This window comes from Dipteris shenzhenensis, chromosome 4 (assembly GCF_047967505.1).
Source record: "Dipteris shenzhenensis isolate YYH24624 ecotype China chromosome 4, Dip_SZ_1.0, whole genome shotgun sequence".
NCBI lineage: Eukaryota > Viridiplantae > Streptophyta > Polypodiopsida > Gleicheniales > Dipteridaceae > Dipteris > Dipteris shenzhenensis.
Genome location: NC_141599.1, coordinates 20152482 through 20224570, shown reverse-complemented (window position 1 = coordinate 20224570; position 72089 = coordinate 20152482). Strand labels below are relative to the sequence as shown.

Sequence of the window (72089 nt, the reverse complement as noted above, 5' to 3'; positions counted from 1 at the left end):
TATTTGTGCTTAAGCCACGACCGTTACAATCTCGGCATTGGGATGCCTCTACTTCCACCCCTGGTCAGGCCTCTACCCCTGCTGATAGCCTGACTTCTCGATTGTGGGTTGATGTGCTCAAGAAGGGCATTCCTGTATGTGACAATGATGAGGACGATAGAGCTATTGATCCAGGAGGCCAGGTGGACGTCGATGTCATGGCTTAGGCCTGACACCTTGTACCTTTACTATGTTTCTCTGTTCCACTGTACATATCTTTTATGTCTGCTTCAATTACTTGCATTACATACAATGTCCAAGGTCTTTGCAGTGTCAATAAGTGGAGACTTTTTTGGCACTATGTACATAGAATGCAGCCCGATGTAATTTCCTTACAGGAACACAATCAACATTTCTTGGCTGGCCAGCAAGGCCACTTTGCTGGTTATGACATCTTTTATGCTAGTACAATGCTTTTTTCGGGGGTATGCATGCTGGTGAAACATGATATGCTGCCCGCGGTTGCTCACAATGACCCCCAGGGTCAATGGATGGTAATTAGATGCATCTGTCATGCCGATCTTTATGAAATAGCATCGGTTTATGCCTCTCAAACTTTTGCGATCAGAGCTCGAATGTGGGCCTCCCTCAAGCAATATCCATGGCTGTCTAATGCTTTTTTGTGTGGAGACTTTAATAACTCGCCTGCCATGCAAGACAACACCACTCATTGATCTCACATGATCCCCACTGAGCTTCGACATTGGGAGGATATGCTTTCTTTCTTGCATACAGAAGATTCATGGCTCTCAACAAGGGATAGAGATATGGGTTATACATACCGTCACAATGCTTTCACTCATTACTGGGCTCGACTTGACAGATGGTATTTGTTGCATGCTCAGAATTATGCTAGTTTCACATGTGCATTGTGGATTGATCATTCCCTCTTACTGTCTGATCACTTTCCAGTATGCTTGACATTATCTACAGCACAATTGACAGATGATATGCCTTTTTTTGGTCGTCTTCTACTCCATATTAATGGTGCTTATTTGCTTCATCAACAATTTTAGAATATGGTGAGAGTGGCTGTCCGCCCCCTCCTCTTACATGCTCAGGAGGACATGGATTTTGCTTGGATCAGCAGTCTTGCCCATCTCTTGCAGGCTGTTATTCAAGATTATGGATGGAGTCACATGGAAAACCTCAGGCTTATGCTGAAATGGGCTCAATCTCACAAGCAACAAATGGATGTAATCAGCTCTTAGGTAGCTCACCTCCTTTGAACAGGATTCTTGCGCTTATGCAGTTCATATCATTCATCAAAATGATCTTCGCAAATTAAAGAAGTGGCAAACAAATCCGAGCTTGCATGAAACCCCTCTTGGATAAGGTTTGCTCCTCCAAGGCCTTCTTTAAAAGCTTGCATGCGGATAGGCGAAAGGAGGATATTTGCAGGATCAGGCAGGATGATGGCACCTGGACCACCTCTAAATCAGAATTGGAATCGCAATGCTCTAGTCATTTTCAGCATCTCTTTTCTCCTCAGCCTGATTATTCGATGCAAGTGAATGCAGCTAGGTCTCAGTTTCTTATGCATGTTCAGCCTTTATTGTCTCGGGAACAGGCTCATGCATTGGAGCAGCCATTTATGCTTAATGAACTAGATGATGCTTTGAGTCATTTATGTAAAGGCAGCTCTCCTGGTTGGGATGGATTGACTGTTGAATTTTTCCGTGCATTTTGGGGTGATCTCAAGGACACTCTTCTTCTTATGATCAATCATGCTTGGGCAGAACAATCTCTTCCTCCTTCTTGGAAACATGGCCTTGTCAAATTGATCCCCGACAATGGCTGATTGGCGGCCCATATCTCTTATGCTAGTCATTTACAAACTCATTGCCAAGATGATTGTCCTTAGGGTTCGATTTATCTTGCAGGCAGGACTTCATCCCAGGCAGTATGGGTTTGTTCCCAGAAGGCAGATTACTGACAATATCTTTAATGTTTTGCTTGCAATTGAGTATGCCAAATATTCTAAACAAGATGTTCTCATTCTGCAAGTGGACATTGCGAAAGCATTTGATACTGTCCATTGGGATTTTATTTCTCAAGCTATGCATAAATTGGGATTTGGCCCTCGGCTGGTCCATGTTATTTACTGGTTGTATTCTCATGCCACTGTGCAGTGTCTGCTTGGTAGTGGGTTGTCAAGGACATGGACTATGACCCGTTCAGTGAGACAGGGATGTCCTCTTAGTTCGCCACTGTATGCCATTGCTACTCATCCGTTATTGTTGCATATGGACCATCTTGCAGATACTGGGCAACTTCATGGCTTGCAAATTCCAGGTGCACAGCCGTTTCTTGCACAGGCATATGCTGATGATTCATATTTCATGCCCAGGAATTCTCGACGTGACCTCTCTCATTTGATGCCTTTTTCCCATGAAAAAAAGCGAGATAGATTAAAATTGGTAAATCGATCAGCATACTTTGAATGATTTTGGCATAGCTGTTGGACTGCATATCAACTTTCAGAAATGGAATCTTCTAGCATTGAAAGAAGCTGATTGGCATGCACTTCTCTGGCCAGGCCACATTATTTCTTCTCATACCATTGTGAGGCATTTAGGGTATTCCATTGGCTGGAATATTACCCCTCAACGACAGCTTAAATGGGTGCTTCAAAAGATTAACAAGAAGCTGGAATACTGGCACTTGTCAACTTGGCCTCTACATGTTCGACTTCGGATAGTACAGTCTATCATTATGGCATATGTGCAATTTTATTTGCCTCTTCTTCACTGGTCTTTTAAGCATTTGGCTTCCTATATGTCCCAGGCTATGGAGATATTTTGGAAAAGTAAATCTCACAAAAAGGCTTTGCGACTACTTCCCATGCAGTCTGTTTGTTCTCCTAAGACTCATGGGGGACTGAATATTCTCAATCTTCAGTTTCATATGTTGGCAAGAAAGAGCACTATGATTGCTGAAATTTTTCAGCAAAAACAGCCATGGGCAATGTTAGCAGCTATGTGTGGAAACATGAAGTCCCATGCATATGGGCATTAGATTACAGATCACTGGGAAGAAGTCATGACTACATTTTAGGGGAAAATTCCTGGCTGTCTTGTTTCTACCGCTTTTATTCATGATTGGAAGAGAATTCTCTCCTATGCTAAATGGTCAGGTGCTTCCTCCCATCATGGTAATTCTCTTCGTTTGGAAAGCATCCATTGGAGCAAGGTGTTTGAATCGCCTCTTGCTTTACAAGCACCTATTAAAGCATATAATCTTTCTTCGTTTGGAAAGCATCCATTGGAGCAAGGTGTTTGAATCGCCTCTTGCTTTACAGGCACCTATTAAAGCATATAATGTTATGAAATTGGGCATAAGATTTGTCGAAGATGTCGTGGATCAACATGGTTATGTGCTTTCATTTCCACAAGCTTGCAGGACATTCCCCTTGGGTCTACATCATAGGCCTATTTGGAGAATACTTACAACTATGTTGCAGCCATTTGTTCCTGTTCCTCCGCTGTTTGTACAGGACAGATTACTAGACTGGACTTCCTTGTCTCCTGCTACCTGTTCACTTTCAATGCATAATTTGACATCCTCGATGGTCTACAGATTTCTTCTTCCACTGCCATGGATTGATAAGCATGCCAACACTCTTTGGAATTTGGATAGGCCTTTATCTTGGTGGCAATCAAAACTCAAGAAAAATTGGAAAGCTAAATTGCCATTGAAACAGAGGCTTTTCTTTTGGAAATGTATAGTTGGAGCTTTTTCCATTGGGGTGAAATTGGAAGCACGTCGTTTTGCTTCCTCTTCCTGCCCCCGTTGCTCGCATCACCGTGAGACAGTTCCCCATTTGTTCTGGTCTTGCCCGCACTCTCAGATATTGATCACTCATGTCTCTCACTTGATGTGGCTTCGGTTTCCCTCTATCAGATTCGGGAAACTCTTCTGGATGTTTGGATGCTTCTCATCTCAGATGTCTCCATTCCTCCTTTTCTTTCACTGGGCTCGTTTTTGGGTACTATGGACTATTTGGACACAGAGATTGAATTTTAGGATGGGACAATAGTTTCCTTAGGCATATGCTTTCTTCAAAATGTCCCTCAAGCAATCTTTATATGATAGTTATGCTGCGAGGGACTTGGATGCTACTAGCCTTGAAGTGTTTTCTCACTGTTTTTAAGTTCTTCCATTAGGCTCTTTTTTGGAGTCTAATGTCATGTACACTGATTTCATGCTAATTTTATAGTTACTGGTTTCACCAACCAAAAAAAAAGTTTGTGTTTGAAGCCATCTGATCAATGCGAAATGGTTCAAAGACGAGCAATACTCCCTGCGTGTTGTGTTTGAGGCTTGCAAGCCATCTAATGAATGCAAAATAGTTCGAAGAACCAATTTGCACCTCCGTAAACCATAAGGTTTGATCATTATCCTTTCCACTTGAGACATTGTAGAGAAGCTTGAACTTGCCATCTTCCATCCAGGTTTTGTCATTGCACATTCATCGTCAACCACAATTTTGCCCATAGATTTCCTACTCCAGGGAAATATGGTGATCAATATTATTCTAGAGGAGTTGTGATTGTTGAAGGGATTCATGGTAGTTTAAATTGACGTAGGCGGGCTATTTACTGATGTTTTGGAGGCAATATCAGGAGAAGGCTTATGATTGCCATGGGCCACCTGTGCCCATAGCTTTCTATTTGCAGCCGATTGCAAGCTTTGTGTACGCAAGCTATGGAGAGGTGACATGTAGGCATCATGTAGGCATCTCAGAGTGAGATGAGGCATGTGAAGTCAAAAAGTCTTGAATGCATGTGAAACTAAACCCAAGGGAACAAGGATGTGGAGGTGAATGAAAATTGGAATATATGGGAAAGATTGAAAGGTCATAAATGTGGAGGGGGTGATGAGCAAGTACCTAGCAACTTTACTTCATGACCTTGATGTGATTGGTGGAGAAAAGGGAGTGGCTTGTGGATTGTTGTTGCAAGCTAGTGGCAAAACTACACCAAGGGAATGAGAAGATGAGAAAGGAAACTTTCTTCTTCAATGTTATACGGATATAATAACGTAACGAAGACTATGTTTTGTAGCTATTGAGCAGACCTAAGGATAGCCACATGCAAAGGTAACTAGGAAAGAGTTGTTTCAATGAGAGATTGCCCAAGGATTTTCTCAATTTGTGCACAAAAATTGGGGGCATGGTACTTATGCACTAATGAGCTTTTGTTGTAAATTTGAGAATGGTGGAACTGTTCCTGTCCTAATACTTGCAATAGCAGTAGTAGTGAGTAGCAAAGTCTAGTGATAATCATGTATGAGTTGAAATAACGAGGAGGAGGAGAGGAGAAGCTAGCATCAGCCGAAGCTTAGGGCTAAGATCTTCTCCTCTCAATTAATTTTCGTTCTTCTTAAGGATGGGAACTTGGTAGAAGACTACATACACACAAATCCAAATTCAAATGCTGCTTACGACCTCATTATGACCAAGGTGGTTATATGTGAAGGCATCTATCACATACAAATTTCATTAATTTTCCTTGCACTTGCCGCATAAATGTGCAGGTTTTCCACTAGTCCCATAAAACCAACAACACCCCCCCCCCCTCTTCGCTTCTTTCCGCTCACTTTTCCAAGCCACTTTCATCTCTCTTCCTTCTCCAAATTCCATCAAGCCTCCATATTTTCCGTCTACCTCCATCTTCCGTCCATCACCACCACCACCACTTTTTCTGTCAACCTCCTCCCTCTACCACCACTTCCGTCATCCATCCCCTCACCACCCTTTTTTCGTCAAGCTCCCCACTCCATCTCCACCACCTCCCATCATCTCCCTCCCCACCACTACCTCCCCTTTTTCCATCCATCTCCCTCCCACTAGTTCCCCTTTTTTTGCCCATCCCCTCCTCCACCATCACTTTTCTGTCAAAAATCCCCCACCCACTACCTCCACCTCCAACACTCAAGGTAGTCCCCCTTCATTCTTTCCACCCCACCATCTCTCTACCTCCCTCTACACCCCCATCTCCCTCCACTCCACCATCTCTCTACCTCCCTCCATCCCCCTCCACCCCACCATCTCTCTACCTCCCTCCATCCCTCTTTCCCCCCTCCACCCCACCATCCCCCTTCCTCCCACCATCTCTCTACGTAACTCTATATCCCCATCTCCCTGCACAATACCATATCTCTACCTCCCGCCATCCCCCTCCACCCCACCATCTCCCTTCCATTATCTCTCTACCTCCCTCCATCTCCCTTTCCCCCCCCACCCCACATTCCCCCTCCTCCCACCATCTCTGTACCTCCCTCTATCCGACCACTTTTGTTCACCCCACCATCTCTCTCAAGCCACCAACTCGTTCCACCCTCTAGCCCATCCCTCTCACACCACCCCCATCTCTCACCTCTTTTCACCCCCACCCACTTCTCTCTACCCCCTCAGGGTCCCCACCCCCTCACCCATTGACACATCATTCGAGGGCATCCTCACTTGGTTCTTCACCGACATACCTCTTTGCATCAGGATGTGCACACTCTTGTGCGGTAGCTACTTCAAGCTCATGGGTTCTTTGCCCTTGCTATGCATAAAATGAATGAAATCTTTTATATTTTTTATATGTTTAAGTTAAAGGTTCTCTGCCTTGAGTAGTCCCTCTAAAATGAATGTTTGAAGAGTCGATAAGGTTCTCTGCCTTGGAGAGTCCTCCTAAAATGATGTATTGTTTTTATGGTGTGTGGCTCCATGTTCCTAGTTAGTCCCTGGAGTCAAGAGGGGGATGTACTGTGGGAGCCATGTATTGGCATTGATAGGGTCTAGTTATCAGGCCTGGCACATGAGTTACAGGATGTTGGTGCATTGGTCTTCTAAGACCTCTGAGTTGTTCATGCATCCATGCTGAGACATTTATCATTGAATTATTTTATAGGAGCCCATGGTGGATGCATTTCTTTGCTCAGAATTGAAGTTAAAAGAGACTGTAAGGTTAATTGGGTTCCCATGTTGTATCATGAGAATAGTGCTGCCACTGCATCACTAGTTTTTCATCCTTTAAGAAAATGTGAAAGTAGTGTGTAGCGCTATGACCTATCAAGGCATCACCACCTTTTTGTATGAAAGGTAGAATAAAGCTCTTTCAATCATACATCCTTTCAACCATGGAGCATATTGTACCTTCCTTGCGGTCACGAACTTGCCTCCCATATTTTTTGATCAAGTCTTCCATCGTCTCCATGTCCTTGTGTTTTAGCTCTCTTGAGACTGTGCTGAAAACCTGATTGATATCCTCACACTAGCACCCAATGCAAAAGTGTCACAGCTTAATCCCTTCCAGGTGAGGATACGAGTGCCTCAACTATTGAGAAATCCCAATCCTCCACAGTATCCTCAAGCCCCCAATCTTTCTCTAGTGGTTCTAGTGCAACAACTCCAACCCAAAGAGTTGGAACCTCAATATGAGTATGAACAGAACCCTTCAAATGTTTTGGTTGTGGGGGAAACCATCGGATTGATGAGTGCCATCACAAAGGTAGCCCCAGTACTTTCCAACCTGTGTGCAAAGATTGTGGAGTTGAGCATGCATGCATGGATTGTCCACTCAGAGCAAAGCCTCAACCAACTAATGAAGTAAAACCTGATGTAACCTTGGGGATGATGTGTGGAAAATCATAGTGTGGCTACACAAAGTGTGGTATCACAGCCAGCCTTGGTCATAACAAGACAACAAAAGAAGTGGCACGACAAAAACTCTTTTCCACTCAAAAAGCAAAGAGCCCTCTAGCGAAACAAGCCTCGCCAATCCCACAACTGAGTGAGGCCATTCCTAGCACATCTATGGGCAGTGCTACCCAAGAAGCAAAGGAAGCCTACTCCAATGTGGAAATTGAAAAAGCTTGTTATTATCAAGCCTTGAAGCAGTGGATACAACAAGAGCAAGCAAAATTTGAGGCAGACAAGATAGCAAAAGCAGAGGTTAGAGCACCCTCATCACCTAGCATGGACACAATAATGATGATTGATCCCAACACCTTCCAAAGGGTAATGGAGCAATAGACAATACATCCCCAATTGGATGGTACCACATTAGCCAGCTTGATAAGCTGCCCCATCTCACGAAGCTAATTGGAAACTTACTGAGAAATTGCCCAACAGTGTGGGAGAGTTTCAAGGGATGGATAGAATCTTTGCAATGCTTCCCCCCACATGAAGAAGAAGATAAGGTTATTTCATTATAATTTAGTGATAGGGATGACATAAAAAATGTAACCATCCCACTGGAGCATAAAGCCTATGGCCAATACCTTGCAATAGTGGACGACAGAGATAGAGTAAACATTTAAGCAAGAGCTCTATATAAAGAATTTACCTCCAATGCAAAAGGCTCCATTCAACATATCCCTCTAGCCGACCACACTAAAATGGAAGCCAGTAGGCATCGTTGACAATGTGTCAACAAAAATTGATGGAGTCAGGTCTACTATCTTGGATCTCCCCAAGGAATCCACAACATACCAGATATTGTTGGGAAGACCATGGCTTCAAGAAGCTTTGGTACTCCATGATTGGGGTACTGATCGGATCACAATCCCAAACAGAGAAATCGCTGTCAATATTAATTTGGGAATAGGGGAAATCAAATCCACTATTCCCATAAATATTGAGGACAGTTCTTCCACTACAGCCACCAATCATGCATCCCCTTTACCTGCAAATGTATTGAAACCCATAGAAGGAGATATGCAAAGTGACATCAACAATTGGATACATGCATTGTCCACAATAGATAACTATAAAACAACACATCCAATGTTGCCAGATGTGGATGCACAAATAATCCAACTAGAAGCACCAATCTAGGATGAAGAATCAGAAGAGGTGGACGTGCCATTCTTCATCAAGTGTCAAATGGGACAGTGATCTTGCACTGTAATCTTTGAAATGGGATAGTGATCTTGCATTGTAATCTCTATAATCAGAAGAGGTGGAAGTGCCATTCTTCATCAAGTGTCAAATGGGACAGTGATCTTGCACTGTAATCTTCAAAATGGGACAATGATCTTGCACTGTAATCTTAGCAATATCTCCTGCCAAGATTACGGTGCAAGATTGCCTAGTAAGAAAAGTGCAAAGGGTGTCCAAGTTTTCATGGGCCATGCCAGATACTATAGAAGGTTCATACTTAGGTATGCCATGATTGCAAGGCCCTTGTATAAGGTCCTAGTCAATTTCATATAGACAAAAGAATGTGAACAAGCATTCAAAACCATCAAGTGGAGATTGATCAAAGCCCCTATCCTAATGGCACCAAATTGGGACAGAATTTCATGTGCATATAGATGGTTCCAACTGCAAGCAATGAATAGGAAACAATGCCGGTTGCACAACGGTAGGAGAAGGCGACGTTGAAATAGATACATTAGTTCACGGTTTGTATAGTAGTCAACAAGTTGTTGATTTTGAAGACAAAACCGCTACAGTTGCACCTTTGAAAGGTTTCATTCCTCTAAGATTATTCAAAGATACACATTGTGAAGAGCTGGCATATCAGTTATTTCTATGGTCAACAAAGAGCATACATTATCCCAAAATGTACACCTTATCAAACCTTAGCACAATGGGAATTACAAAATAAAGATAGAAGATTTGCATTAAACATTGAGAACTTATTCTTCAAAACGATGAAGATATTAGTTCGACAAGTTCTATCTTCAACATGGGTGTGCATGAGAAAAGGAAAACTTAATGGAAGAATACTCCATGTGAGAGAAGCAACAGTTGACACAAACATTGAGAAACTACTACAATTCAACATTGGATTCCAAGATTTGGCATGCCTTCAAACTTCATTAGACTATAAGCACAAACTAAAAAAGAATCTCTTGCAATGGTTCGACAACTGGGATCTCTGACTTTTTTTGTGACCGCTGCCACAATGGAGAGGTTGTGGGAACCTCTAATTTATTGCTTGGAATAACTCAGAAGTAATTGATCAGAAGTTACAAAGGTAGCAACACTGTCAAACCTACATGACATATGCTTAATGCAATGAAACACCTCTTGCAAAAGGACTCAATGATTGTTGGGAAAGGACTTGCCTATTTCTTTGTGATTGAATTCCAAAATCGGGGTAGCCAACATGACCACGGCCTCTTATGGGCTGAAGATGCACCAACAATAATACAATCTTCATCTAATCAACAAATTATAGCATTCATAGATCGATACATTACAATGGATTCCTCGTAACTCGAGCCACCACACAAGGACATTCAAACACATAAACACTGAAAAACATGTAAGAAAGCAAGATGTGCATGCAGATTTGGATTCCGACGACTACCAGTGCGTGCAACAGAAATTCTATCATGACTTAGAGCAAAAGAAAGCAATGCACAACATAGGGATACTTTCAAGCGCATACAATCTCTACTACATGACTCACAATACTAACAATGGACTTTGACACATTGTTACACCACATGGACATAGCAGAACATGAGTTTATAAAAACAATAAGGTCTAAAATAAACGAACTGACAATTTTCTTAAGAAGAGACCCAAAATATATCTTCATAAATAATTTCAATCCTATAGCAACAATATTTTGGAGAGTGAACACATACATCAATTCATTCTCAACCCGCATGGTTATTGCACTTCATACATAGCAAAGGAAGACAAAGCCACCAAAGAAGCAGTTAAGCAAGCATTAAATGAGAGTATAATATCAAAGGCACCAGCCAATGAGCGTGTGTGCAAAACAAGAAATGCAATTTTGAATACTTAACACATAACCGCTTAACAAGCTGTCTATCTTACGTTATCGCTACCTTTTACGAGTAGTACTAGAAGACACACATAAACACTAGCCCTCTTGATGAGCGCACAATGTTATTAAAATGAAGGTGGCAATTAGAGAAGATGGAGCCAAAAAGCACTACTATGTACCAAAAAAGATTGCCACAACTACATGAACTGTGTCGTGCACAATTAATAAGTGAATATAGTCATGATAAGAAGACACCAAAGACAAGAAGAAAAGCAAAGATCATAAGATTCAATAACTACAATGAGAAGCGTAAAAGATCCTACAAAACTATTCTTGCTAAACAACATTGAGGAAAAACATATCAAGGTTGACACAATGGTGCTCAATGAAATAAATCGGCCCCGAAAAGAATCGCAATGGAAACTCTCACAGATAGACTTCTTTGAGGTGCATACCCGACAACATGTCATTCAATCACTAAACACAAGATCACTACTCACGCACAAGAAAGACATTCAAAGTTGCCCAAGTATCATGTCTACAACAATACTCTGTCTACAAGAGACGCATGCACAGCATAAGAATGCACATACCATACAAGGATTTTGCCACATTGCAAAGGAAGAGGAGGTGGGAATTACAACGTACAACAAACCATACGTGAAAGTTATAAAAAATGAATATTACATTGAAGGAGGAGCTCAAGTGTTACAATATTCCTATCAAATTCAATGTAGGAAGTGGCTATAATCAATGTTTACAAACATCCACAAACAAAAATTGCAATACTTTCAAAAGCGCTGGAATCACTCCTGACATTTACTACAAATGCAACAGACACTTTTATCAATGCGGACTTAAGCATTGACTTAAAAAAAAAAAGCCAAGATTCCTTACAACTATGAATAAGAGGAGCATCCATTAACTCATTGGCTACAATCCACAGTTTCAAGAATTGACCACATTTGGATAAACTTTGCAGGCAATAACCAATATAGAGGAAACTAGAATGCTTGGCCACTTGCTAGCTATATGGGCTATTGTAAGTATATGGGCCACTTGCTAGTTATATGGGCTATTGTAAGTAGCTAATAATAGTTTAGTTGATCAAACGGCTCCGAATCTACCACATGGCTTCACAAGATTTTAGAGTTTCATAAAACGCTCTCGTGCTGGCCACGTAAAAACTTCATCTATTGGTCCGACCATTGGCTTCTCTACACTAGAATGTTTGCCACATGACCAATTAAACAACATAAAAATTTAAAATGGGCAGGCTGAAATTCATCTTAGCTTCTCATACATTTCCATGTACGTGAATCCTCCATGAAATCCTCCATCTTTTTGCCCTAGCAATTTCTTCCACCACCAGCCTCCATGGCTGCTCGACCCGAGCGTCAGGCTCCTCCCGAGTTCTTCTACAACAATTCGGAAGCTCGCAAATACACCACTTCATCACGCATCATCGAAATTCAGGTGTGCACCTACGACCTTATGTTTCTTGCATTTCTACAGCCGCTGAAAATACATTAGATTGCCCCCAGCAGACCACATATCATTTTTGTCTCGAAGGATTTTTATCCATTACACGCACATTGATCACGAAAAATAGGATTTTAATCTATTAGTAGTCGCACATTGATCACAAAATATAGTTTTGAACCTGGGAGCTTTGAGGAGTATCAAATTGAACCTCGCTTGTGTCGTTAAAAAACACAGGCCAAGTTATCCGAAAGGGCTTTAGAGCTGTTAGCTTTGCCGGACGATGGATTGCCACGACTTCTTCTAGACATAGGTAGCCTTTTTTTTCACCCCTTTGGAAGTAGTTATATCTGGACCTTCCTTTGAAGGAGATTCTCTGAAGCTTTAACTTTTTTAGGCTGTGGATCTGGGCTCAGTGGTGAAACTCTCACTGAAAATAGGCATCATTGGATTGGCCTTGACATCTCAGAGGCAATGCTAGGTAAGGATCTCATATTCTAAGGTTCTTGCTATGTTTTTTGTGCAAACGTCAAAATAACTATTTTCTCAACTCTTCAGATGTTGCTATCGAACGTGAGGTAGAGGGAGATTTGCTGTTGAGTGACATCGGTCAGGTGAGGTTCTAGCTTAATGTTTGAACATCTTGTGTGCTGTGACTGACCAAAAGGAACTTTTAATTCCAAAGCAAGGATTTGTTACTTGCCTGCGTTAAATAGGGTCTTTTACGTTCACCACCTTCAGGGCTTGGGGATTCGGCCAGGGACAATCGACGGTGCCATCAGCATATCCGCAGTGCAGGTATTTTTAATATTAGTTGACAATTAAAATGAAACACACATCAATTTTAATAGTGGTTGGTCTTTTAATTCGTCCATCTCTGTCGTTTATTTGCTTATCCCCGGGTCCAAACAATCAATGCAATACAGCACATATGCTGTTCTTCCTTGTCTATTTAAAGGCTTCTATCAACCTTCATTTTAAATATTTGTTGATGATGACAGTTCCAAACCTAGAAATTTTAATAGCTGTTTCTGTCTTTGATGCATCCATCTCTGTTGTTTATTTCTTTATTGATGAGTCCAAACAATCAATGCAATATTCTGTGCTTCCTAGTATGTTTTGAATAAAGGGCTTTTATTTTGGCCTCTTCATGCCATTTAAAGCAATATATGCACCGTTAGTTCATTCCTTCAACAACATAGAAGTTGACTGCATTGGAAACAGGTCCTATTTTTATGTTATTCCATCAACAACATAGAAAATAATGTGGATTGGATGTTGAGAAAGGCAGCACATGCCTGCACCAGGGCTGGAGAGAGATCCTTTAGTTCTCAGGAGGCTGAGGCCCCATTTCGCGGCGCTGCTGGACAGGAGCCCCAATGTGAGGGAAACCAATGCTGGAGTTGGCCCTTTTATAGGTCAGAAAGCAGGTCGGTCAGCAGCAGACTGGTCGACTAGGTGGGCCTGGAACAGTATAGTCTTTCCTACCATTTCTCCCTACTTCCAGTGCCTATTTTCTTGTGTTTCTGCCTACCTCTGCTTACCGAGGTGGATGGAGCAGTTCACTGGTGCAGCAGTGTTTCCTACACTTTGTGGGAGTCCTACAATGGATCATTGTTTACAGGTTCATTATTTGTTGCTGCAGTACACATACAGTCTTGTTTAGTGTGTGTTTTCTGAGTTGATTGCTGAGTTGAGCTTGAGTAGTGCATTGTGTGTGAGTTTTCAATCTTGGGCAAGTCTTTCTCTCTATATTTCTACATTCAAAATGCATGTGAGCAAGACAATAAGGCATTTCAATGGATGCTTTTAATGATTCATTTTTGTTAACCCTGTGGGAACAAGGGCCAGAAGCACAATCTAGAGCAATGAAGATGAGATCATTGTGTGTAGAGTAGTGGCAAACCTCTGCTTGTAATATCTTGAGCTTGAAATATGGTATGATGAATCTAAAAGGATGAGGATAGCCAAAATCTTGTCAAGAAAAAATCCAACCATACTTGCAAAATCAGGATTTAGAGAGAGAAGATTAAAAGCGTACATTTTTTGAGGTTCTTCAAAAAGTGTAGAGACCCAAGAGGTTCCTCCAAAAAGTGTAGAGACCCAAGAGGTTCCTCCAAAAAGAGTAGAGACTCTTATCCAAGAGGTCTCGGATCCCACCCTTGAGGTTCCTACAAATTGTGTAGAGACCAACATGTATAAATCTCTCTTAATGGAATGAAGCTCCAACTCTTTGGGGTTCAATGTTCAAGTTTAATTATGTGTTCATGTGATTGATCTCCATTGCGTCCATTACCGTTTTCTAGCAAGCCCGTACCCTTGTACTCTTTATCCTTGTACTCCTTGTTTCATCTCCTCCTTCTCCTCCTCTTCCTCTTCCTCTTCCTCTTCCTCTTCCTTTTCCTCCTTCCTCTTCCTTCTCCCTTCTCCTCCTCCCCTTCTCCTACTTTCTCCCTTGATCCTTCTCTTCAACCCTCGATCTTTTGAAGTCATGAAGGAGACTAGATCTCCACTCCTCAACCTTGAACTCCTTCTAAACCGTGCAATCCTTTCTAAACCTTGGAACTCCTAGTTACCCTTCTCAACCCTATCCTCCTTATCAACCGTGCAAACTCTTCTTAAACCCTTGAACTCCCGTGGAGGCGAGAGTCTCCATCCTTTGTTGTGAACAAGTCTCTTTCTCATCTAAGTGCGTAGGAGATTTGCCTTTCACGCTTTAGTCCACACATCTCACCAAAATATGACCCAAGGACCTATGCTACAAGTGTGAACACCTATGCTACAACGAAGAACAACACGACTGTAGGTGACTAACAGCCTACTTGAACTTGGGAGGGGCAGTGACAAGGGGATTCTTTTTCAAATATGCAAACACGTGCTCCGCTTTTGCTTCAGACACCAACCTTCCCGACAACGGCGTCAAAATGTTGTCATTGTTCCTCTCAAGTCTAGGTTCTAAGGGTGTTGGTCACCTACTATCGTGTCGTTGCTCGTTGTAGCATAGGTGCTCACAATTATAGCATAGGTCCTCGGGTGGTATTCCGGTGAGAGGTGTAGACTAAAGTGTGGAAAGCAGATCTTGTGCGCTCTTAGGTGAGAAAGAGGCTTGTTTACAACGATGGATGAAGGCTCTCGCCTCCATGCGAGTTCAAGGGTTTAGAAGGGGTTTGCAGGGTTGAGAAGGGGGATAGAGTTGAGAAGGCTAACTAGGAGCTCCAGGGTTTAGAAAGGGTAGGTTGAGGAGGAGTTTATGGTTGAGGAGTGGAAGGCTCTAGTCTCCTTCATGACTTCAGGGTAAAGGATTGAGGAGGAGGAAGAGGGAGGAAGAAAAGGGAGGAGAAGGAGGAGGAGGAGGAGGAGGAAATGGAACAAGGAGTATAAGGCTACAGAGTGCAAGGATAAGGGCATGCTAGAACACGGTAGTGTATGGAAGCATGGACGAAATGGAGATCAATCACATAAACATTTATGTGAACTTGAACACTGAACCCCAAAGAGTGGGAGCTTCATTCCATCGAGAGAGATTTATACATGTTGGTCTCTACAAAGTTTGTAGGAACCTCAAGGGTGGGATCTCTTTTTTGTAGGAGACCTCTTAAATAAGAGTACCTTCAATTTTTGTAGGAACTTTAGTCTTTCTCTCTCTAGATCTTGATTTCGCAAGTATAATTGGATCTTTTCTAGAGAGGATTTTTGCTATTCTCATCCTTTTAGATTCATCATATTATCTTTTAAGCTCAAGATATTGCAAGCGGAGCTTTGTCGCTACTCTACACACATAATGATCTCATCTACATTTGTCTAGACTGTGCTTTTGGCCCTTGTTGCCATAGGTTAACAATTTCTAGATTGTTTTTAATATTTTTGGTGGGATTAAAGAAATAGTAGCCTTGTATTATATTTTGAAAAATAGGCAGGATAGCCGAAGAAAACTCAGGCTATGAAAGTCAAGACTAGTAGATGACTAGAACCAAATTAGAGATCAAAATTGGTGTTAGAGGGACTAGTGCATGAGTAGTATGATTATCATTGAAAGAAGAGACTCAAGGCTGGTGCAATCTGCCCTGTCCTTCATTCACTATGAACAGCTAATGTAACAGTCTCTATATACTGCAGATACTCTCATTCTCTCCCTCTCTCTGCAAACATGCTAGGGCCTAGGACAATCGTTGGCTGGACCCCCCCAAGGTATTTTTATTGCTTGAAGGATTTGAATACACACAGAGTTCAGCGTTGAAGCCCCGTTACAAAGAATCAAAACATGAATAATTTACAAGGAGCTCAAGGCTCATTCATTTAGTGCTAGCCTTCTCCTTTAGTGCTAGCCTTCGTCATGGCTGAGTTTGCCCTTCACCTCCGGAGTGCCGACAGAAACTCAGTACGAAGACTTTGTATAAATGGATGCTCAAGTATGTGTGGGTGTGTGGATTTGTATGTGTGAGAGCATACTTTTATACTATGGTCTACACCCACTGTTGGGCGCTGATGATGTCAGTAGGGATGTCATAGTAGCTAGTCCCTGCTATGCGTGATGGAGTTTATGGTTTTCAATCTTATGAGTGACTATCGTGAGATTGAAACTGCACCATGTTGTGTTTTTAGAGGATGAGTTTGGGAATGTTCTTGGATTCATCTAGGTATATACATGAATAATTTACAAGGAGCTCAAGGCTCATTCATTTGGCAACATGTCACTTGTCAATTCAACTAACTAAAATCTAGTTACATGCCACTAAAGGGAAACTTCTGGAGTCGTCGAAGCACTTGGTCACGCGAACGTTCTCCTAGATGCTTGTGAGGCTTCATAGCGCTTGGGTTTTCAATCCCACTTGATACGTGCAATTAACAACTAAAGCGCACAACCATGGTACCCATTAATGGTTAGCACTTTTGCATGCAATTAGACCATAGACTAATCCTAGTGACTTGTGGGCGTCCCCACTGAACAATAACAGATGAACAAAACATAGAACACAATTCTTAGTTGATCGAGGTCAACCCTCTTGGTCATAATTAAGGGCGTTGACCGACAATCAAAGCGCCTTAATTACAGCCAAGTCTCTCCAATCGAAGTTGGCACATCTTGGTTAATGAAGTAAGTCTCGTTGACCAGAGTCAACTCTCTCTGACCGAAGTCAACACTTTAATTGCTTGGTTAACTGTGGTTAACAATCTTGGCAGAAGCTAGATCTTCCCAACCGAGGTTAGTCTTACTTAACCGGGGTTAAGTATCTTTGACCGGAGTCAAGACTTTGACCAAATAAAGGTAACTCTTTGAACATACTTAAATAAAAGAACTCATTAATTATGATCAATAAATGGTCAACCTATGCTTTGACTTTGGAATATTTACAGCCGGGTGACAGCTGGGGGGCTCGACGCCAGGCCATTATGACTGTTGTGTTTGATGGAGGCAAGAAGGCAACTTGCAGTCTATTTGAATGAAGCAGCGGACAAAGTAGATGCATCTCTTTTTGTGAGCATTTGCATGAAGAGACCACAAAGTTGTTGCATGCTACAAGGACTTAAAAGAGTTGCAGTTGTACAATGGGAGGCATGATCAATGATGATTGAGCGCTACGATCTGCCAGATGTCAAAGAATTTTCTTGTATTTAGTTAGGAAATCTCATAGTGGGTTTATCTTAATGAAGAGTGCCTTTGCTCTTCTTGGGACATGGATTTTACTCAGCCATGTCGATATCCTTTCATTAGTTCTTGCTTGCAAGTTTCTATATTTTGTTAAAACTTCAAGTGCACATATGATATATTCACGAAGTAAATTGAATTGGTGCTTTCTTAAACAGTTGTGAAGGGTTTTCTTTTCAACAAATTACGATAGAGAGATTCTAATGAGTGCTATGTTTTGCTTCATTGATAGTGGTTGTGCAATGCTGATAAGTCTTGCAATGATCCCAGACTGCGGCTCAGGTAAGCTAGGTCTGCTGTCTCGCCTTGCATATGCTCTTTTGCATGCTGTAGTACTTTGTAATGCGACTTGTGTTGATAATTTGTCAGCTTTGGGCAAGTTTGCAGGACTTTTTTCAGTTCATTATATCGATCCTTAGCCAAGGGGGCTAGAGCTGCTTTGCAAATCTATCCTGAAAATACAGCACAATTGGAAATGATTACTGGAGCTGCCATGCGATGTGGATTCTCTGGTGGTCTTGTAATAGATTATCCTCACAGGTAAAGAGACCTATAAGTGTATGTCTATTTTTATGTTTGATGAAAGTTTCTCAAGTTTATTACTACCTGCTGGTTAGTAAAATTCCATATTTGAAAAGTTTCTTATGTAAGCTTTGTTAAAAGTCTGTGGTTAGAGAAGCTATATTTTGTGAAGCTAGGGATTCCATTGACAATGAACGGCTAGATTGTCATCTTATAGATTCAGTATGTGAAATATTCATACTATGCGTGTGGTGGAAAGTCTATATCTAAAACTATCCCTCCTTTCTTCCTGCTTGCCACTTGATCTTTGATTTTTTGCTAGTTGTTCTCTTTTGGCTAGTGCAAAAATGACATAGGTTTTATTTCGGAAAATGAGAAGCCTAGTTTCAAATAAAGTACATGTGGGGAGAGCAAATCTCAACCCAACATGATAATGAAAAATCAAGAGCTTGCAACATTTGATAGAGCCATGGATGATTGATTTCTTTTCTCGATCAGCTTATGTCTCTCGAAGGATGGTGAGCTAAAAATTTTACCTTTTGCCACAGACATGTCCTTCATAGCCTTTCCTTGTGACTGTGATGGTCTATTATAAGGTAGGACATATGCTTATCCCTAATGATTATGTGTGATCGTGGTCAACCACATCCTAATTAATCTTTTGTTGGAAATGGAAGAAAGAATCACTCAATTCTCTGGATAACCTTCAGCTCCAAGTAGACTCTCACGTGATCACAATGATGCTCACCTCTCTCAAAATACACACCACATAGAATAGATCAGAGATAGGAGAGAACTCAAGATATATTCGTCCACAAACACTGGGAAAACTGGCTCAATGGTGAGCACAAAAGAACGTCCAGCAAGGGCTGGGATAAACTGGACTGAGTTCTCTCTATGCAAAGATGCACTCTCCTCCTAGATGTGCTGCCTGTAGATGAAGGCTTCAGCAAACACTGGATGAGGAAAAGTGAGGGGGAAGGGGGGTTTATATAGGGGATAGGCAGCCCCCTGATCTGGCCGACCCCAGGTCGGTTTCCCTGAGGCTGGACCGACCAGCCTTTGGTTGGCTGGCCGATCTGCCAGGTCGGTTCTGGCCACCTTTAACTGATCCCCTGGGCAGCCTATATATAGGGCCTGCCAGGGGGTTTGGTGCCCTGATGCTGTGCCTTGAGCCAGCCCTTGATGTCCTGCCACACAGCATATGCTGCCCGTATCAGACCTGATATGATGGCGGCCTATTCCCTGTATCAAAACAGTCCCTGGGATTGCTCCCAGGTAACCCTCCCCCTCTCTTTCTAATGCACCCTATGTCCTCCTCATATGGGGGCTCACAGGTGGGGGCATCGACATATAACACCCCCTCAATGACGCCACTGTGGGCCGATCCCCATGCATTGAATGAGGTGTTCGATCTGCTCCTATGGGAGCGCCTTCGTGAATACATCTGATAGGTTGTTAGTACATCAGCTCCATGATGCTGTTGATGATGAGCTCTCGTATGAAGTAGTGGACTTCTATGTGCTTCGTTCGTGCATGAAACACCGTTTTTTTTGCGATGGCAATGCAACTTTGGTTATCGCACATAACCACCGTTGCCTCCTCCTGAGTCATGTCCATGTCCTCGAGGATCCACCTGAGAGCCCAATGGAAAAAGAAATGTTTGGCCTGGTGGTGGTTAGATAGAGCAAGCTGCCTACCAGTCTTTGCTAGCTGTCGGCATCCACCAGATCGGAAGAGTCGTGGATACTAAACTCCTGCTCGTCGACCTCCATTGGTGTCACAGCCTCCTACTGTCCTCAATCTCGAACCGCTTCAGTAGCTCCCGACAGTATTTGTCTTGTGAGATGAAAATGTTGTCCTTGTTTTGCTTGACCTCAATCCCAAGGAGATAGTGGAGAGATACCAAATCTGTCATTTCAAACTCCTTGCGACCTCCATTGGTGTCACAGCCTCCTTGCAGTCCTCCATGTCGAACCACTTCTGTAGCTTCCGACAGTATTTCTCTTGCGAGATGAAAATGCTGTCCTTGTTTTGCTTGATCTCAATCCCAAGGAAATAGTGGAGAGATCCCAAATCTATCATTTAAACTCCTTCATGAGCAGCTCCTTGACCTGAGAGATCTTCCTCTTGTGATCACCTGTAAGGATCAAATCGTCCATGTACTGGATCAATACCAGTCTTTTCTCCCCCTCTTAAAAGAGAGAAGAGATTAGCATCTGATGGACTTCGATTCAAACCGTTCTTGGAAAAGCACTCATTGATGCGCTGGTAGCATGCTCTCGGGGACTGGTTCAGCCTGTACAAAGCGTCCGCATACCTTGGAACCTGAGCCAAGTGGCTGATTTATGTATACCTCCTCCTCTAAGGTTCCATTCGAGAATGCTGATTTGACGTCTATCTGAAATATGGACCAACCATGATGGGCAGCCAAGGCGACAACTGTTCGAATAGTCACCATTGTAGGCTATGGCAAGCAATGGAAGCTCAAAAATGGAGGAGGGAAGACAAAAAACGAGATGCTGTAATGAATTGCTGCAAAATTGAGAGTGGAGGCTCAAGAGAGAGCCAAAGCTATAGCTGAAATAGAGATAAGGTTCTTGCGAATGCTTGGAACATAAAGCACATTCTCTAGAGTGACAAGATCACCACAAACAGAAGAGCAACTTGCCCAATGCCTTTCACTGTATATGATGCATTATTGGCACATGTGATTGTCCACCCCTTAGATGCATGCTCAAGTGAGCTGAATAACTTCCTGCAAGAAGTAATGTGCTTGCTAGCACCATTATCAAAGAAGATACATCAGAAACTGTCATGCAGGCATCATGAACATCATGAACGTCAGGGATTATACTGACATGTAACCAGAAAAGTCTTGTGCAAAATTAGCTGACTCATGTCGATCTTCTGAACTAGGAGAACCAGATACTGCAAGACCAAACTCTTTCTTCTTCTTTTCAGATGCAATTCTCTTTCTGCATTGAGAAATATCATGTCCAGGTTTTTTGCAATAGTTGCATCTCTTCTTCTTCTTGTTATCCCCTGTAGACGAGGCACCATGTGAGTGACCAACATGTGAATGAAGGGGTTTAAACACCAGGTGAAACCTTTCCTTTGCCTTTATTTTTATGTTGGGCTTGATTACTAGCCATATAAGCATTGCAGTTCGTAGGGCTTTGTTCCTCCTGAAGTAGACGAGCAACTAGCTGGTCAAAAGAATAATGATTGGCATTGCCACTTGCAACCAACCTCAATGTAGTAGCAAATGTTGGAGATATCATAGTCAAAGAGTGTGGTGATGTGATGTGTTAGTGTGAAGTACTACTAGTCTATGTGAGTGAGTCTTGTGTGAGTGCCAAGTGTCATCATGGGACTTATCCCATATGCACTAGGTGCTAGTGTGTGAGTGAGTAGCCTATATAAGGCTTGTACTTCAATTGTCTTGATACACTTGATGAATGAATGAGAGCCTTTGTCATGTCTTCATTTGAGCATCATTTCCTCACACCCTAACCTTCTCTCTCTCTCTCTCTCCCTTCACCATGTTTCTAACATGGTATCAGAGCCACCTTCCATAGTTGCCACGTCACCCTTGCCCTAACCCTAATTCGTCACCCTTGCCCTAACCCTAATTCTGCTTCAGCTTCCTCCTTGCAGCCGCCTCATTTCTGCCTCTATTCTGCCTTCTCTTGCAGCCATTAGCTACTGTTTTCGCCTCCTCCATAGCCACTTCATTTCCTTTTGTTTCTGCCGCCACCATTCGGATCTCTTGGAGCTGTTCTTGAGTGCTCTATCTCCCTTGGCAGCCTCCTAGCTTGCTGGTCGGCACACTGTTCAAGGCACGCCTGCACGTGTGGCTATTTGAGCCATCTTGGAGCTGTTTCATTGCCGTTTTTAGGGTTTGCAGGCTGTTGTAGAAGAGGCGACCACCTGTGGGGCATTGGCTGCACATTTTCGTCACTTTTGGAGGCATTTTCGACCAGTTTTGGAGCTGCTGCTTGCATTTTCGAGTTGTTCCAGGGTTGCTGCTACAGAACCTTCAACAGAGCACTTTCGGGGCTGCTCCTAGCCTCTAATTCATCAGGCTATGCATTTCGGAGCGTTTTCTAAGTGTTGTGTGCGCTTTGGAGCACCTACAGCAACTGTCTTTGGACTTTGGGCCCTGCTGTGTGTATTTTAGAGCATTTACAGCCACCGCCTATCTGCTGCGAACATCTACAAGAGCTTTGAAGCATTCAGAGCTGTTCCAGGTAGTCGCTTTTCACTTTGGAGCTATCCTGCTTCATTTCGAGGTGTAATCTTGCTGCGTTTTGATCAGGGTTTATATTTTGGAGCCTCCGAGGCTCTTCTTCGCATTTGGTGACTTTCCGATCGGCACATTGAGAGTCATGACATGATGTCCCTTGGTAGCTGCTCCTATGGCCTTCATCGACACATCATGCGAGGGCATCCTCGCCTGGTTCTTCACCGACATACCTCTTCGCATCAGAATGTGCACACTCTTGTGCGGTAGCTACTTGGGGATCATGGGTTCTTTGCCCTTGCTATGCATAAAATGAATGAAAATATTTCTATGTTTGAGTTAAAGGTTCTCTGCCTTGAGTAGTCCCTCTAAAATGAATGTTTGAAGAGTCAATAAGAGGTCCTCTGTTCTGGGTTGTTCCCCAAAAATGATTGTATTGTGTTTTCCTTTGGTTGATGGTATTGACTACCCAGTTCAGAGTAAGGGGGGATAACGAGTAATGGTTTGCCCTTGTCGGTTGCAAGCTGACGGAGAAGTCACTATCACACGGGAGGTGTTGGATAGTTGGACTTGCTCTTTGTAGTATTACGGTAGAGGGGGGATCGGTCTACTCTTGCGTGTTGGGTCTCACACCTCTTTGCTCTGAAGGGCGGTGTTGGAGATATCATAGTCAAATAGTGTGGTGATGTGATGTGTTAGTGTGAAGTACTAGGTGATCTAGTACTAGTCTATGTGAGTGAGTCTTGTGTGAGTGCCACATGTCATCATGGGACTTATCCCACATGCACTAGGTGCTAGTGTGTGAGTGAGTAGCTTATATAAGGCTTGTACTTCACTTGTCTTAATACACTTGATAAATGAATGAGAGCCTTTGTCATGTCTTCATTTGAGCATCATTGTCCATACACTTCTGCCTCAGCTTCAGCCACAGCTTCAGTCTCAGCTTCAATCTCAGTACTCAGCCTTAGCGCCAGCCTCAGCGGTAGCTCTAGTTCCAATTCCAGCTCCACTTTCAGCTGCACTTTTGCCCACAGCCTCTACAGTTACAGCTACTGGCTCTGATATACCCCTACCCATGACATCGATTGCCCCACCCTCCCCTAGGATAGAGGGGTTGTCACTGACACCATCTCCTCCATCTCTCCCTTCTTCTCCCGCTACAGTTCTCTCTCCAATTATGACACCTACTTTGGAGGGGTCATACACTGTTCTGCACTACACGACCTTTCTCTCCCCTCTGCCTCTCAGTCAGCCCACGCTCCCACACCTTGCTGGGATCGCCTCCTCCAGGCCACTATCATCCCCATACCGCACTCGTCTCTTCCTCACACTTTTAGGCCACAGTCCTTTCAGTTTTCGTTAGAGCACGGACGAGCTGACCCATCAGAGGCCTGGGAGTACTTGCTGATGGAGGTCCAGAGCATCCGAGAGCGCGAGAGGGAGCTGTCACGCTTTGCATAGGAGCAGACACGCTTCTCGTAGGAGCTGTCACGCTTCGCACAGGAGTAGATCTGCTTCACCCAGGAGTAGGCACGACTCATACAGGAGCAGTCTCAGGCTATCCGAGTCCAGGTTGATCTTATTCAGGGGCTCAAACAGGAGATCTCACAGCTCCGATAGGAGGTCATTGCCATATGTACAGTCCCAGGGAGCACCCCAGTTGTGGAGGCACATATTGCGAGCATGCACTCTGCCATCGAGGAGACGTCTAGATGGGTTGACGTAGCCAAATGGAAACCTGCAAGGGTAACCGTTTCGGCTACCCTCCTGGAGTAGCAACAGAGAGCCGGTAAGGCTCTCAACATTAGAGTACGTGAGATTTCCCGCATTGAGGCTACACTGATGGTAGACGCGCATGCATTTGTGACCACTACCCTAGGGGCGACTGAGCATAGGATTAAGAGAGCATGGCGGGTTGGGAGGGACCCCAATCGAGAGCATAGGATTAAGAGAGCATGGCGGGTTGGGAGGGACCCCAATCGAGAGCAGTCCCTTATCATACGGTTCCATGACGCCCAGGCACGACTTTTGGCTTTACGTCGTAGGTGAGCCTTACGAGACTAGCTAGCGATCTCCATGGACGAGGACCTCACTCCACTACAGGTTGAGGAGAGGCGTTTTTTGTTGCAGTAGCGGGAATGGGCCCGCAAGGAGGGGAAGTGAGCAGTAGTACGAGATGAGGACCTCACTCCACTACAGGTTGAGGAGAGGCGTTTTTTGTTGCAGTAGCGGGAATGGGCCCGCAAGGAGGGGAAGTGAGCAGTAGTACGAGATGGACGACTCCTTACTGGCCCCCATTGAGCACCCACCTCTCCTCCTGCATAGGGAGGCGGGGTCTATGAGACCCAGACATTCGAGACCCTATCCTGTATCATCTGGAACTGTAATGGTACCTTATGGTCAGAACCAGGGAACTTCTCGGAATCCTATATAGGTCACGACAGTCTTTTACACAGAGACACATCAGAGTCCAGAGCGCTTACTACTAGTAGTCAGCGTGTATACATGGGAGTCTGCCTACAGAGATGAGACAAGGGATACAGGAGGGGTTCGAGGGTCAGGATGAGTCATAGTTCTTTTCAGATCCACAATTTTGGGGGCCATCTCAGTGGAGCAGAGAGATTCACACTCCAGGTTTCTCTGGATCCGGATTCAACACATGGATAGCCGAGATTTTTTTATTGCAGTTTGCTACTTCCCCCTCGAGACCTCCCGCTTTGCCAGAGAGATTCGAGGGGAGGATGAGACATCCCCATTTGTTGCTCTTTATCAGTCCATTGTTGACTTCTCTAGCTGCGAGGAAGTCCTCCTAGTTGGGGATTTCAACGCGAGAACAGGCGCTCGTCAGGCACCACTCCTCGACTTCAGGGATGATTCCACTCTACTGCTAGACATTGACCTTGAGGAGGCAGGTATGCTACGAGTTTCGGTTGATAGACGAGGACCGCTCACATCGTATGGGCAGAGGCCCTATTAGACCTCGGCAGGATGCATGATCTCATTATCTATAATGGTCTTGATAGATGGCCCGCATCAGGTGGCTTCACTTGCTTTCCACATGGGGGAGGCTTCAGTGTTGTGGACTACATCATGGGATCCCCCGCCTTCACATCTCGCATCACTGACTTTACCGTAGCACCTCTCCCTCCAGGGGCTGATCATACCTATCTTTTCTTTAGCATTTCTACCCCCCGCCACACATCACTTTCTACTCCGTTGAGTTCTTACTTCACCTACCATGATATACGCTTTGATCGCGATCACTCATCTACTTACTCTTGCCGTCTATACATACTTCTCGCATACATTGACTTTATACCCCTATTAGAGGACCGTGCTGCCCTAGTCACTCGCTCACTACACGAGGCTACTCTTCACACCTTCCCCCACACCACCCGCTCCACCCGCCCACCACCACATGGGACCATACCCTGTAATAGCTGGTACGATGATGAGTGTAAGGCTTTAGGCCGTCAGCTCAGATTCAAAACAAAAAACAGCCTTTCGAGCGAACCAAAGATGCTACGCGAGTACCGTCGTCTGGTACGCAAGAAGAAACTTGACTGTGCCGGAACAAGGAGAAGCTACTGAACATTCTGTTTAGTAACAACTATAAGGACTTCTGGCGGAGATTTCTAGAGGGACGGCCCCCTACCACTCATTGACACTCAGGTGTGGTCTGATTATGCATGCACGTTCTATGATATCCCAAATCAACCAGTTCCTAACCTATCACATATGCCACGTCTCACATCCTGCACCCTCTTCACTAGGGGGGTTAAAGGATGTTGTAATGAAACTTCATGATGGCCGAGCGAAGGATCATGAGGGACTGTGCACTGAGTTCATTGCATATGGGATTAACCTCCTAGCTCGGATCTTAGCCAAGCTATTTAATGAAGCTGTTTGCTTGGGGTTTCCACGCACCTGGACCATCAACACTATCTCACCCATCCACAAGGCAACGGATCCCATGAACCCGGAGAACTACATGACCATTATGATTGGACATGTCATATCCAAGATTTATGCATCAGTACTTGATTCTGAGGTCAGCAGATTTGCGGAGTGTCGAGGACTCAGAGCAGCAGGAAAGGCCGGTTTCAGGTGGGATCATGGGACCATGGACCACATTCTCGCACTCAGATGTATCATCGAGGAGGCAAGGGCACGAAATCAGAGGGTTTACTCTTGCTTTGTGGATTTCCGCAAGGCATTTGACACCGTTCCAAGAGCTCGTCTCATACGACGCCTACAGGATTTGGGTTACGACTAGGAGATCATTTGGGCTGTCATGGCACTTTATGAGCAAGTTTCAGGCAGAGTTCGGACATGATCTGGATGGACAGATGAGATCATGAGTACTATCGGGGTCAAACAAGGGTGCCCATTATCACCTACCTTGTTTGGCCTCTACATCGACGAGCTCAAGACAGTGATGCAGACACAGGGTGGGGTAGGTTGCTCTCTCGCGGGCATGCTGATCCGGATATTACTTTACGCAGATGACGTGGCTCTCTTGTCTTCCTCAGCAGAGGGGCTCTAGAGACACCTTGATGCACTATAGTCCTTTTGTGAGTCTCATGATTTGAAGGTCAACTTGGGTAAAACCAAGGTTATGATCTTCAATACATCTCGAGCCGTCATGCACGATGAGCATTTCGCATTTGATGGGTCTCGTGTTGAGGTAGTTTCATCATATACTTATCTGGGGGTTGTCTTTTTCGGACCCATCTTCACCATGGGACCCGCGATGCAGGCGCGCATGAGCAGAGGATATGCTTCATTGGCTAGACTAGAGAGACAGTGCTTCCGCTCTCACTTTTAGGATCCACGGACCAAAGGGTTGCTTTTCGACTCCTTGGTCCGCCCAGCAGGGATGTATGGGAGTCCATGCTGGGGGCCAGACTTGTCGGATACAGAGTGGGCCAGGGTGGCTCTCATGTTATCACGGATGATTCGTGGTAAGCCATCCGTTCCTTACCAGATCATTCGGGCGGAGTTTGGGCATCCCCATTACTACAGCTAGATGCTGCATTTCAGGTCATTATGTATCTGTACCGAGTCAGGGAGTATGGGGATTACACATCCGGGCGTAGCAGGATACCATGGCTAGCACTGTCCTCTTCTATGGCACTTGCAACAGGGGGAGACCAGAGGTGTTGGTATGCACGCACAGAGAGATGGTTTGTAGGACTACTATAGCTACACACATTCCGGACTTAGTTGGGCCCGAGTGATCTTCCAGTGAAGTTGGGCTTCTACAGAGATCACTTCTTACATATCATGGTGGAGGGTTTCATTGATCCACCAGGATACACGCAGATTCACCTACCCCACTCGCTGAGGATCTCCCTTGGGTAGTTCCGGGTCTCTTCACACAGACTTCGTATCGAGAGCGGCAGAGTAGAGTGGTTACTCAGGGAGAGGTGCATATGCACACTGTGTGACATGCAGGAGGTTGAGATAGAGAAGCATTTCATCTTCAAGTGTCCTGTTTACTATGAGATCCGAGGGCATTTCTACTGCCTCCTCAGAGATAGTTATGGGGTTTTGGTCCGTTTCCTCTCCTACCTAGACCAGCGATGTTTGGCTGGTTTCATTCATGAGATGCTCAGACATTGCGATTGGATAGTTGGACTTGCTCTTTGCAATATTGTGGTGGAGGGGGAATGGGTCTACTCTTGCGTGTTGGGTCTCACACCTCTTTGCTCTGAAGGGGGGTGTTGGAGATACCATAGTCAAAGAGTGTGGTGATGTGATGTGTTAGTGTGAAGTACTTGGTGATCTAGTACTAGTCTATGTGAGTGAGTCTTGTGTGAGTGCCACGTGTCATCATGGGACTTATCCCATATGCACTAGGTGCTAGTGTGTGAGTGAGTAGCCTATATAAGGCTTGTACTTCACTTGTCTTGATACACTTGATGAATGAATGAGAGCGTTTGTCATGTCTTCATTTGAGCATCATTTCCTCACACCCTAACCTTCTCTCTCTCTCTCTCTCTCTCTCTCTCTCTCTCTCTCTCTCTCCCCCCCCCCTTCACCATGTTTCTAACAGCAAAGCCCCGATGAGAGTCAGGCAACCCATCAAGGGTATTAGAAACAAGCCGAGAATCAGGCACCACCTCATCAATATTTGCCAATTGCTCTTTCAAATCCTTCACACAGTTAAGATAGGCATCCCATGTTACCACCCTCTTCAAGCTTTTAGTCCTTCAATTGCTAGTGGAGATAGGCAACCCTCGCCTCATTCCGCACCTGATATAAGGATGCAAGCTAATCCCACGCTTGCTTTGCTGTCTTGCAAGACCGGATATGAGGGATAATGACTCTTTTAATTGAAAGAGCAATCAAGGCATGTGCTTTGGCATCACAACCATCCCACGGAATCTGCTCCTATGAAAGAGGCGAAATACTTGTAGTGGAAGATGCAGCGGCTCTAGAAGTAGCATGAGACCCATCACGTGAAGAGCCTGAAGGAGTACTTGTAGTACCAGAGGCAGGATCTGGAGCACCAGAAGCTGCATTACATGTAGGCTTGGCCTCAGAGCCTGAAACAATGTGCCACAAATTCTTGGCAACCAATACATGCCCCATCATGCATGCCTACATGGGGCAATTTGTGCTATCAAGCTTGTCCTCAGCCCTAAGCATTCCAAATAAATCATCCTTGCTGCTAATCATGGTCCTGAAATTCAAGGCAAATGAGAGGAAGGCAACCTCACAAAATTAAGTGGCAAAATTCTGCTCAAGCTTCAAAGCTTATCATCGCAAGAGACACTGCTGTCCCAAGGTGTACCTGGTGCAAAAATTCCCCAAAAAGCAACACGAGGCTTTCCAAGGCAACATGGGGCCTTTCCAAAATGCAAATGAAGCAAAAATTTGAAAGAACCAATGCAACAAAGGCTTACACAATGATGATGTACAGTGGGGAAAAGGCTCCAAATGCGAGCAGAGGGATTAACCCTTGAAGGAGAGGTGAATATGACAGCAAATGGCAATTAGAGATGCCAAGAGAGGGCTGGAAATGAGAGTTACAGCAAGAGAGAGTGCTCCCATGAGGAGGAGAGCACTTGGAAATGAGAGAAGAGTGATCCAATAGAGGGAAACTCGCAGCCCGAGGCAAAGGGAAGCCAAATGAGAAGGAATGGCCTCAAGGAGAGGCTTCCGGATCGCTTCAACAAGCTCCAAAAGTCTTCAAACACGAGCATGCTTCATGAGACAGCAAGAAACAGCTCCGAATCGCCCGAGAGAGCTTCGAGCAGGCTGGAATGAAGTCTGTACAGATCCGTACAGCATCAAATTCTGGCGTCAGCAACTCCGTACACCCCCGTACTGCATTGAATGCTTCGTACAGCCACCGTACAAGCATGTACTACTCTGCAAGCGCATTAAATGCACCGTACAGATGTCCGTACAGGCCACAGAGTGTCAATAATGCATTAAATGCAGTCGCAGCTGGTCTGTATAGTCTGTACGGTTGTTCGGATTCACACATGTGAGGCGGCTGTAGCAAAAAATGCAGGAAAATGGCTCGAATTTTGCACCACTTCACGGTCTTCCGGGAAAAAACTCTGAAATGCTGATTTCCCGCACCAGGAACGGAGTTCTCGCGATGGAAATGCTTGAGGAGGCCATAGTCTTCCAAGCTCCCATCAGACTTGAACTTAAGTTTGTACACTCACTTGGTATCGATAATCTTCCGCTTGAAAGGTCTATCCACCAAGTCCTAAGAAGAGCATCCATCTTTGCCTTCATAGCAGCTTGCCACTATGGTACATCCTTTACTTTCTCAAAGGATCTGGGCTTATTGATCTGAGCCACCATGGCGAAGTTTGCGGAGGGAGTCTTCATATTACACCATGGTGGTTCATTGATTTGAGCCACCATGGCAAAGTTTGCAGAGGGAGTCTTCATATTACGCTGAGATTGCTGAAGTCCAGAACTACTCTCTGGGCCTTCTATGACCCGAGAGTCTTGCAAGGCTCTGTGAACTATACCCCACAAAAATGTATTTAAGTGCCTTATCTGACAACTTGTGTCAAAACTCCACAGGCACGTGGGCATATGCAATACAACCAAAAACTCTGAAATGGTCCACTGAAGGCTTTCTCCCATGCCATGCCTCATAGGGAGTGATTTCTTCAAAGCCTTTGTGGGAGCCCGATTCAAAATATAGTTGGCACACATGAGGCCTTCAAGCCAAAACCTGTGAGGCAACTTCTTACTTGTAAGCATGCATCTATCCATCTCCATGGCAGTGCGATTCTTCCGCTCAGCTTTGCCATTCTGTTAGGTTAAGCCTCACTGTAAGCTGATGCATGATACCTTTCTCCTTAAAAAATGCCTCAAATTCATGAGACATATACTCTCCCCTTCGATCTGTGCGAAGTGTCTGCACCTTGAGTCCTGTCTCATTCTTAACCATAGCCACAAAGTGTTTGAAATGCATAAATACTTATGATTTTGCCTTGAGACCATAGACCCAAGTGTAGTTGGTGAAGTCATCTATGAATGTAACAAAATAAAGATAACCCCCAAAAGCAGGTGTCCTCATGGGACCGCAGACATCACTGTGAATAAGCTGTAATTTTTATGTAGCTTTCACTGCACCATCCTTCTTGAAAGGAAGTCTATGCATCTTATTAAGGATGCAACCTTCACATGCATGACAAGGAGGTGACTCCAAAGGAGGCAATGCATCAACCATATCATGCCTTTGAAGTGTCATTAAGCTACCATAGCTCATGTGCCCATACTTGGCATGCCATAACTCCGCATTCTGCATCGCAGCAGTGGGAGTGCTTATGATAAATCTTTTTTCATATAGATCAAGCTGAAAAAGACCCCGATATAAAGTGCTAGACAACATCAAAGCATAGTCATTCTCTTTGTCTCTGATTGCGCACTTATCATCATAACAAACAACCTGAAATCCTCCTCTATTGAGAAAGGACACTGAAAGCAAATTCTTCTTTATGCCTAGCACATAGAGTACATCTAAAATTCTGAAATCTGTGCCATCAGTGGATGTGAGAATAATGTCTCCCACTCCACACAATATTTGCACAAGTCACCTTCTTTTTGGTAGGTGGAGGATGCAGAGATACAAAAAGACTCTTCTTGGAAGTGATGTGCTTTGAAGCACCACTGTCAAAATACCAAGTATAAAGTGTCTCATTGACACTGAGAGAGCATGCATCCTTTGAAGGATCATAGCTGCAAGTCAAAAAAGCGTAAGGGTCATCATCATTAGTGGCTGTAGCATCTGAACCACCCACTGAAAAATTTGAAGTGCAAGACAGAAAGGCATAGTGCTCTTCCACAAAATTGGCTGCAACATCTCCCCCATCATGAGAATGTGGAGCTGATGCATCTGATATAGCCATACCTGAAACCCTTTTATTCTCTTTAGCTATGCACTTCTTGCATTCTCCAATATAATGACCTGGCTTCTTGACAAATGCCCTTCTTTTTTTGCTTATCTGCATCACCCTTACCCTTATAAGAGGGCTGTCCTGAATCAGCTTTATGCTGATGTGTGGGCTGATTGGCATGTGGCTTTTCCTGCCCTTTACCCTTGGGCTTGAACTTGGAAAGCATGGCATGCTCGCCAGCCCGGGTTGAAATATCTCTTCGAGTCTGCTCCTCTTGAACAGAAGTCCTACCAACTCGTGAAAAGAGAGAGGATTGCTGCCCCCCCTCAATGCAAAATTGCAAATTCAACGAGGTGTGGAAACCAAGATAGGACTCAGGAAGAGACTTCAGAGTGGTGGTTATCATCTCTGAATCCGGAATGACTTCATCAATATTCAGCAATTGTTCCCTCAAGTCCTGAAGCTTTGTGAGGTGAGAATTCATGGAATCTCCCTCATCCATATGCGTATGGGAAAGCTCTCGCTTCAGAAAGAAAACTTTGGCATCATTTCTTGCTGCAAACATACTCTCTAGTATCTCCCAAGTTGCCATTGATGTCTTGCATGACCGAATGCGAGGTATAATAAACCTCTTGACAGAGAGAAATCAGTGAAAGAGCTTGTGCATCTCTAGAGTCCCATCTTTTCTGCTTTGCTGTGGGAGCTGCTGGAGCGGCTGCTCCAACTACTTGTGTTGCATTTGCACCTCTACCCCTACCTCCAGCTGTAGGAGTGACAGGTGTAGCCACTGTATTTGGTCTTGTTTCATCTCCATTGACATAATCCCAAAGATGTTTGCCAATCAAGATATTGCGAACCATGAAACTCCACAAGGAGTAGTTGGTGCCATCCAACTTATCCTCCTGTGTGAGAACTCCGAACACCTCATTGGGGTTGTTCTGAGCCATTTTTGCTAGATAAACTTAAAAAACACAGCAAACTGACCAAATAAAATCCCTTTCTGGGATGTCAAATGCACAAGTAAAATTTGCAAAGAAAATCTGCCGACAATGACAAATGCTATCATAGCCTATCCAAGGCTCAAAATTCACTAAAATGCTCTGCTGAATGCCAAAAAATCTGCAAATAGAATCTTTAAAAACGGCAGCTGGTACGGAATTCATACAGTCGTACGGACTGGAGGCTGTAGGTCGCGATGAAGCTGTACGGAAGCTTGGCAATGGAGCTGTAATGCGGGAGCTGGAAGAGGAGAGCAGGGAGCAAGGAGCAGGTGTGGGAAGAAAGTGCTCTGATACCAAATGTGAAGGGTTTTGTCCAAGTGAAAAAACCCTATCTAATCACTAACCGTAGTTAGAGATTAGTCCGTGGTTAGGGGGGAAAACCTCTAAGAGGGAAAAGGGCCCCTAACCCACTTATTACATTACATTGGCCACTACCTAGAATATAATAATAATTCTAACAGTGGTAAGCTAGCGCTTGATTCCATGTTTCTTGTAGAAAGTATTAAACTTAGAGGAGGTGGCCCCCCCACCCCCCCCCGGATCAGTGTGAAAAGCTTTGATATCCTTCCCTGTCTCCTTTTCTACCTTGGCCTTCCATTCTTTGAATTTCTCGAATGCTTGAGATTTCTTGAAATCATTAATGAATAGCAGAGAGTAACGCGAACTTGCGAACTCTAGTAGTCCCTTGGCCTTGATGTTGCCTCCTGTGGGAATCTCTCCGGTGTTCCAAGCAAGCTTTGCAGACACTCTCAGTGCCTGCAATCGATTGAAGTCCATCCACCATGTTTGACTTCTGCATTTCTGTCAGAGTGCCATAGTTGACATGTCCGAATCTCTAATGGCACAACTGCTGGAAAGGTCACCTCCCCATCTGTAAGCCCTCAAATGAGGAGAGCGTGGGGGAGGGAGATCTAGGGCAGAATATGCCTAGAGAAGAGAGAGAGAGGGGGCTGCCACATGGGCACTGCCCACCTCACAGGAGATGAAGCTGCAGTAGATGGCGCTAGAGACAGTGCAGAAGGCTGGGCATCCAAGGGATGGAACGGGCCTGCAAAAGGGCAGATGTGGAGCAGCATGTAAGAAGAATATCCTGGGCCAGAGGTGGTTGGAAAGGGCAGGTCAACGGCCTGCAGGAGGGCCTGGCAGCAGCAAAGGGAGGGGTTGTAAAAGGGCAGCACCCTGCCCTTATCTATTAGGGCCAAGGAGCTGGCTGGCTAGCCATATGGCCCAAGCCCACAGCCTCATACATGGGGGGGAGTGGAGGGGGCCAGCCAGTCAGCTGGCACACAAAGCAAGGAGGCTGGGTCGCCCACTTAAATGGAGAGACTCAAAGAGGAGCTGCCCACAGCCCAAGATATAGGGCTGGTGGGGGTGTTTTTCAAGGAGGCTGAGTCAGCCAGATCCAGGAGGCTGGTTGGTCCAATTCAAGGGGACTTGGGCCCTATAAAAGCAGCCCATTGCAGGGAATTCACTCATCCAGCAGTCCAGCAAGTTGGGGAGCAGTAGGAGCAGCTATACACACTCCCTCAGGCCTACTTCCAGGAGGCAGAGGAGTACAAGAGAAGCTGCAGACTGAGCTCTACTAAGGGCTGTTACCTTGGCTGTCTCCTAGGGCAGCTAGAAGCTGAGGTCAAAGGACGGAGAGTCTACATACGCTCGAGGGGGCCCCCTCTCACACTTGTTTGTATCTTAGTTTGGAGCATTGGTGCCTATCTATAGCAGAGGTTTTTCCCACCGTTCTGGGGTTTTGTCTTGAGATCCCTTGCAGTCTCTTGTGCTTTCTTGTCTCCTTCTCAGTTGTGTGTGGGTGAGTTTCAGAACAACCAGTTGTGCTTTCTCGTCTCCTTCTTAGTTGTGTGTATGAGTGTTTCAGAACAACCAGTTGTACATCAAGGCCATGAAGAGTAGTCTCTTTTTGGAAGAAATGCACTGTTTAAGAGTACATCATCAATCCATAGGTGTGCGCTTGGACCCGGTCAAGGTGAAGGACATCGTGAATTGGGAGGTACCCCACCTATTCATAGGAGGTTCATATGTTAATGGACATTTGTCAGGAAACACATCAAAGACATAATGAAGATTGTGGAGTGAAGACGATGAAGTAGGTTGTTTGCTTTACTCCACAAGCCCTGAAAGCCTTCGATCTATTGAAGCAAGCAATCACCACAACACCTTACCTAGCATTGGTACATTGGGACCTGTCGTTCAATGTGAGGACCGATGCCAGTGACTATGCCATTTAGGCAGTCTTGGGAACCCATGGAATTCAGTGATGCAAGCTAATCCGAGTCGAGATCAGGTACTCAGTAGACAACAAGGTGCTGTTGGCATTCATTAATGTTTTGAAGACTTGGAAGCACCTTTTTTTTGGGCAAAGTTCACAGTTCCTACAGATCACTAGGCATTGCAATGGCTTCAGACTATGCAATAGCCCAGTGGTTCGACAGACAGGTCCGGTGGAGCTAGGCCTTCCAACAATTTGTGGGCATGATCGTGAATATTCCTGGAGTGGACAATTGGGCTAGATAGTCTTAGTAGGAAGGGCATGGTCTCATCTATTTCGATTGTACAAGAAGCCATGCTCCTAGAGATGCAGAACTAGTACCATGATGCATGCAACTTCTAACTCTTTAATGAAAAAACTAAAAACTAGAGGTAAGTTTTTCAATTCGTTAGGAATTATTCTCTTTTGCTAAGGCCTCCAGTGTGAATTCTTTGCAAAAGAAGTAAAGTTCTTGAAACAAATAAATTTCCCAATATAGAATATGAAGGTCTTATTAGATCATTGAGAGTCAAAATTCCACTAGTTTAGAGGAATTACAAATATTTCTAGATGAATCAGCATTGTAATTATTTTAGATTTATTAAGGGGTTTTCTAAGTTGGCTATTTCAGTGACGAAGTAGCTAAAGGGAAAGGGAAGGATCTTCATTTTGAAAGAAGTGTGAAGAAAAAGTTTTGAAAGACTTAGTTATTATAGTTATGGATCCTTTATTGAAAGTAGCGGGCTTCATAAACCACTCATGATCGAGATAAATTGTAGTAACATTGCAGTAGGTGCGGCACTTTCACAAAGTGGTTGACTAGTTCTTTTTAGAGTAAAAAGTTCGACCGAGCCAACAAAATTACTAAGCATATGGGGAGGCTATGTGCTATAGTGTGGTGCATTTTTGAAATCCTAGATGACCAAGGAAGTGTCAATTATATTTGTAAACAATGAGATTTGATGCCTAATGTGTGTGTGCGCACACGCACACATGCATGTGTGCACACAGACAAACACATACACGGCACTAAAATCTTTGTAAGGCTTATGATAGTCCATTTTTTGGCATGGAATGTAGGTCACTTCGAGGCTTGCTGAGGCAAGTGGGCTGCAGATAGGCCAATTAGGTTCGGCTGCAAGCAGGAGGAGCTGAGGACAAGCAGACTAGAGGAGAACAATGGCACAAGAGAAGTATGCAGTGAAAAAAAAATGCATCTGGATATCTGTACGTTTTTGGGACGTGCAAATTTTCTTAAAATTAAACCTAACATAAACTCCTAAATTTATTATTTGTAATCATTTGGTAACTTTTAGATTAGCCATGGTTTGAGTTCAAACCAAAACTTGGTGCTTCTGAACGAGGGCGATCCTTAAAAGGCCTATATGTTTTATCCTTTAGGTTGATTAGAGATGCCGATTTTGGTTCACAATACTGCAGGATACATTTATGCCATGGTCTGAGTCCAAACCAAAACTAGGTGCTTCTGAACCAGGGCCAGCCTTGAAAGGCCTATATTTGTTTTAGCCTTTAGGTTGATTTAGATTCAATATTTTTATGCCATTTAGTTTGTTTACTCGTCCCTATCGATTTGAAAATATGTTCATCACGTTTGTATGTTTTAAGTCAATTGGAGATGCCTAGTTTTGTTCTAAATACTGCAGTATACACTTATGTCATTTTCTTTGTTTGCTGTTCCTAAAGATTAGAAAATATCTTTCTCCCAAGCACTTTGGTGGACTTACATCTATTTTTTGTGCTCTTCTTTTTGCTACATGTAGTACACGAGCAAAGAAGTATTTTCTTTGCTTAATATGTGGCCCACCAAGTGTACAGTCAACACTTCCAAAAGCCAAAGGAGAGATGGGTGAGAGTGAAAGTGAAATTGATGGATATAGTGACAATGAAGAGCAACATACTGTAAGGCTCTCTCTCTCTCTCTCTCTCTCTCTCTCTCTCTCTCATACTCACACTCTCACTCATCCATCTATGCTTATGTTTTTTGTCATTATTTTCTTCATCTGACTCTCTCTTTCTCACTCACACCCCCTCACCGACTTGGACGCATGCACATGCACTTCCACTTACGCTTTCTATCAGTCTCATAGACCCATTGGTCTTCCGAAGACTTTAATAAACTTTCTTTCTTTCACTCTCTCACACTTACCTTCATTCACATTCGCATTATCTCACGTTGACTCTGACTCTCTCTCTCTCTCCCTCTCCCTCTCCCTCTCCCTCTTCCTCTTGCTCTCTCTGCTCTTGGTATTGGTTTCTAGTCCCATATATCCTGTAGGGTCTCAAGCAAGATTTCACTTACACTCTCACTTATCCATCCATGTGCAGTATCTTTGTCATCATTTTCTTTATAAATATTGACATTCTTTTGAATAGGCTTATTACAAGCATTGCGTCCGTAGCATGTTGCTATTTATTCAATGTACTAGCATGAATGTATGAAGATGCTTGCAAAAAGGCAATCCATGGGGCATGCCAAGTGCGATAGTTTTGTGGTCTTACTTGGGAATTGTTGGAAAGGTCACCTCCCCATCTGTAAGCCCCCATATGAGGAGAGCATGGGGGAGGGAGACCTAGGGCAAGACATGCCCAGAGGGAAAAGTTTGGAGAGGGGGTTGCCACATGGGCAACACCTCACAGCAAGGAAAAGATAGAGAGGGGCTGCCACATGGGCAGCAAACAGGCTGCCATGTGGGCAGAATATTCATGGACTTACCTGGTAGAGAAGGCACCTTTTGGAGGGCAGAACAAAGGCGGAATTACCAGATGACTGTCCACGACTGGAGCAGGCCAGATTGCGAAGGGTTTCCAGAAGCTATGGGCTGCGAAGAGATGGCGCTGATGTCAGCAACAGGTACGGGTGATGTCAGCAGTGGTACGGCTGTCTGCATCAGCATGAACGGACCTGGTCGAGGTTATTCTAGGGCCTGGAAGGGACCAGGACAGAGGCGCCTCCGTTGGGCAGGCAGGAGCCTGCATAATAGGCCGCGACAGGGCAGCAAAAAGGCCTATGCCAGTGGTGGGTTGCCATGTGGCAAGGCAGGCCAGAAAGGGACAGCCAATGGGCTATCCACTGGTGGGTTTACAGACCACAAGGTCGGGTGGGTAGGGGCAGTTTGGTCGACCAGATCTGATCCCTACCAGGTCAGTTGGTTCAAGGGCCTTGTGCCCTATATAAGGAGAGCCTCCAAGCCCTCATTCATTATATTCTGTAGTAGCAAAAGCAGGAGCAGTAGGAGCAGCAGACACCAGCACACTCGGAGCCTATCCCGGAGGACCAAGGGAGTTGGAAGGCTGCAGACCTAGCTCAGCAAGGTGCTGCCCACGCAGGCTGATTCACAGGCAGTAAGGTGGAGAAGAATACTCTGGATAGAGAGTCTACATACGCTCGAGGTGGAGCACGTGGGCTCAGAGATCTAGAAGTGCTTGACATCCTGGGCAATTCTATCAGTCTTCCGCTGTGTGTACCCTTTGTTGGGTCATTTCTAACATGGTATTAGAGCCAAGTAGGAGGTTCACAGGTGTGGGAGCCTGAAGGTAGGGACCTTGCTGAAGAACGACCCTGATTTAGAAGCTCTTGGGAATCGACTTCCACGATTGGAGGACAGTGTCCTTGCGAAAAGGAGGGTGACTCAGGTCCAGTCAGATGCGAACAGAGTTATGTCAGGTGAATATTGAGTTTGGTTGACTTTGTTGTGTGGTTAAGCAGCAGAGATGTTGACCTCTACAGCCTCTTCAGCCCCTACTCTCCCTTCCTCCTCCCCCAATTTTCTTTCTTTCACTATCCCTAACTTTGGAGAGTCTGGGAAACTGGACGGGACAAACTACCCCATCTGGAAGGTGAAAATCTGAAGTCATTCTAGTGGCTCGGAAGCCGTGGAAATTGACAATGGGAGTGGAGGTGAAGCCGAAGAACACGGTGGACAGACAGGGGAAGATACTCATGGCAATAGACAAAGAGGAGCTCGAAGCTTGGGAAGACAAAGATGCCCATGTCCTAGCATTGATCATAGGGACTACGGCAGACTCCGTGCTTGCTCACATCCAGATGGCCGAGACATCAGTAGAGGCGTGGGTCACTATGAAGGATCTGTATGAGACAGACACCACATCCTGGATCTTGCGTCTTCAGCATCAGCTCTACAATCTTGATATGGATGAGGGAGATTCAGTACATAGCCACTCGACGAAGGTCAAGGTAGTGAGGGATCAACTGGCATTAGTTGGTCAGAAGGTGGACTTGTGCCATTTGGCCTTGATGGTACTGTGGAGGCTACCTCGGAGTTTCAACAGCTTCTTAACGACTGTGACAGCAGGACAGAGGACCAAACCTCTGACTTTAGAGGAGTTGGGTCCATTACTGCTACAGGAAGAAGCTAGGGAGAAGCTCTACAACAACAACAAAGATGACATTGCATTGGTGGCGAAGGACTACGCGGGCAAAGGAAAGGGCAAGCCTATGGCAAGTCTAAGAAAGACGACTCTAATGCCGAGGACACTTTCAAGAGGAAGCAGAAGAAGAAGTGCTTCTATTGTGACACGCCAGGACATTTTGCGAAGGACTGTAGAAAGAAGAAGGCAAATTAGGAAAACAAAACGAAGGAGTCTGACTGAGATTCAGAGGGTGATACAAAGGCCAAAGCGAATGTGGTAATTGAAGAGTTGTTCCTTGTAACATCTCCGTGTGTTACTGAGATCAGATATGTTGACCTTGAAACCGCAGTGAGGATGGCTGACATTGAGATGTGGGTTGAACAGGAGTCAGAGACCTTTGTGAAGGTGACAGACAGCAAGGAGTGCTTGGTATCTTCCAGGTACGTGGCTGTTGATACTGACATGAGGGTGGATTCCATGGAGTGCCTTGGGGTCTCATGTTCAGATGGATGTTGTACTTCAAAAGGGGATAGTACAGGATTACACAAGCTATTGGTATGAGGTGCACGGTTTGCTTTTAGAGCAAGCATAGAGGCAGTACGACACTCTGGTATGTACTTGATGTTCTCAATTTAAATCTTTATAGCATGCTGTGGAGAGACTCTGCTCTTCATTTGTCTCAAAAAATGCAAGATTGGAAGGAATTGGCCTTCTTCGAAGGCAGAAGGGAAAGTGAGGGTGCTTCTTCAAATCTCGAAGACAGATTGCTGGAAGGTGATGGACAAGGTGTACTGAAACCAGAAGAGTACCTGCTTGATAGCTCAGCGAGAGTTCATGGTTCAGGTTATTTGGAGATATTCATTTGTTGCGGACCTAGCCAAAGAGACCTTGAGATATTTTCCTCACTTAAACTAGGTTGAGTGAGAAGCATATGTGTTGAGTCCTGAGTTGGATGAGGGGCTGCACATGGCAGCAAGCAGGCTGCCATGTGGGCAGCATATTCATGGACTAACCTGGCAGGGAAGGCATCTTCTGGAGGGCAGAACAAAGGCAGAATTGCCAGATGACTATCCACGACTAAATGTGGTACTATAGCTAGCATTCTGTACAAGCGTCCTTTCTTGACTCCTTTTCCTACGAGCTGAAATTTTTTGGATTTGTCTCTGATAGTGCATTCATCTTCGTCGAAGATGACTCGGTAGTTGTGTTCTGTCATTTGACCTACTGACAAGAGGTTCTTGCTGAGCTTCGGAACATAGAGTACATCTTTCACCAATCCTTTCGTACCGATGAAATTGTTCATAGGGATAATGCTTGTCCCTTGAACTGGATTTGGTGTATCATCTGTTGTGTAGATGACATTCTTTTGACCTTCTAATGGTTTCATCTCTATGAACCATTCTTGATGATTTGTCATATGAGATGATGCACCGCTATCAATGTACCAAGGATCTTGTTCTGCTTGGTCGACTTGATAGCTGAAATCCTCTTTTGGATTGCAATCAGTGTCTAGGTACAGTGTATCAGTCTTCTGCATTTTCTCGTTTGCAAGAAGCATATTCTCATGTTCATTTACAAAATGACTGTGACTAGAATGTCAACCACGATGATTTCCTCTTCCGCGGAAAATTCCTCGATTGCTACTGGATTGACCGCCTTAGTCGTATTGCTTCTTGCGGCAATCTCTTTCATAGTGTCCAAACTTATGACAATAGTTGCACTGAATGTTTGACACGTTGGTGGATGCATTCCCTCGTCCTTGGAATCTTCCTCGGTTGGAATGATTTTCTCTTTGCTGATTTTGATGTTGCTGAGGATGATGCTGATGCTGATTCTGACTTTGCTGATGACTTTGTTGCTGATGATGACCACTTCTCTGGAATGATCTACCTCAGCCTCTGCTTCTGTCTGAAGCTGTGAATGCCTGATCATTAGAATGACCTTTGCGTGCATGAATGACTTGAGTCTTGAGTTCTTCACCAAGTAAGACTGATTGAAGTTCTTCCAGTGTCGGAATTTGCTGTTGGATGACAATAATGTGGACTAGATTCTCATACCTCTCTCCTAGTTCATTCATGATGACTTGAACCATTTCTGTGGAATTCATAGTCTCTGCTGCTGCTGTGAGTTGATTGTTATAGTCTTTGATCATGAGTATGCAAGCATGACTGGTTTTGCTGCTGTTGCGGAAACTTTGGTTGATTTGGTTTCTCAGTGTGAGAATACTGGAAGTGTTCTTGGACTTGTAGAGAGTAGCGAATATATCCCATGCTTCTTTGGATGTCTTTATGGTGTTGAGCTGTCCTAGCATGACATCTTGCATATTTTGCTTGATTATATGATATGCATACTTATCTTTCTTATCCCATTCTACCTGTGCTCGGGCAATGGCAGGATCTGCTATAGGTGTGGAAACTGTTTATGTAGCTGGAGATCCCGTTGTAGATCTTGTTGCTGGTGTTGTGACAACAGGTGGAGTAGAGCTACTGCTCGTCGCTGGACTGTCTAATGGTCTAGGTTTAGATTTATCTACATACTCCCATTTGTCATGAAGTACAAGAATGGTCTCCATTCGGTATTTCCATGTGCCGTAATTGGAGTTGTCTAGCTTAGTAGATGTCTCCAGATTGAGGTTACTAGTCGTAGACATGGTGCAAGAAATGTACTTAAAGTGTTGTGGAAATCATTGTTTGAATCAACTGCAAAACATTGACTGTGGCAAGTGAAATTTGAACTGTCGGTGAAGGTAGAACTGCAATATATATAATCCGATTTGAATTACAAGGCTTGTGGCAAATGATGCTGGGAATAGCCAAGAGGCTTTACAAGGCTGAAATAAAGTGCACAATGCCGTGAATTAGCCAAATAGGCTTTACAATGATGGCATGCGTGTGTGAAATCAAATCATGTTCTATCTGCCCACGGAACAATCGGCAATGTCTTTGAACACTCTGAAGTCTGCTCACTGAACTGATGAACGTCAGGTTTCAAGTAATGTGATGATGTGAAATTGTATGTGAGCGTAGGAGCTAACTCCGAGTAGGTACCAGTCGGGAATTTCGGGCATGGCTTAGATTGGCAACTTGGAGAAATTTAAAGTGTCTCCTCTATGGCGATCTAGTCTACTCTGATTTAGATCTATACCAAGCGTCGATCGATGAAAGAACAACAAATTATTTCTTTTCTTTGGTTCTTTTTATGTGCTGGGTCAGATGCGTTGATGTAGAGGTTGATGTGCGTGTAGGAAGTGGATTTGTTGGTGAGGTTCAAAAGTGAGTGATACTTGCGCCGAAATGTGCGTGTGATGTGACGAGCGCATAGAGCACAAAAAATCGATCGTTTCACATTTTTGTAGCACCCTCAAATTCCTCGTGGATCAAGAGATATGACTTGATCTAGGTGGAGGGGCAAAAAGGGTGAAAATGTGCTCAGTGATGTGGCAGTCAAGATCACATGTAAACTGTGCTTGTGAAGAGGTAATTGTGCCTGCAGGTGTCAGTGCCACTTGGCAGATGTTGACTTTGACTAATGACTTGGCATTAATGATTAAGCTTTGACTGGTCAACTGTTGATTGATGAGGTGGTTGAAAGATGACGTGGCAGTCGGTTGCCATGTGTCAAAAGATTGACAAAACCTTAGTGTGGTGACCTAACCAGGGGTTAACTTGACCCGGAGGTTGGCTTAACCAACCCTATCCTCTTGCTGACCAAGGTTACTGTATCCGGGTTAACTTGACCCAAGGTGGGTGACGTGGGCAAGTAGAGTAATGTGGCAGATAAGAGGTCCACGTGGCAAAATTGTGACCACTATGGTGACCCAAGGGATAAGGCCAATCCTATCTGCCACGTGGCAAAGGAGCTTGGCTATGGTTGCAGAGGTAGGCTCTGTGGAGCAGGACGATAGAGACGGAACGGCGACGGAGTGCAAAAAAGAAAGACGGAGTTGGAGCCAGCTGTTGTGAGTCGTTTTGTTGCTGCGCGTGCGTGAGGCTTTGGAGCAGTCCGAGGTCGTTGTTGCTTGGTTGGTGGAGCGGAGCCGATTGGAGCGTCAAAGTAGATTTGCTGGCGCAGCATTGGTTTTGGAGAAGCTTGTTGGTGGAGCTTTGGAGAGGCTACTCTGTCAATGGAGGGTGTCATTGGTTGTTTGGGGCTGCATGTAGGTGGAGCCGTAGTTGAGCGTTGCCACTGCAGATGATCCCATGAGCTTAGAGGCAATGTCTCGCTGCAGCTCGTTGTTGGAGGCGTTTAATAGGGCTAGCGAAGATGGGCACGGTTGGCCGTGAAGTTGTGGACACTTCTACCCGTGAGTTGATGAGGAAGGTAGTTAGACACAGCAGGAGCCTTGGACGGAGACACTATGACGTAGTTGGAGAGGCGCAGTTGTAGCGTGGGCGGTAAGGAGCCAATGGCTGCAGGAGCGTTATTGGCTGAGCGGCTGTGCATGGGCATGGAAGAAGCCCATTGTGCGACTTGCAAGGCAGTGTGGAGAGCTTCGTTGCAGAGCCGTTGTAGAGGAGCCGGGCATGGGCTGTGCTACAGGGTAGCTAGGCGCTATTGCGGAGGGGGTGTTGGATATGTGTATATTGCTACAGAGGAGGACAACGAGGCCTCCATCAATCTTTTCACTCGGAAATTAGCATACAAGAAGTTTAGAACTCCGGCTATATTACTGCAACCTGTGTATGCTAAGGCAAAGCGTCTTCCCTCGAAAATTGAAATCATGAAGCTGAATGTCGTTGACGCCGAGATGATTTACAGGTCTAGAAGGTAGACTGGCTGAGTCAGAGAGCCTTTGGAGCCTAGCTTTGTAGACAAGGTGCTTGTAGGTCTAAGACTGCATCTATTGCAGAAGACCAATGTCGAAGGGAAGAGAGCTTCTCATAAAGCAATTAGACACGCCCATACTCGCTTCCAAACCAACCTTACACAGAAATCTCTCATTCACTAATGAAATCTTTCTCTCCAAATGGGAAGACGAAAATCTCACAAACTGAACGCTCTCTCAGGATCAGTTTCTCTCACAAACTAAGAAATCTCTCAAAGATGGGACGGAAATCTCTTTCAATCAAATGGACGGAAATTTCTCTCAAATGGACGGAAATTTTCTATCAAAGAATGGATGAAGAATCTCTCACCAGAATTGGACTCTCACGGAGAACACTCAAGAGAACTCTCAATCTCTCAGTCACTCACACTCTCTCATATGGATCACAATGCCTCAGCGGAAGGCAAGGGAGCTCTGATACCATGACAAAATATGAAGAGGGGAGAGGAGAAGAGTGGAGATGAGGAGAGAGGGCACAGCTAGAGAGCACACCACAAATGACTAACTGTACATTGGATTTAGTTGAAAATGTAGAATATATACAAACCGATTTAGGGTTAGGGTTAGGACATCTAACCCTTTCCTTTAAAGCACTCTATTGGGTTAGTGCTATGCACATATGATCACATGATGTTGAGCGTGATCTCTCAACAAAGGTTTAGTGTGAGGTTAATTAAATGTAAACTGATAAGTATAGTCGGTGGTGGAGTTTGGAGTTCAGTTGCACTGTAAATTAAGAATGAGTATTTTGACACGAGAGGAGATAACTACGTTGCTGATATAGATGTTAGGATCGCAAGGAATCTGTGGGTTGATGCTACTTGAGTTTTGTCAGTAAGCAGCATGGTCCGTTGCATTGATGGACTCCGTGTGTGGCTTAGTTTTTTTTTCCTCCTAGAAAAAGGTAATTCTATTAATGCTTAAAAACACCATACAAATAGCTTCCAAAAGGAGCTCTCGATGAAAGTACAAAAGAAAAAACATAGGTTGCAGCTATAGAAAAGCCACCTGTTTTCAGATCTCACGGCTTAACCCCTAGAGAGATTCTGAAACGGGAACTAGCACCCAAGATGGTAGTTTATACTTTCAGAGGAGGAGCTTCTAGGGTTCAGCTCTTGGGGTGGGACCTCTCACTACCAGCTTGCCCAAGAGGGGTTTGCTCTGCATCTTCGGATCAATAATGCCCCCCTCGCACAGGAGGTCAGCGACAGCAGTCCTACGGGTGGATCTCCTCTGAGGCTCCTTTGAGAGGGAAGTTTTCTCCATTGATGAGAAATTTCTATAGAGTGTGGCAGAGATTGGCGGGAGCACTCATTCGGGCTAGGTCGTCATGTAGAGAGGAGTTTGAGAGACAATTACACGGAGGGGTGCATGTTAGGTCAGAGGACTCACATTGGACAATAGACCAGATAGATCCTTTGGGGCTTTGCGGCGGCTTCTCAAAGAGACAGAGCCCCGCAAACAGGTCTTCGCAGGGCAGATACTAAGATGTTGGAGATCAAGGCAGCAATCTTAGATTCATGGTGGGATTACGGAATTCTTGGATCCCCTACTGTTGGTCAAGATAGTTCTCGCAGACAGGGGTACCACTCAGGATACGCTTCTTTTGTGAGTCTCTTGGATCCTGCCAATCTTGGTTTTATAGGGTGGGGCTCGCTGCAGCCAGAGATACAAGGTGGATGATGAGTCAGAGGTGGACCTGGTTAATCTAGATTGGCAGATGATTAGGATAGTGGGTCGCTTGGACAGAACTTGGTACATTGATCCCACCATAGTCTTATCGACTCCAAAGGGAGCAGTGTGGCGCATGTAGATTTGGGAGGGCATACCCTTGTGCGACATTCAATGGGATTAGGAGATTGGTTCTGGCCAGCCCGCATAGGACCATCGGACCAGGTGGTGGAGATCTCCTTCTTTTCCTACTCGACTCGTATTGAGTGCTGCTTACAGCTTGAGGCAGCAGCATAGTCCCCCTCAAGGGAACACCATTGGCTAGAGCAGGACGTCCCGAGAGAGATTATTTTCAGTTTTTTCTCTCACCTTTGGACGAGTGTGGCGCCTGTGGATTTGGGAGGGCAGACCGTTGTGCCACATTCAGTGGGATTAGGAGATTATTCTGGCCAGCCCGCATAGGACAATCGGACCGGGTAGTGGAGATCTCCTTCTTTTCCTACACGACTTGTATCGAGCGCCGCTTACAGCTTGAGCCAGCAGCACAGTCCCCCTTGAGGGAACACCATTGGCTAGAGCAGGACATCCCGAGAGATAGTTTTTCAGTTTTTTGTCTCACCTTTGGACGATCTTGCGCCCGCGCAAGCTCTCCTATTTCTTCTGGTTGCTGGCTCACGAGGGTCTTCCCATTGGCCCCTGGTTGGTGCGGATGCGGGTAGATGGCACATGTATTGGTTGCATGGAAGGAGTTTTGCCCCATTGTTTGTAGAGCATGAAATGGATCTTTTAGTACGTATCTGTAATTTCATAAGCTATGTGGTATACTGAAACTGCAATAGTGGATATAATTGTTTCAGATTCAAGCAGTTGCTAGAACAAGGATGAAGCAATCTTTCCTGATGAGAACGACGCACTATCATTGAGTTGTGTTGTAGTAACTGTAGATAAGTTGTCCGTAACGAGATACTTTCATGATGTTGAAACTAGTGATGAGAAATAATGAAAGTAGAATCGTCGAAGCAAGAAAACTCTCCTAATACTTTAATTGTAGAATCCTCAGACCAATTAAGTTAAGAGACTGAGTATTGTCTTGGGGATAGGTCTTTGTTGATACATGAAGTAGATTTATCCTTAAAAAATGAGATATTAGAAGGGAAAGTCTTGAACAAGTCTGGTACGTGGGGCTTGCAAAATGTTGCCCATCCAAAATCCAAAGAGTCTGAAATCAGATCTGTCTGGTAGGGAAGGAGGTGGATGCATTACCCTTGCCATAGGTGAGGTATATTATGCAGACTTTGTTAAGACCTTAAATATTGGCGATTACATAAAGATCTCCAGCTTCTCAACCTGTAGTAAGAATACCCACAATGACGGCATAACATCGAACTACACCTTAATTTTTTGACCTTCCACGAGGATTGAGTGTTCTGAACCGTTCATAGTTGATCCAATATTTGTTCGAGAGACGTGTCTGAGAAGGCACATGGGCATATGCTAACCATCCAAAAGTCCTCAGGTGAGAAATCCGGGGCTTACAACCTATCCAAGCCTCATAAGGTGTGATGGTCTTCAATGCCTTTGTGGGACATCTGTTCAAAATGTAATTAGTACACATAACGGCATCCAACCACAACTTGTTAGGCAAGGCTTGCCTTTCAACATACATTTGGCCATCTCCATCACTGATCTATTCTTTCTCTCAGCCACAGGCTTCTGTTGAGGAGTATAAGGCACCGTGCACTGATGATGAATGCCACGTGAGGCCCAAAAAACAGCAAACTCCTTTGACATATATTCACCCCCCCTCTCTGTATTAAGGTGAGCAATTTTCAGCCCATTCTCATTGTTGGCCAAGGCAATAAAATGCATGAAGAAAGCAGAAACTTCAAATTTGGATTGCAATAGGAAAACCCAAGTATACTTGGTGAAGTCATCAATGAATGTGACAAAATAATAGAACCCCTTAAGAGCTGTAACTCGCATGGGTCCACAAACATCACTATGAACCAAATAAAGCTTGCGTGGCCACCAACTCTCCCATCTTTGGGAAATGCATAATGATGCATTTTACCAAGCAAACAACATTCTCAAACATGCTTTGAAGGCATATGCATTTTGGGACCGTCCTTATGTAGCTTCACCAAAGCCTCAAAGTTGAGGTGTCCAAACCTGTCATGCCACAAATGGGTATCTGCCATGGTAGAGGAATCAGCAGCAAAGGCATCTGCATCCACAAGTCCAGCATCATCCAAGCATCTGTCATAGGCATCACAACCCTCTAGTCAATGTCCCTGTCAAGACCATGGTAAAGGCATGTGTCGCATCATAGACCGCACACCGAACCATGAGAACCTACTGATAGCCACAAGTAGCTATGGCTGAAATAGAGATGAGGTTCGTGCGAATGCCTGGAACATACAGCACATTCTTTAGAGTGACCAGACCACGAGAAACATAAGTAAGAGCAACTTGCCCAATGCCTTGCATTGTATTTGATGCATTATTGGCACATGTGACTGCCCCCCCCTTAGATGCATGCTCAAGTGAGCTGAATAACTTCCTGCAGGAAGTAATGTGCTTGCTAGCACCACTATCAAAGAACCAGGCATCAGATACATTAGAAACTATTATGCAAGCATCATGAACATTAGGATTATACTGACATGTAACAAGAAAAGCCGAATGCTGGTCTTGTGCAAAGTTAGCTGACTCATGTCGATCTTCTGAAGTGCAAGACCAGACTCTTTCTTCTTCTTTTCAGATGCAATTCTCTTCTTGCATTCAGAGATGTCATGCCCAGGTTTCCTGCAATAGTTGCATCTCTTCTTCTTCTTCTTATTTTTCGAAGAAGCATCATCATGGGAGAGACCAGCATGTGAATGAGGGCTTCACCAGCTGAAACCTTGCCTGTGCCTTTGTTTTTATGCTGGGCAGCAAAGGCTTGATCACTAGCCATAGAAGCATTGTGGTTTGCACGGCTTTGTTCCTCCTGAAGTAAGAGGGAAACCAGCTGGTCAAAGGAATAATGGTTGGCATTGCCATCTGCAACCAACCTCAATGTAGTAGCAAAGCCCTGATAAGAGTCAGGCAACCCATCAAGGGCATTAGAAACAAGCTGAGAATCAGGCACCACCTCATTAATGTTAGCCAACTGCTCTTTCAAATCTTTCACACTGGTAAGATAGGCATCCATATTACCATCCTCTTCAAGCTTCAAATCCTTCAAGTGCTTGCAGAGATAAGCAACCTGCGACTCATTTTGCACCTGATATAAGGATGCAAGCTGATCTCACGCTTGCTTTGCTGTCTTGCAAGACCGGATATGAGAGATAATGACCGTTTTAATAGAAAGAGCAATCAAAGCATGTGCTTTGGCATCATGACCATCCCATTGAATTTGCTCCTGTGTAGGAGGCAAAACACCTGTAGTAGAAGATGCAGCTGCTCGAGAAGTAGCATTAGACCCATTACTAGATGAGTCTGAAGCAGTACCTGTAGTACTAGAGGCGGGAGCTATAGCACTAGAAGCTGCATTACGTGTAGGCCTGACCTCAACACCTGAAACAATGTTACACAAATTCTTGGCAACCACGACATGCCCCATCATTTATGCCCACATGGGGTAATTTGTGCCATCAAGCTTGTCCTCAGCCCCAAGCATCCCAAACAAATCATCCTTGCTGCCAGTCATGGTGCTGAAATTCAAGGCAAATGCACCAACTGGCAAGGCAAAGGAGAGAAGGGCAACCTCTCAAATCAAAAGGCAAAATGTTGCTCAAGATTCAAAGCTTTTCACTACAAAAGACTCTGCTGCCTCAAGGTGTATCTGTTGCCAAAATTCCCCAAAAGGAAACACGAGGCCTTTCAAAAATGCAAATGAAGCAGAAGTTGGAAAGAACCAATGCAACAAAGGATTACCCAATCGTGTAGCTTGAAAAATAGCATGGAAAAGGCTCCAGATGTGAGCAGAGGGTTCACCCTTGAGGGAGAGATGAAGAAGACAGCAAATGGCAATTAGGGATGCCAAGAGAGGGCTGGAAATGAGATTTACAGCAAGAGAAAGTGCTCCCATGAGGAGAGCACTTGGAGATTAGAGGAGGGTGATCTATCATCCAATGGAGGGGAACTCGCAGCCCTATGTTCCTTCTTTTGAATGCTTGAATGCTGCCCATGTGGCAGCCACGTAATCCCTAAGTACACCTTCTGATGCTCTCCTCATATGGGGGCTTACAGATGGGGAGGTGACTTTTCCAACACATACCACAGTACCAGCAGGTTTGCCTTCCAGAGAGTCTCCCTCGGCTCTGAAGAAAACTGGCAATAGCAATCTAGCTGAGAAAGCAAGATCGGGCTGGGTGTTGGTTAGGTGGGGAAGGCTCGCAACCAAGTGCTGATATTTGTTTGTATCCACTATTTGAGTTGTATTCTCCTGCTCAGTCTCCATTGTCTCCTTGCAAGCTTTTATTCGAAATCACAATATTTTTCCTCTGAAATGAATGCCTATTGTCTTGTTCTTGCCATATCTCAAAGCCCAGAAAATGTTCTAGATCATTCATATCATCAGAAGAACTAGATATAATTCATATCATCATCAGAACGTATACTATCTTAATCTTCTCATTGAGATCACAATTCATCATCAGATCATCCACATATAGAATCACTATCATTCTCCTGCCCCCCTTTTGAACGGAGGTACAGGTTTGCATCTGATGGAGTACGAGAAAGGCAAATCTCTGTGGAATAGTCGTTGATGCGTTGGTACCATACTCTGGGGCCCTGTTTTAGCCCATAGAGAGCCTTCCTTCTTTCACTTGGTGTTTCACATAGACTTCCTTGTCCAAGTCTCCATTGACAAATGTAGGCTTAGTTTCCATCTCGTAGATAGGCTACTTGTAATGACCAGCCAATGCTATGACCCTCTGAACAGTATACATTCTAGCTGTTAGGGAAAAGTCTTTGCTTTGTAGATTCATTTGTCCCAAATCACTTGTGAACCTCAATCCTTTTCTCCTACAAATACCACCCTATGTCCTCCTCATCTATGGGCTCATAGGTTGGACAATGGCTTCTAACACAACCAAGCTCAGACTTGGTTTCTCACCTGAGAAAACATGTCACAAAGTGTCTGAAAACACTCGTCACAAAGTGTCCAATTAATTTTGAGATTTGGTCACCCACACTCTACTATATTATTAATTAATCGGGCCCAGATTGAATTTGGGGCTGTGGGGGGGTGTTTTTGGAGGGGGGGGGGAGGGGGAGGGATGTATGGAAAGCCACGTGTCAGTTCTGCATGCCACGTTCTGGAGTTTTCTGGGGTGGCCTGGGGAGGGTTGGAGATATTGCAATCATTCCGGCGTTGTGCCTCGATCAAGCCGATGGTTGACGGAACGTGCGTATTGACTGTTCGTGGATGATTATATGGACACCCGTATTCATGGCGATGGAGCCAGCAGTGATACTTTCCATGGAGACATTTATTCCCTTCTATAAGGAAGTCACTAGAGGAATAAGGGAAGCCAATTATTCGAAAGTATTCAACTTAAACTTTTGGCTCGGCTAACATGTAATACATGGTACTCGACACAGACTTTCCCTTCCATTTCAATCAAGTAGGAGGTTGTAGATACCAAGATGATTCGTGTTGCCTATTCTGGCCCCAATCAGATTTCTGCCTTGAGAGTATTCATTGTTATGCTAAAGTCATTTATCAAATTTTACCACTAACTGTTTGAGACTTGCAGCAACACGCGCATGATCAGTTAGGTTCTGGGCATATGTGTGACGTTAGCATGGTCACTTATTTTGAGTGGCTTGGGTGCTTGTGCTTCTTGTGGATCAACAAGGACTGCTAACAGGTAAGACCTACAATGAGGGGCCTGGTAACTTGTGCCTAGAATTGTGTCCGATATTCAGGTGGCTGTTATGTTTTGTGGTGCTGCTCTCTGTAAATTCATTGCTGCTGAGATTGTGGGCATGCATGCCTATATGAATGGAATCCCAGGGCTCATTTAAGAGTATGATGCTGACACAAGGGTATTGGTCCTCGAGGTTCTGAATAATGAATATGCATTGCATGCCCTCAAGATGCATATATTGAACATATATGTCTTGGCTTTTCAGGTTGCATTTTCAGAAAGGCAAAGGCCTGCTAAAAAACGCAAGTTAGCCAAAAAGATGAAAGGACGGGCTTGGGTGTTGAAGAAAAAGGAGCAACGAAGGAGTAAGGGATTTACCAATGTGCCAAGAGACACCAAGTATAGTGGACGTAAAAGGAAAGATCATTTTTGATATTTTTATAATGTGATTAGAACTAAATAATAAAAAGTATCGAATATTTAGGATGTGTGATGTGTGTTTCTGAACATTATCTTTTGAGCTTGCTGTTTTAAAATTCAGTCTCAATTCTATTTTGCATGTTGCCCATGCACAATTAGTGCCATATACTTTGTTTTGGTAATCAAATGATGGATTATTCTTTAGTGCATATTAATGTTGTAACTTGCAGAATATGCAATGAATGTACATTGCCACAGACGTGCAAAGTCAGTATGTGCAAAGTCAGTATATTCTTAGACAGAATATAATAGATCAATGACAACCGTGTTTACCATCTCAATCAAGTATAAATAGTCAAAACATCTGATTTAATCATGTGAATGCTATAGATCTCTTATCAAGCTGTCTAGGGGCCCCATAAATATGAAATATGGTAAACTGCACGGCTTCAAAATATTTGCTCCCTTATAACAGCAAAATATGGCCAATTACATAAACTCAAATATATTCTGTCAAATATTTACTCTTTGAATAATTTCAACACTACTAGGTAGGACTAAGGTTAAATCTAGAAATATGCTTAAATTGGTGCTTTAAAAAGAGGGAGCAAACATTCCATTTGTATTGACAGCTACTACATTGCACAAGCTCTAATTGATTCAAAAAATGCGAAGACCTTTGAAGGGGTTACAATTTCATTGTGAGCTATACCAAAATCCCATGCTTGTAAGGCTTTGATTGAGAAAACCAGCTCTTAATCAATGATCACTTAAAGCATTTGTTCTCATCAGTCAATTTGATATCTTACAAAGTTTTAGTAGTTATTTGGTGCAACTTCAATCCTAGAATTTGGAAAGTAGGGAGTTTGTCTTCATTGTATGCACAATTGATATATACTTTGTCAAAAAGTTGAATTCTTGTGTCAAAGGCAACATCAATTCACATTTGTAAAAGAAGGGAGAAACGTTATGCCTTACAAGCATAACATATTCTTTGTGCAACTAACATCAGGGGATATTTAGAATAAGTGCGATGATTGGGTGATACAATTAGACTTTACAAAACTGAAGAATGATTGCACAAGATAAATGGCATACATTTTCTCTCGTTTGTGATTACTAAAACAAGCAAGGTTATTTGGGATTTATTGTTTGGGAGTTATTAAAATAGGGACTGTATATGCATTTTTCAAGATAAATGGAATACATTTTTCTTGGTTAGTTGAACCCAGGCAATGAGAATACATTTCTTGTATTGTTTTAGTTGTCCACTACTCCAAAATGTTCCATTATGTGCTCTCTGTGTCTAAATCCATTCTTGTCGGCTTGCTATAAAAACTCAAAGAAGTAGCTTCATGAGATGCCATGCATTTATAACATAAAATTACGAAAATTGTATTTTTGGTATTTCTTGCTTTGGACATTATTTTATTTTAGTCAAGTGTGATTGGCAAAGTATTCCATAGGAACGCACTGGACGTGTCAGAGGTCCTAATGGATGTTGTGTGTGGTTTAGTTGGGACGCTTAACTTGTGATTTGCGATGCTAGATGGTCGGTATTGTGGGTGATTCCATGTTAGTATTGATGTTGCTAGTGTTATTGGGTGTTATGTTTGATTATCGTACTTGAGCACAATTATTTTGGGATTGATTGATTTGGTGATTCGTTCAATTGATTGTTAACAATTGATGTAATTGGCGGCTTGAGTACAGGATGCAATTCATGTAGAAAATAATTAAGAATAAAAGTGTACCTTTTAATGTTTGGGAAAATAATTATTTCTTTCACAATAATAATTATTTAATAATTTCCTTATCCAAGCAACAACATGAGCAAGAAACAGTCATACACCGTAGTTACATCATATTCAAATAGGGTTTGTGCATCAAGGATCCAAAACAAGTACAATTTGGAAGAAACTCTCTTGCGAAAAAATTATTAAAAAGCTTTCTTGACCATGCACAATCTAGATGAAATCCATGGAAAAAATGTTGTCATGGAAAAACAATCATTCACACCATCTTCTTTGGAATCGACAAGCAAATTTGTAATTTAATTTTTAATATGGCAATGAATTTGGCACCAAGAAGCAATCGGTGTGCTTAAGATAATTTTATAAGTTTTATTTAGTATTCTCATGATACAAAGATACACATGCAAAAGAGATCTTCAATGCGTTAATAAAATTCTATGAATTTGCTTACTTAATAGGACATAAAAATGTCTCGTGTCCCATGGCACTTTCATCTCTTGGGAGCGAGCCAATCTTAATTACATCCTCATGTGCAAGATAAAGCCTTTACTCACTCTTACGTCTTTTGGCACAAGTCATTGAGTTTTTGTATGATGTTACAAGGCATCACGAGTTTCCTCCCAATTTTGGAAAAAAACTATTGAATACTAGTTAAACCACCTTTTCACTACCTTGTGTAGGTGATAAAGTTGGTAATTCATGCAATCTTGCTTAGTATTATAGCCATTTATGACACAAATTCAATAAAAACTTTGCAAATGGTTGAAGGAGTGCCCTGCTCTATTTAATGAAACTCATGGAGCTTCATTTTAATTCTTAGCAAGGTGACCATCCTGATGACTTGGTAATGCATTGTTGTAGCTCGAGCTGCTTGGGGGTTTTGCCTAGCTCCTTGTCTTATAGAAATCATGTCCATGATATTTTCCTACTTAGGACACTCTTGCTTGTATGAGATGGGTAGACCTTATAAAATCGAGAATGGTTGGAACCGAGACGCTCTCGAAAGAAATGTATCTTGAGAGGTATGCTTGTCTGCGAGAACTGTCCTAACCAGTAGTATGGGGTCCAAGGACTCTGTAATGCATCCCACCACGAATTAGGGAGCACTGCCTCGATCTTCACCATCCTGGTACCTACGAGCCTCTGCCTCTCTAGGAAGTCGTCGCCAAGCCCCAAAGGATCTAGCTGGTCCACTGTCCCACTGTGCCCATCCAATGTGAGTCTATTGACCTAGCATGTGTCCCTCCGAGTCTCTAACCTCCGAGTGCCATATGAGCGACTGTCTTTTAAACTCCTCTCTTCATGACGGCCCGGCCCGAATGTTCATACTAAGCTAGTTTATTAGGGCTCTCATTTGGATCGCAATTCCTTGGATAGACTTATTATTCTCCTTTTAAATTGCTCAATCGTATTCAAACATCTTCTTCATTCATCTCAAGGGCTCTTTCATCTGATCCTAGTCTTTGGATTGGGTATTGATTACACCATTTTTGGATTGCCTAGCATAGCCACAACAATCTAAAGCCAAAAACTCACATACAAATAAATCACTATATCTCGTAGCATTAACACGTGCACGATGGTCTTGCTACAAAGTGTTGTTGCGTTTCTTTGTCCTTCCATCAAAAACAGCTTCTCAAAACACCTATACTACTACAATTCCAACCTCAGAATGTGTAGGCTTTTAGTCTTTCTTTCTCTAGTTTTAGTCTTTCTCTCTCTAGTTCTTGATTTTGCAAGTATGATTGGATCTTTTCTAGAGAGGATTTTAGCTATCCTCATCCTTTAAGATTCATCATACTATCTTTGAGGCTCAAGATATTACAAGCGGACCTTTGCCACTACTCCACACACACAATGATCTCATCGCTGTTGCTCTAGACTACACTTTTGGCCCCTGTTGTCACGGTGTTAACACCAACTATATTGCGATTGGGAGCTGTTGATGCTAGGGTGCTACATGTTATTCTTTGCAACAGGTAACCACACATTTAAACATTGTTCTCTGACTCAAATAACACGGGCAACTTACAACAACGGAGATCCTTGTGCAGTACAACAAGCTGATGAGTGCCCAGGTGGGGGCATTCTATATTTAAATCATCTGCTTGAGGAAAACAAAGTGCCATTGGCAAGGATCTATTCAATTTAATTAACCTATCCATACACATATCCAAAATATATCATTTATGGAAGATGCTTGGATTTTTCTTTCACAGATCCTTTTGACCCAGTTGCTGATCATATGGATCCAGTGGTGTCCGTGTTGAGGATCTTCAAGAACTACACAATGCCTTTATGTGACAAACTCTCATAAGCTTGGACTAATAGATGGTTTTAGTGAAGTTCCCACAACCTATTTTTTTAGTCATAAACAATTCTAATTCAAATTAAATAATAAAGCACACGAACATGGTTTACTGTGGCACGATGAACGTTGATGTGTTTCAATGCATGCATGTGCTTGTGTGTGCACACTTCATAGAGTCCATGTGATAAAATGGAAAAGGGAAATGTTGTAGATAGTCTGTTCCTCCTTGTAGGACTCGTCCTCAGACTCAAGTTGTTTACATACCACCATAGGGTGCCCAAGTACAACCCAACGTGTGGACACCCAAAGAGAGTCTTGGGTAGTCTCGAATGGGATGCACCTCATTTTACACTAGGTACCCATTGTGGATTTTAAAAATTAAGTGCCCACCCATGGTCACATGAAGGGTGCCCAAGCCCCAATTTGTGGGTGTCCAAAAAGAGTCTTGGGTAGTCCTACGTGGAGTCCTCATCCTCAATCTAAGCCTGCCCATCGTTAAAAACTGGCCTCCTATTGGTTCAATTGACCGTCCACCAATGATGAGTGTATAAAATAGCCTCACTTGGACTGGAGTCACACCACCCGGCGCCCATCCTACATAATGTGGTGTGAAGGGTTGCCGTCCAGTAGTAGCAGGGATCGACACAGACAAGATTTTTGTCCGGCCCACGAAGGTTGCCCACTCGGCGACCAACTCCTTCACCACACACATTTGTTAGTGACATAAAATAGCAGCCTGATGACCAGCAGCAGAGCTGCCATGACACACATTTGTTACTGACATAAAATAGTAGCCCGATGATTGACCAGTGACGGCGGCAGATGGCATGAACCAAGGCAAACAGTTCTATTTCCTCGTCCATTTGGGGGGGGGGGTCACCTGCGGTGAATTCTAGAGTTCTATTATGGGTGGTCTGAACCGAACCCTAGTGATCTGAACTAAGGGAAACCCAAGTCCGAGAGGCAGGCCGAGCAAAGGCAAGAGAGTTCTACTACTAAAAGGATGGTAAACAGATTGTGTGATAATAAAGAGAGTGTGGCTATGGCGATCCTGCTGCTCCATCCCCCTCCTTGTCTCCTCATCCCCTTCCTTTCTTCTGCTCCCCGTCATGCCTTCCCTTTCTCGCGATGCCTCTTCCATTGCCCCCTCCCTCGCACTCCCTCCTCAGCTTTCTTTGGCTCCTCCCTCTGTCCCTCTCCCTCTCCTGCTTCTTCTCCTCTCCCCCCCTTGGATTGTCGCAAACCTTTCCCCACGATCTCCGCCTCCGTCATTGAAGTAGGCGGGCTCACCATTAGCCGGGAAGGTGAATCGCTTGTCCTTCTTGAGCTTCGTTTCGCAAATGCAGGCTTTGCATCCTCGACGACTGCCGCGCATGAATGGCAATGACACGCCCAATGGACTAGATATGAGCGTGATATGAGGTCTATAGAAGTAGTTTTTTTCTGCGCATTATTTTGTGAAGTTGTGAGCACTCGTGAACGTCAGCAATGCCAAGCTTGCGTTAACCTTTTTTTTCAGGCCCGCAAAATGGGCTTGAGTCTTTAGCAGAGAAGGCTGAACTCACTCTAACTCTCTGCTGACACTTTTTAGACGGGTTGTAACGTTTAATGCGTTTTTTCATGGAACAGATGTGGTCAAGGAAGACGATCCAACAAACAACGTGCCAGACTCTGTCTTTTCGAAGATAGGACTCCAATTGCACAGGCGGAATGATCATCCTCTTGGTATCTTGAAGAATGAGATCTACAAGTACTTTGATGAGAAATCTCCCGGGTTATACAACAAATTTGATGACCTTAGCCCGATTGTGTCCGTGAAAGCTGTGAGTTCCCTTTTGCAATTTTATAGCTTCTTACTTTTGAGATACGGAGATTCTGATCATTGGTTTATTATGGCTTACTAAATCACGTGCTGAATTTTGATAACGTTGATGCAGAATTTTGATGATGTTTTGGTACCAAGTGACCATGTAAGCCGAAGTTACAATGATACTTACTATATAAATCCTGAGACCGTTTTAAGGTGCCATACAAGTGCTCATCAGGCTCAGATGTTACGCGATGGCTACACCCATTTTTTGGTCACTGGTGATGTGTACCGGAGAGATTCCATAGATTCAACACATTACCCTGTTTTTCATCAGGTTTGTCTGTCTCTACTGAACTACAGATGCTGCCTTTCTATCTGCCTCACCAACTCACCAGATTGATGAAAGTATTTTAAAACATGCAGATGGAAGGCTTTCGAGTTTTCAGCCCAGCAGAGTGGGAAGCAGCCGGAGTTGATGGCACCACCCTTGCAGTCAATGATCTCAAGGCGACACTAGAGGGATTGGCAAAGCGACTATTTGGTGCGATGGTTTAGTATATCCTCTGCATGTCCACGTGTGTTCAAATCTATGGGGTTGCATATTGTTTGTCTTTTCTCCAATTGATTTTCCTGTGGGGATAAGAGTGAAGACTTTGATCTGCAACAGGTGATGTGGAGACTCGATGGGTAGATACTTACTTCCCTTTCACAAATCCATCATTGGAGCTTGAAATATTTTTCCAGGTAGTCAATTTTGTTTCCAAAGGCTGTATGATATATTTTCACTAAACTGCAAACTGAAGGACAATAATAACAGAGAAGTGTGATATCAATAAATGAGTTGGGAAGGGGTGGCATTGCTATTAGTAAGTTGGCAGCCTCTCTGATTGGCTGGCGATAACAAAATTTTAAGGTTTGAGAGGGATCAATATGGTCTATAGGATGGAATACGAGCAATGCCAAAGGCATTTTTCCTTAAAGGATAAGAGAAGGGAACCCAATGTCTCTACGAGGATCATTCTTCACAGTCATTTACAGGCTCAGAGTCTGTTATGTTTTCTTATCCTTGCAGAAATCTCGTACAACAAAGCTCTGAAGACTCCCCGTATACCAGCTTCCATGGCTTCTCTGACCACCTCCAATTCTGTTCCTTTCTGTGTTAGTTATTCTTCAGTAACGTCCTCCACTATTCATAGTTTTGTCTCCTTCAGTTGCTTGTCTGGTAGAATATTTAAGTCCTATCTTTCCTTGATTTGAAATGTCATAAGCGCATGGTTACCCCTCTTTGTTATTGCTTGCATATTAAGTGCGCTAGTGGGTTAGCTCTTTTCACAGTGGCCACTTTGCTTCCTTTGACAACGACTCCTCATATCAATGGTCAGGCTCTCCCCCCCCTCTCTGACGTTCAGAACCATTGCTGCTGCTTATTGTTGCTCTTTCGATCTTCAACTGACCTGTGTGTTAATTTTCTTATTGAATGTACCCTTTTCCGCTAAGGGCTTGTCTTACTTCTCCAACACTTCCTCTATTGGCTTTGCTGTTTTATGTCATGTACGATATGCAGCTTAATTTCAAGATCATCGTCTAAAGAAACCTTCATTTAAGATGTGAATTTATTCTCACCATTGTCTAGTCTTTCTTTTTTCGGGTTTCCCTCTCCTCCTCAATCTCTTTGATCCTCTGTCATGGCTGTGCAGAGAAGTATAGTCACCTTTTCAATTATTGCACTTGAAATCAATTACTCAGTCACACTTAAATTTAGAAAATTAATCACTTATATCCACATCCACATCCACAAAGTCATGACATCCATGAATTTAAATAGATAATTAAAAATTTTCAAAACATATGACTAATCCACAATTAAAGAGGTACCTAAAGTTTAAACCAGAGGCAATCCCTTTACAGTCAACATTCCACGCATCCGCTCCCAATAGTTAGGACGGGCACATTTCCAGATGGAGGATTGCTTCTTGTGTGTGGTAGCGGGACCCTCTGGAATCTTTGTTCGAGGTAGGCTTTTAGGCAGGAACTCAAGCCACGAGGAGTTATTCCCGTGGACTCAGGTGGTAGTATGCATACCAGTATGTATTTGTTTGGATGCTATGACAAGGCAGACCTAGAGGGGGTTTCTTGGTGTTCTACTGCAGCTATTTATGATGAGCTCCTGGAGATCCGGATGGGTCAGATGATTACCAGTGTGGGAATCCAGTCACCACAATTTGATCCTAGTGAGCAGTTAGATGCCCATTGTTTCTGGAGCAAAGTGGTTCATCGATTTTGTGTTAGTCTACCAGTTTGGACATGAGAGGGGGCTGTATAGCTTTGTGATGCAGTAACCATGCAGGAAAGCAGATCTTGCAGCTGCAGCTTGTTTTGCTGACGCCAGCTGCCATACAGGCTGACATCATACTGACTTGCTGTCTGAAACTGAATAATTGATGAACTATTGCTGTGAGCTACATGAATGCAGCAATGCCATGGAGGCAGTCATGCCATGGGTTGCAAATGCCCATGACAAGAATCCGAGGAAGATTGTTCAGAATAATATTTGAATCCAATCTGTAGAAAATGGGGTAGGGGGAGATTAGAGAAGGGGGATAGAAGAGGGGAAGGGAGAGAGGATGTGAGAGAGAAAGAGAGAGCGAGCGAGAGAGAGCGAGAGTAGGCAGCAAGTAGCAGGAGGAAGGTAGAGCGGAAGGGAGAGAGGATGAGGGGGAGTAGGAAGGAACGGGGGTAGGATAAGGGAGAGAGAAAGAGGTAGGCAGGAGAGAGATTGGGGGAGAGAGAGAGAGTAGGCAGCATGTAACAGGAGGAAGGTGGAGAGTAGATAGATAGAGGTCACATCCAAAAGTTGCATTCAAATTCTGCATGCATTGCACACATTTGCATTCTTGAGAAGGTTGTTTCTTCACATTTGGTATCAGAGCTTCGACGATCCACTACCGGGACGAAAAGAGAAGGAGAAGAAGTGAGCATGAGGGAGGGCGCAAGCGCACGGAAGGCAGCCAAAGCAGAGCGCATGGGAGGGAGTCGCACCTGAAGGCGGGGGACGCAAGGAAACCTACGTTGGAGGGATGCGTGTGACAAGGGCTGCATCAGCGTGGCACAATGCTGGACGAAGGAGGACACGTAGGGCGACAGATCTGTGCGCGAAACAGGCCTTTGTCCAGGCCCTGTGTGGAGGTCAAGATCCACTGAATGTCCTGGCAGGAGAAAAGGGTCATAGAAAAGCGGTGCATGATTCGTGCATTGTGATTGTCACATAGGATTCTCTATTCACCTTGCATTCATCCACCATCTCTCACACACCTTGCATGTAGGTCAAAATAGAAACAAGTACTCTCATGAGGGCGCTCTTCCCCATTGGAGGGCTAATTGGCATTTAAATTCTACATGCATTGCATACATTTGCATTCTTGAGAAGGTTGTTTCTTCACAATACAGACCCTTTGGGTTGCTTTCTCATTTTTTGTTTATGGAAAGGAATGATGTTCTGCGATGTGGATCGAATTAGTGAGGAGAAGAGCTTTGGCCCATTGGAGGGCCAATCGGCATTTAAATTCTACATGCATTGCACACATTTGCATTCTTGAGAAGGCTGTTTCTTCACAGTACAGACCCTTTGGGTTGCTTTCTCATTTTTTGTTTATGGAAAGGAATGATGTTCTGCGATGTGGATCGAATTAGTTTTAGTCCTGGAACTCTCCCTCTCATACCCAAACCATAACTTGCATCTCTCAGAAGGCCTCGCTAAAGTCAACAACGCTTGTGTTTGTATATATATATATATATAACTAGCTAGAATATGTATAAATGAATTTAGTGCTATCTCTTAGAAATTTTTAAATAATATTTTCCATTTTGACTTAATTTATAAAGTGAATTTATAACATACATTTATGTAAACTTGCAATTTTAGTAGGTCAAGTTCTCCATGACACTTGGATGACCGCAATATGTATCTATAGGATGCATTATAGGATGCATTATGTAAACTTGCGATTTGAGAAGAATTAATTATGATATCAAGAAGAGCACTATAATAGTAGAAATATTTGAAATACAATACAATATTTTATAAGAGTAACAATTCATGAAAATTTATGTAGTATACTTAAAAGTAATTATTATTGGATTTGTTTTAAATGGAGTTATATATCACTAAAAACATGACATATTTAAAAGCATTTTTAAATAATAGTTCATACATGAAATATTTTTTGAGTTTTGGAAAAAATTAGTAATGTTTTGAAAATGAAAAAAATTGAGTAATATATGCTATGAATTAAGAGTCCTTCAATACTATGACTTTACTATAGTTTTAAATAGAAGTGCCATGGGTTTTGTTTTCATAGCATATTTTAGAAGATAATATGATAGGCCTGTGTTGTGGGGGAGTTTCAAATCAGAAGATATGTGGGAGTGGTGTGTTTTTGGCATGAGCGGGTGTACTGTTGAGATCACAGATATATGGGATGAATGAAGGTGATCTCCTGATGTGGAGTGGTGTGTTTTTGGCATGAGCGGGTGTACTGTTGACATCACAGATATATGGGATGAATGCAGGCGATCCCCTGATGTCGTCAACTACACTATGTCCACCTCCGCGTGGGCAGCATGTCTCTTTCTGATCCTGGCCATCTTGGTAATCCATTGTAGACGAGCAGCTCATGATTGGTGCATGTCGGGTAAATTTTTCCCATATTGTGTGACTCTAGTGTACATCCTCTGATCTGCCATAGAATTCTCCCTGTGTGGCTCGGAGTAGTATGGCATTCTCCTGTAAATCCAGGATCTCTGCCTACACGTCCGGAGTCCTGACATTGAATTCCCCCATGAGTAGGATCTCTACTTGCTGCATGTACCTCTGGGTGTCCTCGTAGAGTTCCAAGAAAGGTGAAACCTGTACCCTCCCAGAGGCTGTCATGGCATAGTTCTAGGTCTGTGGGGGGAAGTAGCATTTCTTCAATGTACACATATGTGGCTGAGTGCCTTGTGAGTTGGATGCACATGTATGAGCATGCTCATATGTATCTCACCATGATATTTGCTTTAAGGTGTGAGCGCACGAGGCTGCCACTCTGTCTGAGCCACACACTCCATCAATGCGGGTTTTCTCTTTGTCTCTCTCATGCATACATGCACACACACATGCACACACACGCCCCTGTCTTAAAAAATTTCTTGATTGTAAGGTTGGATGTTTGATGAAGGTATTTATATATTGGGCATGCAATTTGGTTTCTTGTCTCTGTAGTGAAAATCAATTGTTTGTTGAATGTTTGGATGCTTTGAGCGAGTTTGGTGAGCTCTTTATCTGGCAAGCTAGCTCTGCTCGTCTGCAAGGAACTCATTTCCATTGTTTTAGACCATTCAATCAGGGCAAATGGATGGAGGTATTAGGTTGTGGAGTAACTCAACCAGCCATATTGGAAAACAATGGTCGAGCTGGGACTGTAGCTTGGGCATTTGGCCTTGGACTTGAACGGCTTGCCATGGTTTTATTTGACATTCCTGATATCCGTCTTTTTTGGTCTAGTGATCCTCGATTTACTTCCCAGGTGTGCCTTCTCAAGAATTTTTTTGTTTTGAAGTTATGATCTCATCAGGTCTTAAGTTTGCTGCTACTACAAACGTTTCATCTTATCTATCTTTATCTTGTGAGCAGTTCAAAGCAGGGCAGCTGGGAATTAAATTTAAACCTTTCTCAAAGGTGAATCTTCACTATAATCAAATGTCATGATATTTTTCTGGATTGAGATTGCTTACAAGTGCAAGGAGGAGAAATTTAATGGTATTGGTGAACTTTTCAGTATCCCCCTTGTTTCAAGGACGTCAGTTTCTGGACAAATGATTCCTTCACAGAAAATAATCTCTGTGAAGTTGTTCGAGGAATTGCTGGAGACTTGGCAGAGGAGGTAATAAAAAATTCATTTGAAAGTCTTACTGCCTTTTACATACTTCAGAAATCTCTTTTGCTTTGATGCTGATAAGGGTATGAATTTAAGCTATGGCACATCCAGAAGTAGTAGCTTAGTTGTACAAGAGAACATTTTAAAGCATGTTTGAAAGTTTGCATAGTTTTATGATCGAGCCTTGGTAATTTGATGATTCTGGGCATGTTCCTGGATTCATCTAGACATATTTATATCGCTTGTTTTATAAAAATTTCAATTTGTAAGATTGGATATATTCTAGTTGTATGTAGGTGTGTGTGTCTGTGTGTGTGTGGCCTCCTCTTACTAAGCTTGCCACTGAGCTGGCCTCTGCCAGCTCAGCTGACTTGCTGCTTGCCTTTTGCCTGTGCTGCCGAGTCGGTGTGCCTGTGCTGCTGCTTGCAGGCACCTGCTTTCTGCATATTTGCTACCCAATAATAGCCCTTGGCTGCTGCAATGGTAGCCCTGGTTAGACCCCTTGATCTTCCAAAAATCTGAGCTCACAAGTGGGAGACATTCCCTCTACTCCCAAACTTATTCAGTGTCCCTCTATCCCAAGCTTTCCCAGTGTACCAAACATATATCATCATTGTGGTCGAGGAGGCATGTGAAATAAATTGTGTACGACAGTCATAAAAGAACCAGCCCCTTTGCTGCCCAAGAAATGCAGGAAATTGAGTGTTGATCTACCGACCAAATATGTGTCCTTGCCCCGCTGACATATAGCCAAGGGACACTTGTATAGTGTCATTGTGCAAATAGGCATGCAGAAGTTATGGACTTTTGGGGCTGGGGTTCACGTATGTCTAGTTATCTAGAAAGGCATGAAGAAATTGCCACTACGAGAGGGCTTATCTTGCTTTCGACGTGGATGAGGGTCAATGCAGTGTGGATCTTTGGCTTTACCTCATCCATTTCAGATACCTTGATATTCACTCGACTTTTTCTCTCTTGAAGCCAAAGCTGCCTCCATCACATATATCACCTACACTGGCAGCCAACTCAGCCATCCCATGGAGTGCGTGCAGCCGTAGGGAACAGTCCATACAGTCTTGCATGCTGTCTGTATATCCGTGCCTGTCAGCGCAGCATTTCCGGAAACCTATCTGCTGTTGGAGAGGATTTCTACAGAATTTTGCAGGTTTTGGAGTTTGTACAGGTGCACAATTTAATTCTGTTCAGACTCTAAATAGTGCATTGCTTGCTGGATTGTATGACGTCCTCAGCGCCCAACAGTGGGTGTAGACCATAGTATAACATATGCTCGCACAGATAAAAATCCATAGTGCATACACCCACACGTACTGAGTTTCTGTCAGCACTCCGGAGGTGAAGGACACACGGAGCTGTGACAAAAGCTAGCTCTAAAGGAGAAGGCTAATTGAAAAGTACTTCACATTCTCTTCATTCAATGTACATTTGCTTGTGAAGAAACGTCTTCATTTTAGTCTCTCCTAAACAAGCAGTGATAAGCAAAAAATGCTTAGACAAATCTACTCGGTGGGCATCACACTGCTTAAGGTAGAAAGAATTAATCGCAATATCAGCCAGCCAAATTATGGATGAAAAGTCCAAATTATGGACAAAAAGTTTGTGGGACCTACAGGTTAAAGGAGAAGCCATAAACATTGTATTAGTCATGTGTAGGAGGCTAGGGAAAAAAATAAAAGAGGTAAGTGTAAGAAGCATGCCTACAGCTTGAGGATAGCCATAAACATTGTATTAGTCATGTGTAGGAGGCTAGGGAAAAAAATAAAAGAGGTAAGTGTAAGAAGCATGCCTCCTTTTATAGATAGCTCTCCACTTCCTCTAAGCATAAAACATGCGAAGCTATGTGCATTTGCATGGGGCCCGTGCTCTTCATCATTTTTCCATCTTTATCGGATGGCTTAATGTGAGCATCTAGAGTGAGCTTCTAAGCCATTGTTTATGGTTGACACAGACCAGTGCATAGACATTGCTTAATATCTAAAAATGAAAAAGCAAGAATTTTAAAGCGTTCTATGGGGATTTCATAGTAGCTAGTCTTTGCTATGCTTGATGGAGTTTATGGTTTTTCAACCTTGTGTGAGGGTGAGTTTGGGCATCTAGAGATATATATAATATCTATATCTTCTTCCATCAGTAATATTTGGGCTTTCCTATGAGCACTCGACTCTCTGGAAAAATCCCTTGTTTTATAAAGCAGCTGCTGGAGATTTTTGAATTAAACATATACGTAATATCTAAATGGAGTTACTGTGTCTAGTGCAGATGAAGGCTAGACTTGTATTGGCTAATAGGCATTCCTGACTTTTAGGACACATTCCAGCAGCTTCATTTAGCTCACACGTCGTATGTTTGTGAAGGTGACGCTGATTGATAAGTTCACAAACAAGAAGGGCATGACAAGCAATTGCTTTAGAATTGCTTATCGGTCCATGGAGCGCTCATTGAATGATGAAGAGATCAACCATTTGCAGGTGTGTTTCCCTTTTCAAATAGTCAACGTAACACTTCAAGTCGACACGCAGGTATATCTAAGATAGTGTCATCTTCACTTTCAGGCACAAGTCAGAAAAGAGATGGAAACCAAGCTGAATGTGACGCTAAGATGACATGATTACAGGTTATTTCCCTCTATTTTGGTAACGAGAGGTAGATGTGATTGCTTTTTAACACTTCAAACAAGACATCAAGAGTTGTGTAAAGTAATGTTCGTACTGTTTCAGGCTGGAGTCAAAGTTAGAGTAAAAACATCCAAGTATGGCATGCCATGATTATATATGCTGCTTTGGCTGTGACGGAAGGGAAAGACACGTCATACGCTGCTTTATTGGCTTGTCTCCTACTGCTAAATGGGAATTTATCCAACAGACAAAATGGTGTTAGAAGCTTGTGTCCATTCATGGTGTATTTCTGCAGGGGCATATCAAAAGAGCTACCAACAGTACACCAAACCGCAATTTCCTTTGAGAGGTTGTTGCTTAGTAATTTCATTCCTATTCTGGGGAGGATGAAGTTAGTTTAATTAGCAATAAAGGCATTGATGCTAGTTGGAATGTAGTGCCAGATTGAATGTTTTGATGACGTTATGCATCTCATTGTTTTTACTGTTCTATGTATGGGGAAGGAGACTGATTGTCACAAGAATTTAAGTGCATTTCAGGCAGAACGTTCAGTGATTTTCCAGGCTGTTTTTTGAGAAACAGATATATGTAAATGATAAAATATCTGTTATAGAATCTAGACCTAGAACATTCTATGTACATATAACTGTAACATACATATATGATATACAAGTCTATAGATAACAGTGTAGCCTTGGCTCTCGATGCCCCGCAAAAGTCTCTCTCTCTCCCCCCCCTGCCTCGCCCCTTTCTCCACTACAAGTCTATAGATAACACTGTAGCCTTGGCCCTTGATGCCCCGCAAAAGTCTCTCTCTCTCTCCCCCCTGCCTTGCCCCTCCCTCTCCTCCAACACACACACACACACACACACACACACACACACACAAACATGTGCTATAGGAACACATTTTTTGCTACTAACGAATCTCTCTCTCTCACACACACACACACACACACACACACACACACACACACACACACACATTCTTTGGGGTGAAACCATCGAAGATTATATTATATGAAACAGTCCCAAAAGCAGGGACCTCTAGCTACAAGCATCGGGAGATATCATTATATGACAAGAAAGTAGGATAATCTAAACCTTGAGCACGTAGACACTCATAGAATGATAGCCATAGAGATAATTGGAAGAATTGAAGAGAGGGATCACTAAGACCCTATGGTTGCAGTCCTTTCATTGGGTCCATGGAGCTCAATAATGTACTTAGTAAAAAAGGATACCAAAGTCTTGCCTTTGCCTCCCCTCTCCCCCCCGCGTGCCTGAGAGACACATACTCGAGTATGCAAGGACAAATTTTTTGCTACTAGTGATTCCATCCTAAGGCATTTTGGTAGTCTAGTTCATAAGGTGTCATTTTGCATATGATGTGACTTGTTTGATGATGGACCAACATCATTTGTCATTTGTATGTTCACAAAAGCCACACTCCTAGCTGAAAGAAATTGTGAAAGAGCTACACAAGCAACAATGTCCTTTGTCAAGGTGATTGGAGCTTAGATTCATAAGAGAGGAAATAGAGAGGTTATGTGTAAGAATTTATGCATCGAGAAAAGGAGCGAAGCTCAAGATGGAGGAAAGAGAGAGATGAAAGGAAATTGCAGAGTTGAAAGTAGTATGCAAATTCTTCGTTTGGTGATGATCGTATTGCAATATATGTTGCACAATTCATTAAAATTAAGAAGACATGATGTCTCTTATCATGTGTATAGCACTCCAATTATGTTTCGATTTTATCTTTGTGGTTTGCAAGGTGTTTGAAACATACATCTTTAAATTGCATAGGATTTCTTTGTTCAAGTTTATGTTTGTGGTTTGCAAGGTGTTTGAAACAAACATCTTTGATTTGGATAAGTTTTGTTTGTATAGCTCATTTTGATTTAGCATGCAAAGAGGATGGTCTTTTGGTGGTGTTTGAAGCTTACAAAAAAGAAAATCTTGGTGTCAAGTTCATTGTGCATATATACATGCTTGACTAGTATTTCCTTAATACCTTTCTTACCATCTATTGTTTTGAAATCTTTGACCTTGCTTGTTCTAGAGGTCATAAATATATTATTCGACCATGGTTTTTTTCTCCTCGTTGGTTGCATTAGCAACCAACTTTCTTTCGACACAATCATCTTTTGCCAACGACCATCTATATTCACTCTATTGGCATACTCTATAGATGATATGCATGTTGTAGGTCGTCGAGAAACAACTCTCACCTTTATGTCTTGGTCTTCTTCTGCATTTTGAGTTATACATTGCTTCGCATTGGGGCACCTTGGGTTACCTGTTGCCATGAATGATTCGTGAACCGAGAACCAAACTTGCAAATGGGTGAAATGCAAGCCAGAGAACTAGGAGGAAAAGGTGGAACGCAATCAACAAAGCTCGTTTAGGCAAGAATGATGCCTTGGGGTGCCTATTGCCATGGATGAAAAGTGCGAGCAAGAGAACTGGGGGAAAAAATAGACCCAATCCTAGACTCAAGAAAGCACATTTGAATATTTGATTCATACAAGGGGGAAAACTTTTTTAGGAGGGAAATCATACTTGAGTTCGTGATCTTTTTTGAAAATGACTCCGTGTCAGGTTTATACAATTGTAAATCTGTAAAGTTTTGTCTCGCTTATTATCTGAAACTATTTTGTATTTTGTCTATTTTCTTAAAGTTACGTTGGTCCTCTTGTGATTGGTGGAGATGAATTTTTTATTTTTGCCAAAAGGTCCCAAAATGAGTTCCCTTTTTTCTTAATGCTAAGCTTGCTTCTTGCTTGGCCCTCCCACAATATGCCAAATTTACGATGCTGGTGAGTAAACCAAAAGACCTTTGTATTTTTAGTTTGCTTGCACAATTATTGGCACTTCCACTCAACATTGATTGTTTTACTAATCTTTTTTGTGATCGCAAACCGTATATGAAGATTTGCCAAAGAAAGAACTCCATTTTTGTGGCACCTCTCTCCAAAATCCTCAACTCAAATGTTTCCACATGTATAAAGTTTCCTTTAAACAATAAGTTACTCAATGAAGTCTCCTTCATAGCGTCTCGATTTGTGGCTCGCTTGGGCCTGTTCCCTTTGTTCTCACTTTGCTGACGTTGCTATCTTGTTTTGTAGGCCCAACGTGTTGGAGATACTTCGCATCGTTGCACGCCTGGCTAGGCGTAGCCTTCTTTGTCTCCCACTTCACCTAATATCTTTTTGCAATTCAAGCGTTGTTATTGCCTTGTATCAATATCGGCATGAACAAGATTGTTAAACATTACAATGCCTCTACTTGTGAGCTGCACCACACCCCCCCCCCCCCCCCCAGCTAAGCTCTTCTTCAACGCCTCATTCAGCTTGCTTCTTAGTCGTGTGAACGTCAAGGACACCAGGGTGGGGGTGCACTGATCCCGTGACTGTCTCCCTTCTCTTCTAGGTCTCATAGCCCATTGTACGGGTTGTGGTTGTCGTACAATCTGTGCTTCAGGGCTCATTCCAACCCACGACCTCCTCCTAGCAACTAGGTCGTGCTCCCATGCAAGAAGGCTCTCCTACGGGCACTCGCTATTGCCATAAGCAGCTTTGTTGCTGTCGCTTGCAGCATTGTGAGTTCTCTCTAGCCCAGCTCCCTGTGTTCAGCATGGTCTGCCCTTGCCATTCAGTTCGAGGTGAAGATGATCTTGGGCAAGTAGCACACCCACAGCCTATTGTGGGGCATCCCGTCCTCCCTTTGGTGCACTTCAACTCTGAGCCGCATCTTCATTGATCCAAAGAGGCACCTTCCCTCTTGTGGAGGCAGCTCATGGTCTAGGGGCTGGCACTATATGCCTAATTTCTTGCCTTTTGCAACTCAACTAGCCCCCCAAAGAAGAAGAAGAGTTGAAGCTATTCTCGAGCTAGTGCCAAAAGCTTCAAAGTTTCTATGGCTTGCTCTTCCTCGTGGTAGCTCCCTTCTGCAGTTCAGTATTCTCTTCAAGTGCGAAAGCTTGCTTGTGGAAGAGCTTCGGGGTTGTTTTACTTCGTGGCTGGGCCGGTTTCTTGGTGGCCTTCCTCTCACGGGCACCTTTTGCTTCTTTCTTCTTCTCCTTTTCCTGCCTTTTGCAGATGGTGCAGTTTATTACTTAAAGCTAGTGAATGAGACCTTCATGGTGACCTTTGGTTTGGCCAAAGGGGCTCTATAGCAGCACCCTCGACTCCCACAGCTATCAAAGTTCTTTTGTCACCAGCGGATAAGCAACATGTATAGCACGTAGTGAATCTCTTTTAGGATAGGGCTGTTATAGGCAGAATTGTAGGCCTCACTCCCTTGAGGAGGCAGATTCGGGATTGGATCTAGGCTAGCTTGGTACTAGATGGTGATCACATTTAGGAGGTCACTATCTATGGACGCGGTGTTTTCCTCCTCCAGCTAGGCTCCTCGGATACCACTCTGACTCTCGGAGCGTAGCCCTATCCTCATGGGATCCCATCTGGTTTACCTCATTCCTTGGTATCAGGGCTTCACGGTGGAGGACATGGACGACTCACCATGTTTCTTGCTTCCTAGTGATGCTCCGCTTCTCAGGACTTTTGAGGAAATACATGTCCATCCTTTCTTCCATTGGACGAGCTTTCGCAACAATAGCGAAACCGGTCATGCTTGCGTACTCAGGATCAAAGACGACAACAATTAACTTGCAGCAGTAGGAGAGACCATGAATCCACCAAAAATGGTTCAAGTCATCCTGAATGGACTAAGAGAGGGATACAAGAATATAGTCTAGAGTATTGCCATCCCATGGCAAATTTCGGCACTAGAAGAACTTTAGTCAATCTTAATCTTACTTGGTGAAGAACTTAGGACTCAGGCCATTCATGCGCGCAAAGGTCATTCTAATGATCAAGCATTCACAGCTTCAGACAGAAGCAAAAGCAGAGGTAGAGGTAGATCATTCCAAAGAAGTGGTCATCATCATCAGTAACAAAATCATCAGCAAAGTCAGGATCAACATCAGTATCATCCTCAGTAACATCAGAATCAGCAAAGAGAAAATCATTCTAATCGAGGGAGATTCCAAGGATGAGGGAATGCATCCACCAATGTGTCAAACATTCAGTGCAACTACTGTCATAAGTTTGGACACTATGAAAGAGATTGCCGCAAGAAGCAGTATGACTAAGGTGGTCTATCCAGTAGCAATCG

General features: G+C 43.7%; 2 protein-coding genes across 3 annotated transcripts; both read left to right on the top strand.

Annotated features, from left to right (window-relative positions):
- Window positions 1-12054: 12054 nt before the first annotated feature.
- RID2 (S-adenosyl-L-methionine-dependent methyltransferases superfamily protein) lies at window positions 12055-52653 on the top strand. 2 transcript variants are annotated; one of them, XM_087373439.1, is made up of 9 exons: window positions 12058-12257; window positions 12501-12576; window positions 12661-12744; window positions 12822-12877; window positions 13005-13061; window positions 18143-18192; window positions 18298-18450; window positions 37101-37239; window positions 52334-52650. In XM_087373439.1, exons 1-9 carry the CDS (start codon window positions 12159-12161, stop codon window positions 52499-52501), a joined length of 882 nt encoding a protein of 293 aa, XP_087229565.1. In that variant the 5' UTR covers window positions 12058-12158; the 3' UTR covers window positions 52502-52650. The 2 variants fall into 2 exon arrangements, with proteins under 2 accessions (XP_087229566.1, XP_087229565.1); XM_087373440.1 differs by lacking the exon at window positions 12661-12744 and having other exon boundaries at window positions 12055-12257; window positions 52334-52653.
- A 4887-nt stretch (window positions 52654-57540) lies between these two features.
- Window positions 57541-67485, top strand: LOC147902571 (phenylalanyl-tRNA synthetase class IIc family protein). Its single transcript, XM_087373251.1, has 10 exons — window positions 57541-57857; window positions 58183-58376; window positions 58491-58697; window positions 58787-58904; window positions 59031-59107; window positions 63748-63927; window positions 64035-64079; window positions 64180-64284; window positions 66651-66764; window positions 66849-67485. Exons 1-10 carry the CDS (start codon window positions 57557-57559, stop codon window positions 66897-66899), a joined length of 1392 nt encoding a protein of 463 aa, XP_087229377.1. The 5' UTR covers window positions 57541-57556; the 3' UTR covers window positions 66900-67485.
- The last annotated feature ends 4604 nt before the right edge of the window (window positions 67486-72089 follow it).

Bases quoted from the DNA above. Each gene is read 5' to 3' on its own strand.
- RID2 (XM_087373439.1), top strand. From the start codon at position 12,159: ATGGCTGCTCGACCCGAGCGTCAGGCTCCTCCCGAGTTCTTCTACAAC. The intron at 12,745-12,821 runs GTAAGGATCTCA...TCAACTCTTCAG, and splicing joins CATCTCAGAGGCAATGCTAG to ATGTTGCTATCGAACGTGAG. The intron at 18,193-18,297 runs GTAAGCTAGGTC...GCAAGTTTGCAG, and splicing joins GATCCCAGACTGCGGCTCAG to GACTTTTTTCAGTTCATTAT.
- LOC147902571 (XM_087373251.1), top strand. From the start codon at position 57,557: ATGGTAAACAGATTGTGTGATAATAAAGAGAGTGTGGCTATGGCGATC. The intron at 58,377-58,490 runs GTGAGTTCCCTT...ACGTTGATGCAG, and splicing joins CGATTGTGTCCGTGAAAGCT to AATTTTGATGATGTTTTGGT. The intron at 63,928-64,034 runs GTGTGCCTTCTC...TCTTGTGAGCAG, and splicing joins ATCCTCGATTTACTTCCCAG to TTCAAAGCAGGGCAGCTGGG.